Source organism: Epinephelus lanceolatus, chromosome 3 (genome assembly GCF_041903045.1).
Source record: "Epinephelus lanceolatus isolate andai-2023 chromosome 3, ASM4190304v1, whole genome shotgun sequence".
NCBI lineage: Eukaryota > Metazoa > Chordata > Actinopteri > Perciformes > Serranidae > Epinephelus > Epinephelus lanceolatus.
In genome coordinates this window covers 40848284-40920372 of record NC_135736.1, presented here as the reverse complement: position 1 = coordinate 40920372, position 72089 = coordinate 40848284, and the positions used below count along the sequence as shown (strand labels likewise).

Genomic DNA, 72089 nt, shown 5'->3' with positions numbered 1-72089 from the left:
AGTAGTTCCTGCTCCCCAAATAGTACCAGGAACTTCTTCAGTGGAAACGGGCCTAATCTTGTTAGACGTTTCACCTCACTATATTGGCATTTAAAGGGGAACTAATGTTTTTTTCAACCTGGGCTCTATTTTCCGATCTACTTTTGTCTAAATGAGTGATAGGATGTTCAATATTTGACATTTCTCCAGTACGAAGCTAGGGCTGACCTGCCTGCAGCCCGTGAGCGCGCTATATTAAATAATAGGGCACTCAGACAGCGTCAAACAACGTCAAAATACGTCCACTAAAAGTGCATTTTTTTCACACAGACAGGCTCGGATTGTTAGTGTAATTATCTGACAACATAACGGAAAGAAGAAATGAACGTCTGTGTTTACCTTGAGCTGGATTCGGACATGTTCCTCTGCCTGTTGCTGCTCCCTCTCTCTCCTCGTCCGCTCATCAGTTTCAATGAGCTCTGCGTTCGTGTACTCTGTGTTCAAATAAATACGGGCGGTCATCCAATTCAAATGGCTCCTCCAGATCCAGTTGGTCAGAATCGGGCAGAAATTCGGACATGTTTGTTGTGGCAAGTCAAAACACTCACTCAGAGAGTGAAAGTCTGGCTCTGAAATCTCATGTCTCGCGAGATTCTTCTTCTTTTTCTTTGGTGTTTTACTATACAGTCTATGGTGTTTTATGGCAGCTGGTCTTGCGATACTTGAGTTGTTGCAGGAAGTTACCGCTGGAGCTAGCTTACAAATGCTACTGTTTGGAGTAGTCATGGCTGAATTTTTACCTGAGTCTGACCAACTGGATCTGGATGAGCCATTTGAATTTGATGACCACCCGTATTTATTTGAACACGGAGTACATGGACATACACAGACGCAGAGCTCATTGAAGATGGATGAGGAGAGAGAGAGGGACCAGGCAGAGGAAGTGTTTTGACTTGCCACAACAAATATGTCCGATTCCAGCTAAAGGTAAACACAGACTTTCATTTCTCCTTTCTGTTATGTTGTCGGATAATTATACTAACAATCCGAGCCTATCTGTGTGAAAAAAATGCACTTTTAGTGGATGTATGTGGATGTATTTTGACGTATTTTGACGTTGTTTGACGCTGTCTGAGTGCCCTATTATTTAATATAGCGCGCGCTCACAGGAGTTTCGTACTGGAGAATTGTCAAATATTGAACATCCTATCACTCATTTAGACAAAAGTAGATTGGAAAATAGGGCCCAGGTTGAAAAAAACATTAGTTCCCCTTTAATAGGCACTGTGGCTCTTGGATGTCTGCTGCGTACGGTCTGACACCCAGTCGCTGCCTTTTTATGAAGCCCTGACCTCACCTGAGCACTGTGTAGGTACATGCCAATAAATGTTCTAAATACAGAAAAAGAATAAACACAAGCAGAGGGCAGAGTCTCTGCACATAAATACACCACCACACACTTTTAGTGGGTCATAAGCGATAATTGAGAGGGATTTCTTCTGTATGAGTCATACAGTACTGTTTTTTTTTTAGTATAGTGTCTTTAAGGCTAACAGTTATATTTACTATATTTTCAAGGCAATCAGTTTTCTAAATTTATTCTGCTGTCATTATAAAATGTATTTTAGTGTACTTACCTTATTGTGTTTTCATTATTTACCTTGAGTCTACATTATCAGTGGCGGAGTCCACCTTTCCTGGGGCTGGATTCAAATGACATGCACATGCACGAGGGATTCACAGGGAACAACATATGCACATACTGAATGAAATTCACATTCATTGCATGCAATTTGTACATATGGGTATACATCATGTAGTGCCTTAATTTAAAGAGCTGAGCAGACGGCCCTGGGCAGTTTGGGGAGGAAACATATCTGCGTCGTCTCCATCTATTGGATTTCTAACAGAGCTGCAACTACAGACAGAATTTTAATTATTAAGACCTTCTATTAAGACCATGGGTGTGCTTATGGATGGCAGGGTGAATGAAGTTTTGTTCGTTGAAAAAAAAAATAAATACATTTTTAAATTCAACATCAAAGTGTATTTCCATAAACAACGTCCCTCTGGATAAACCACAGAACATCCTGTCAGCAGTTTTCATTGGAACCTGTATCTTGTAAAGAAATACCTCCCGTGACACAAGTGTGTTTTGTAGAAAAGAAATATTGCTGTTGACCTTTGTAAATGTATTTTTTTTCTGTGAACACCATAAATTAAGTTCTCTTCTCCCACTATTTGGTTGAAAGTAGATATCTCACAGACAGATCTGGCAAATTAAATCAAATTAAAGCCAAAATACACCCTCTGCATGGCTGGATCGTGAGGTATGTGACAAAATATGCATTTTTTTGTAATCAAACCAACACTTAAATGCTGCAAGTGCAACATCTGAATGACATTAAACGTGTTCAAATTTCTCTCTCAGACAAAGTAAATAAGTCGGTGAAGGGAGCGCTTGAGGTGAACTGCTTTACATTTTTCTACTGTTGGCACAAGAATACTTAACATCTTCCTCCCCGCCATAAGTTAAAATATCATGTCCACGTCCACTTCGGGTCTTCATACCCCAGCACTCTTTCATTACAGGCCCTCACTTATAAAGCGGGTTAGCGGGCTTTCCCTTTTTCCCTGTGTGTGAGCTCAAAAACATGCAGAGACTTTCCCCTCCAGGCTAAGGCTGCCCTATATAATGTGCATCAAAATCTGTATTAAACATGTCATTGTGACTCCATGAATACTACCTTCCACAGTACAGTGGTACATCGCTATGGACATACAACCAGACTGTGTAAAGGAAGTGGATGTAGCCACCATGACGTCATCCAGTGGTTTGTGGGCTACTGTTTTGTTTGGCCTTTTTGGAGCCAGAAGTGACCATATTTGGATGAAAGGGTGGAGTTTGGGAAGATAAATGAGGCTATGCAACCCAGTCAGGAGAAAAAATGTTTGCATGTTCCATTGTGCATTGTATGTTTCTGCAAACCATGGATTTATTGCATTTTATGATGTCGTCGATATGTTGAAACTTTGTCCAAACAATGCTGTGGTTAGGTTAAGGCATAAGAATACTTGATTATGGTTAGGAAAAGATCATGTTATGGCTAAAAAATACCTGGTTTTGGGGGCACAATCCCAGCAGGAAATCAAGTGATCTCTCATGAAAACAAAGTACTTTTCATGGCACTATCCACACTAGCAAAACAGCAACAGACAACTAAAAAACACCCACATTTGGTGCCTAAACAGCCCCTGCAAACACAGCAATGACTCCCTTAATCACAACCAGTTTTGTTGTTTGATGATCGAACAGTGGTCTGCAGCTTGGCAGGTGTCTCACCTAGGTAACACGCTGTCTAGTCTCGCCACCAGACAATCAGAGATCTGCGGTTTCTGATAGTCTGGGGACACTCCTTTCTAAAGTGTGTTTAACACACCGGCGAAAACGGCCGGCAACAAAGCAACTCCTCTTGCATTTTTTAAAAGCACACGCCCTCCCAGAAATGTGTGCTCCCCCTTTTCTCGTCCGCAAGGAAACAAACACACAGAGAGCTTGAAAATGGATGCCGAGAGATTTAACTCCGTTTTATCAAACGTGTGCTCAGTCCACAGGATTGTGGAAATGAAGGACTTACAGTGACTTGAGCCATTTTGTACCGCTACACGTGTTTCTAGTTGGACTATGTTTACGAGCACAAGAGTTCAGTGAGCCACCGAAGGACCGCCTTGCAGATTTACTATTGGTTCTGCAACGTAGCGAGTTTTTTTAAACTCTGAAATTGTATCCGCCCATCCGAACACAAAATCAGGGAGAAAGACATCAGTCTTTAGTTAAGCAAAGCGTCTAAAGACTGACTTGTGAGTCTACATGCCGTCCACCATCCTCTCCATTTCCCGATGACAAAGTCAGCTGCGTCACTTTAGTTGATATGATACATAAGAACAGAGCAAATGTAAAGCATTCCTGCTTTGCAAAAATATACAATGCCAACATTTTCTCCTGGCAACTGGGCTGTGCTATGCCTCTCTCCCTACTGACAAGTCACCATGGTAGCATCTTGCCAAAACCTTGTCAAAAGGTAGCCACACCCTAAAGCATACCCTGCTTAATTGTCTATCTTTCTTGAAAAGGGGCCATCATTTAAAAAATAAACTTTGTGTGGATTGAAGAAGATTTGAAACTAGTGATTGAGCTATAAACTCGTCAGAAAAATGTTTACTAGGGTAAAAAATCGGTCATTATCTCAGACTTCTATACAATCTGACTTCTTTTTGCAACCAGTGGCGTCACCCCCTGCTGGCCATCACAAAGAATGCAGGTTTAAGTCACTTCACTGATTTCACTCTTCACATCCAGAGGCTACGTCCACTTCTTTTATACAGTCTATGAATATACAACCTATAAAGGGGTGAAGAAAGGTACAGAACAACGCTCCTCGAGGTGGCCTGGCTTCCTGTCTTGATTAAGGACTTTAACAGCCATATGGGTCTAACCTATTTTTTTTCAATTGCAAGATTCTCTCTCCAACCACTACACCACCATGCTGCCCCAAACTGCCTCTTAACGGCCTCTTCCCAGGGAACCTTTGGGTGGATACTGTTGAGCCTGGATTAGCCCTGCTCGCACACACAAACATGCACACGAACACATATACATAAACCTACATATGCACCACTAGTCTTGTTTTATCCGCGCCTTCAGTGAGAGAAACCACTCTTTAATCATTTCATAAGATCATTTGCCTGGCAGATACGCCTCAGGCTTTTCCCATTACCCCTGGCTGCCTTGACCTAGATATGTGTGTATGTGTGTGTGTGTGTGTGTGCGCGAGAGAGAGTCAGAGAGAGAGAGAGGCTGTGTGCATGTGCGTGATCGTAGTTGATGGAGAATAGAGCGATGAGTGTAAGTCCATGCATGGCTGTGTCCAGCAGTGGCTAAAATACAAATGGACACACAGATGAGCCAACATATGCATAAGGCAGCACGCACAAAGAAGCCAAGGAATAGCACACACTGTGTTTCACTGTACCAGCCAGCTTAAATGTGCACACACTATTTGTACTTACTAGGTATTGCAGCCACCTTCAACACAACATGCATTATTTTGGTATTTTATGTATTTCAATTCAAATCAATTTGTCTGATAAAAGTGATTATCATACACCACTACATATCAAATGCCTATTGAAAAAAAGCTAAGGCCCCCATGCTTTAACCTGGCTGCTCTCATGCACCGTTTGTACATTTGTCAAGTAATGCACCGAAGTTTGTATACTTAATTCCACGTAGTCTTGAGGCAGCAATTCGTGTATAACTGATGTATTTGGGAGGCTGCGATCAGGTGACCAGTGTGCTGATGGGAATAAAAAAGAAGGGTTCTTCATAATAAGGGAGGCTGGTGTAGTGGATGGGTCGCAGAACATAGGACTTTCCTCCACGACTTCTCCCAGGAGACTGGTGTTTGAATGTCAAGTCAAATCGTTTTGTGGTTTGTCTCCATGTTTCTTTTCTTACAGTAACTTTGCTTGCCTAAAACCAGCCTACGAATTTTTACAATAAATATGTAACTTTGTACATATGTAACCTTGTGGGATGCTAATTTGTACAGCATTATATGAACCGTTGTAAGAATACATTGCTTTCAACAACAAAATAAGGAAATAGTTTAATTGATGTTATGTGCAACTAAAACATGATCAGTGTTTTTATGGTTATGTTTAGGCAATTTACAGCATTTGGTCATGTTCAGAAAAGACTGTGGTCCTCAAGAAGTCAACGCTGACATAAAAGCATGAGATAGTACATTTATATCTTACTATATAATGACGAAAACTCTGTCTGTGTGTCTGTTCCACGTTTTTCTCCTCACTGACTTGGTCAATCCATGTGAAATTTGGCACAGTGGTAGAGGGTCATGGGAGGATGCGAATGGAGCAATATTACATCAATTGGCCAAAGGGGGGCGCTATAGCAACCGATTGAAATTGCAAACTTTGAATGGGCATATCTCATGCCCCGTATGTCGTAGAGACATGAAACTTTGCACAGAGATGCCTCTCCTCATGAGGAACAAATTTGCATCAAGAACCCATAACTTCCGATTATATAGATTTTCCGCCATTTTGAATTTTTTGAAAAACACTTAAAATCGATCTCTTTCTAGGAAGTTTGAGCGATCTGCATGAAACTGGGTGAACATAATCTAGGGACCAATATCTAAAGTTCCCTCTTGGCAAAAGTTGGAAAACTTACTAAAACTGAGCTTCTATAAGGCAATGAATATTGCGGAGGGCGTGGCTCATCACATAAAGGTGTATAACATCTCAAGGGTTTCACCCATCACCACGCAACTTTGTAGGCATATGACCACACATAATCTGAGGGGACCCCTCCATTATTGACCCCATCAAACAAAATGGGGGCGCAACAGAGCTAATTTCTTATCTAGGCCTAACCGCCATATCGATTTTTACTAAACTTGGTAGATATGTAGAACAGGACGCCTCAAGGTGACTGGAGAAATTTAACTCTAATTGGCAACTGGGTGGCGCTGTAACAACAGAAAAATGCTTAAAAATGGCTAAAATGTGACCGATCGCTGTGGCTCCCCCTGTGGACCAATATTGTTGTTGTTTTTTCTAATTTTTGGGACGACTAAGTCATGGTATGGTATGCTGTACTCAATGGGTATGGACTAGTTTTTATTATTTAACTAAAAAACATAACATTTACCTTACTTTAAGGAAGCTATAATTGATAATTGGTCATTTTTGGCTACAGCAGGTAGCTGTTTTCAGCTGTTGTGCAAACCATGGATATGTCACATTTGTATGCTATTATCTTGCAGATATATTGAAACTTAACATTTCAGCAACAGTATGGTTAACATGTGGTTAAGTTAAGCACAAAATCCACTTGATTGTGGAAAGGAAAAGATCATGTTTTGGCTTACACTACCTGGTTTTGGTGGCTAAAAAGCTGCTAGAAACGCAGCATTGTCTGGGTAAAAAGCAACCACTTTTTGTGGTACTATCACAGCAAGATAAGCAGCAACGGGTCACTAAAAAGAGCCATGTTAGGTAACTAGAAAGCCACCGCAACATGCAGCAATGACTCACTAATGAACAAGCAGTTTTATTGTTGGTCTCGAACAGTGGTCTGCAGTTTTGCGGATGACACATAATCCACCATCCCCTCCACTTCCCAACGACAAAGTCAGCCACATCACTTTAGAAAAGTTGATATTACATTACATAATTTGCCGAAATGTACAGCGTCACCATTTTCTTCTTGAAACTAGAGTGGCAACAAAAGGTCTAAAAACCCATTGTAGGCTACACTACCTGTTCAACACAGTTTAAGAGGCCGGACTGATTCAAATAAGGTTTTATATAGCCAGTCTAGACTAACAAATGGGAGGTCCCTGTAAATTACTTTTGTGTTGTGGTTGGAAACTTATTGTACTTTAGCTGCTGTGGCTGGCTAATAGCAAAGAAACCTGTGCTAATGGTAACACCTACGTGCCACTGACATCTGTTGCTTGATGTTAATAGTGCACAAACCATATGTTTGTTATTTGCCCAGGTACTTTTTGTTGTGGTTGATTAAAACCTTGCTACTTTGATTCAATGGATTTTTATGTTTAGTTTCCTGTTCTTCAAGGCTGTGGCTGATGAAACCCTTTAAAACCATCTGGATAAACTTAGATATAAGGTTGCAAAGGTAAAAAAAATCTTACTATAGTTTTCAAACAGCTGGAGGCACTGTACAAGGGCCAAATTATATAATTTAACAGCAGCAGGAAAAAAAAGTATTGAGATGCCGCATTATCACTTTAAAGGCTCCCATAGAAAACAAGCTCACTCCTGTGTAGTTGTTGGTTTCAGACATGCTCCTGCACGTGTGGCGACAGCTAGCTCGAAGTGCCACATCAGTCACTGAGTTGCTTAGTTTTACATGTGGATGACCTCTTTGGGACACTGATGCCAAAAGGCCCTCAGAAGTAGAATAGAAGCAAAAATAAGGGTGTTAAATATTTTTCCTGTTTAATCTGGCCAGCTAGTGAGCCATTTTGGAAAGAGTGAGGAACCAGTGGAAAAGACAGGCAAGTCATTGCAGCGATGCTGTACATTCAGACCGTATGCCCAGCGCTCACTAATAGCTCCTTATGAATTCCAATGATTAGAAAAAAATATCTGCACAAACAGTACCTCCCGTAAAAAAGACAGATTGCTGCACGCACAGAACCAATTTGCCTTTTAAATGGACAGTCATGTCATCAAACAAAACACAAGCCGAGCAGACAGCAGGGAGTGGTCACCCTTCCAAGACCTCTTGTACAGTCAGCCCGGCTCCTGCCCCGCTCGCCTCGGGACAGCCGAGTGACGGATGGAGGGACGGAGGAGCTGTGGGTCGGGGAGGGGGGAGGAGGTGAGCATGAATCAGTGACAGGCTGAAAGATGTCAAGACGGAAGGTAAAATCAGGGGACAGAGAGACAGAAAGCAAGAGAAACAGACGAGGGGAGGAGAAGAAGGGAAGAAAAGGAATGATTATTCTGCTGTTGATTTTGGATGCAGAAATGGCCTCTGAACCCATAAATAAACAATTAAATGGAGTCCTTGGGTAAACATATGGACTGGATTTATCAGCTCCATATGAGCACAGCACACAGGTAACTCTGTGGGTGTTCATGTTCTTAATCCTCAGTGAAGAAAGAGCTTTTTACTTGTGGTTGTGTGTAAATCAGCCCTGCAGCTTAAGCAGTTAGGTCACCTGCTGTTTACCAGGGCAAATGTGTTTTTTCTCCTTTGTTTTTCAAACACACTGTATCATCTCCTGAAACCTGTGAAAAATATATAACTGATTTCATCAGTGTATTGATTCACGTAAAGTAGTGAATCATTTATGCATATTTTGCATAAGACTCCTGGAATACTTAATGATGTCTTTGATAGCCTTTGCTGGATGGCATGCCTGAGTGTGCTTTGACTGACACACACTTAAACCCAGCATGGTCTATTTTCACATTCAAGCCGCGGAGAGATAATGCTGGTTTCTAATCCCGTGGAATAACCTCCAGCTATACAAGCATACCTGATATTTCTGATACCAGTCCGTCTGTGAGATTGCGTCGAAACTGCACTCCATCCCCGGAGCCATATCGCACGCTCTTGTATCTCTTCATTCCAGTTTCAATCAAATGTTGGGCGAACATTTGACTCCGTGTGGGCGAGGAGTAGCCAAAGGGTTTGAGGCCAGCGTGTGGCTATCGGGCCTCGCATGCATGAAAGGACAGCTATTATCTGTGGACCCGAGAGCATGTTGAATTCTCATATGCAAGGACAAAAGGATGCCGGTTAGGACTCATTCAAGTGGACCAATCCTAACCAAAAAAACACCAAAACACTTTTTTCTTGTGTTTTGGGAAGTGGCAGTTATTTCTTTCTGCATTCAAATCAAAGCTGGACTGTGGTCGTGTGATGCAGTCATGTGCAGGAGCGAGAATAAGTGATCAAAGTTAGCTGACACTGAGAGAAAAAATAGCACAGTGTTGGGTGTGTTGCTACAGGTACCGGTAAGACGATGAAATACGATCCAGGAAGTTCACTTTGAGGAAAGCTTACATGAGCTTGAACGCTTGTCAGATGCCAAAACACTGCAGAGCAGTTCGTGTTACGGTGAGACAGAATTTTAAATTTTGGTGACCTCTGTCTCAACACTCAAAATGAAAACAGTATAATTATGCCCGTCATAACACAAGGTATTTTAACACAGATGTGTGCCTGCACATATGCCTATGCTGTGTGGTAGTGGCTGATGTGGTGTTGCGGTGAAAGTTGAGCCAGGTTTTTCTTTTTTTGCTAGACAAGCTTTCTTTTTTTCCCAACCTCAGACTGTCACTGACCATCTCAGGTCTACTACTATGTTTGATACTCTTTGCAGCCCTTTTCTTTCCAAGAAGTGAAGAAGACCCAGAGTTTCTTTAACTAGATAGCACACATACATCTGGCCAATGTCGGTCTAAGGACGACACACTGGCCCTTAATTTATAACGTCTGAGAAGCGTCGGCCACATGGGTGGATATCTTTAATTAATACTTAATACTCTTTTGTCCTAGCTTATCAAACGTCTCTGTTACGTCGGCTTTGGGTCGGCCCATACCTGCCCACATATGGAAGTCGCCACGGAAGGTGGAATTTCATCTCCGCGGTGTTTGTTTGGAACTGAGCTCGCAGGTCGCAGCATATCATCGCAGTTGGTTTCAGGTCAGCTAATTGGAATAAACTGACAGAAAATAGCGATGTTGTTTCTTCTGTGAGGTTTCTGGTGAGTGGAGAGGCACGACTGGGTGTATATAGCACATGTCCCCACCAGCTAACGGTATCTTTCGTTAGCTGTTAGCTAGCTTAGCTCATACTAACTAGTACCCGGAGCTCCCACCCGTGGTCCCGGGCAGGGCTCGAGAGTTAGGATCCACTCACCTCTGGTCCTGCCCGGCCTGACCTCCGCGGCCCTCCCTGGACGGATGCTCAAGTGTGGGTGAGAGGAGCGAAGAGGACCGTGGAGGTCAGGCCAGACGGGCCGACACTGTGTATCCCAGAACGGGTGCTCGAGTGTGGGTGAGAGAACATCTTGTGGTGGTCATTTTCTATTAAAGTCCGACGTCTCAGCGATGTATTGGCAATGAGCAAACGCTTTCCCTGCTACATCTTAGCGATCTAAACTTGATACATCGGGCCGACGTCGGCCAGATGTATGTGTGCTATCTGGGTAGCTTCCATAGCATTACATATTTGAAACAGAGGGTGGTGTGATTTGATTGGAAAGTCTCTGGAGAATATGAAGAGAAACAGAGGCGTTTTTGCCGGCTGGTGAACCAGCACATGCCCATAGACTATACAAGAATGGACAAAGCTACCCTGACATCATCATTGGTTGTGGACTCCCATTCTGAAGCCTGGGATTCGACATTTTGGCCATCGCCCTCTTGGTTTTTTGGAACCAGAGTTCACCATAATAGAATGAGTGGGTGGAGCTATGGAGAAACGAGGGGTGGATCTGACCCAGACTCCTCACAGACAGCCTGTCGCTCAAGCAGTCTCGCCCTAGTAACTTTAAGCCTTAGCTAAATGTAGACAGGTGAGTAATATACAACAGTTGTTATTAAAAGAGGAAAAAAGCTGTAGTGGCTAAAACTGTTTTTTCTACCAGGCTGTAAACATGTTTATTTCTGCTGTAAATTAGGGCATTTTACCATGGTTGTCTGTGAATCACCTCCACAGCCAGCCTCAAGTGGCCATTTGAGGAACTGCAGTTTTTGGCACATTTGCATCAGCTTCATTTTTCAGCGTCGGAGTTTGCCACTTGCCTCCGACCTATGATATGTATGTGTACACCTCAGGGGAAAGGATGAGTTGTCAACTATTTTTTACATTTTTCAGGAACAGAAAAAAGAAGGATTGAAAATATATTTATCAAAGATTTTTATTTATTTATTTCCTGGCATTTTTACAGTATTTATGCAGTATGCAAAACTAATCAGTTGTGGCGGTACTGATTCCCCAGATTTCAGCTGGTCGGATAAAGCTTGAGAATCAGTTTCTAGCAACATAACAAAGAATATTCAATTGGAGAAAGAAATCTTGCAAGATCCTTCGCAATGAAATGATAATAATAATCACCATAATAAACAAATGTGTTTTCAGTAATAAACAAATGTGTTTGTATGGAGGTCGGGGGTTATATTGGGTTTCAATGAAAACCAACACATTAAAGACATTAAAAAATATAAAACCTGCATGTGTTAGGTGATCGTTCAGCAAGCAAAACAAAATATGCACAAAATCCTGCCCTAGTGCAGGTAACCCAGGTGAAAGGTGTTCTTTAATGTTGCCTCTACCTAGGTTTCAGAATGTACAAAATCACCCTCAAAGCAAAAGACAGCAAAAAAGTCTCAAATGGGCCTAAATAGTTTCAGGTTGATAATATTTGCTAACATGAGGTCTGCTGTAGGTTGAGGAAGAATCAGAATGCCCATTTTCCACCTCTTTTAAGAAAGGGCATCGTCACACCCCGATTGGCCCAGAGGGCACCAAGCACAGCACCAAGCTGCTCTCAATTCTCACTCAGGAGTCATTCCCCACTGCTCAACAGGTGATCTGAATAACGCCCTAATTTGCTCAGGGGAATTGTGGCATTCAGGTAAAATGAAATGAGAAAGGGGAAATAACAGCAAGTACCAAAGAATGAGGAACTGCTACCAGTACCAGGCAGCTTTAATTCATGATTTCATTTTACTGTGGAAAAGGGTACTGTTGTCAGTAACAGAACAAGAAAGTGAAACATCAAGGTATGTCCCCCCAACCACCTCGCAGGATTACCACCATGAAAAAACTTCCCTACCCAAGTGATATCAGCCCAGTTGGTAGAAGAAAACGTTGGCATCGAATCCTTTTATGAGCTACACTACTGTTTGAGACCAACAACAAAACTGGTTGTGATTTAGTGAGTCATTGCAGTGTTCTTGGCACCTTTTTAGACACCAAATGCAGGTGTTTTTTAAGGGAACGCGTTGTTTTTTCCGGTAATGATAGCCACGGAAAGCAGCTTTTTAACCCCCAAACATGGGTGTTTTTTATTGAGACTTTTACCGAGGGATTGTACCTCTGAAACATAAGGCGTCAACTTATCTGCTACATATTACCAACAATTTTTTCTGGCGATTGGTTTGGTGATATGCGTCTCAAACTTTGGCCGCCACTCTAATAAAATAGAGGTAAATGGAATCTCATGCAAAATTTGCATTTGAGAAACTCTAGTGTTCCACTTCAACAGAAGCACCCTCCACTGAAGAGAGAGATGAAAACTGTTGACCGCAAGGTTTGTGAATTATCCTCAGTAACTGAAACATTGTTTATGGAAAGATATGTCACTGTATATAACTTTTCAGCGCCGGCAGAACAAACAAAATTACACTCAACCCTCCATCGCATGAATAAGTGAAAAAATATTGGGCAAGCTGATGCTTTAATTATTTTCCATAATAGTAGACTACTTTTTTTTTTTAAGTCTTTTAACAGCGGCGGTGTTTTATCTGCTCAGTGATGTCAGTGTGAAGCATGTTGACCAGTGAAAATACTCCAGTCATATGTATATTATTATGTATGGGAACTATGTCTGTGGACTGTAACCTTTGCAGACACGTTGACACGATTCTCAGAGTACAGTACATGTGTGTTGCAGTGTGTGTTAGTGGAGTATGTATGTGCATTTATCTTTAGGTGTGTGTGTGTGTGGGTCCATATCTGTGTGTGACCCTTTTCACCTAAACTGCTTTGCCCAATGTGCGTACGTGCAGGGCATCTGGAAAAAAACATATCTCAGGTTATGGACTGTATTTACTTGAATGTTATGTCCTAGCACCTTGCAGAATGTATATGTGAGGGCCACGGGGACTATTTCTGTCACGTAATATGAAGACGGCTTCTTGTCAGCCGGGTGAAGCGGGCCCTGGTCATGGGAGGACACATGGGGGGATGGTGTATACAGTGCATGTGTGTGTATGATAAAGACTTATCTGTGTGTGTGTTTGCTTGCTCTCTGTGTACTGTACATTATCAATTTGCTGTAAAGTCAGGTCATGTGTAGGGGGTTCATTATGTTTCCCTGTGAAGGAAACTCATTGTGTTGATTGCTCTGTATGGGCCTTGCTTTGAAAAAGTGATGATGGTAATGAGGCGGCATTGTGTGAAGGTAGCAGAACCTGAGACTCAATTTTGTGCTGGAGAGATAATGAAACAGCTTGAGGTTGACTGTGTGGAGCTGAGAGGTCAATTCAGCTATGAGGAAGGCAAATATTTTCCTGCATGAACTGTGTTTACATTTCAGTTTAGCGAGGGCACAGCGATTGTTTTGCTGGCAGGTCAAGGGAGCGTACTGCGCACAGGCTTGACAAGTTTTTTTTCATGCATATTTTTTTTTGCCCATAAATTTTCTTTACTCCGACGGTTTCATGCTTAAAAATGTTTTATAAGGTTTTTTATGACTCGGTACAGCATTCTCTACTTTAAGATTTGTTAAGCTACCTCCCAGCACCTGTCTTCACTGTAGGATCCCAGCTTTAAAGGTCATTGTTTATTTCCGTGCACAGATGATGATATTCAGCTTTAGGTGGTCCCAGAAGGACTCCTATCTGCCGTGAACCCATTCCGGGATGCGTTCAGTGGGCCTTTCTTTTCATATATCAACACAACCGGCAGAACAATCATCCTCAATCACCCCTTTTCTGTCTGTCACTCGGAAAGTCCGCACCACATTGGCAGTGCTCCCAAAAGCTAACGTGGCATCACATTCTTGACTAAACGTGCATAAAAACAAATTAGCCTGGCCCATACAATTTGCAAAGGGATGTGTGCAGCCAGCCAGCAAATAGATGTCATTCCAAACCAAGGTCATGATGGTATTGAGGCTGGAAATTTAGGATTGATGTTTGCACATGCCGGGGCTCCTCCACTTTTCACTCCCAGTCTGACGGGTTTGATGCAGGCTTATTGGACAGGAGCCGCTGGGAGCGAGAGAACAGAGACTATCCTCCACAACCTTGTGATTTAGAGCTGAATTAAAGCCTAACTTATCAACATCTTGTAAAAGGGATGAGTAGCTGCATCAATACATTTGAGAGAGACAAGTTTTTTTTTGGTGCCACAGCCATTTTTAAAGTTTGAATTAATGATTTAACCTTTAAGAAAGAGTGCGGGTGAAGGACGTAGTCAGTTCATACAAACATAAAATAACTGAGGAAACTTTTACAGCTTCTCATTTGGTCTGCAGTCGGTTTTTTTGAGCAGCACTGACAAGCCCCCCTCTGATATAATCACTAAATTATGCTATATGTTTTATCACTTTCTTATTGCAATATTTTACACATTTAGTTTATGGCCTCTGTATGTCTGCACTGATTTAATATTTTAACCTGTGTGTTTTCAGCACGGGATTCACTCCCTCATTGTTTGAGGTCTGACACAAAGTAATGATAATAATTGCAAAAGCAAAGTTGTTTTTCTTTTCTCCTGACCTCATCAGTACACAATATGAAAAATAATATTTACTTTTGTAGCCCTTCTACTTGCCACAAACTGGACTATTTTAAGAAGAAGGAAAAATATGGAAAATGACCATGAAAAATTGTGAATACACCAAAAAAGGGGAATATTTATGTTTTGAAAGTTGAATAGGATACACATGAATAAATATATGTTTTTGTTGTCTGACAAAAATACATCTACATCATGTAATCCTATACAGCAGGGCTGTCACTTTTTATTTGAAAATTTAACTCTCATATGAAGATTGGAAAAAATTAACAGCAATGACACGTTTGAATTAAAACTTAACAGTCTTTAAGTGCAACAGACCATTTGAAGTGGTTTGTATTGTGGTCCAGTAGAGGGCACTTTTAAAATCCACTGTCATCTTGACCTATTGCACGCCCTGTTGACTGATCAGTAAACTATGCTGATAAATAAAAACAAAAAGGACACTAGCAAAACAGTGATCCGATAACGACAATGAAGAATCTGAGAAGCATGTGTGGAAATATGTCCACTCATCCTCAGAACCCTTGCTGGAAGCTTGTAAAAAGGCTATCACCAATAAGATACACCCAGAAAAAGCAAAGACTGGACTCACATTTAACACCATGGGTTGTGCTCGAATGAATTTGACGGAAATATGCGTTTGATGAAATATGTTTGAACTTGACTTTTTGAAAAAGTGGTGTCACTTACGCATGAGTCGTATTCGTCTGACTCCCTTTTAGAGCTCTCATGAATAAACTGCATCGTGGTTGAACTCCAATAAGACAAATTCAAATGAATATAGGTGGGATGTGGCAGTACTGCGTAAAAGTACTGTCAGCACCAGTCACAGGTATCAAGCATATAAAAAACCATTGTACTGTTACAACAGCATGCTTGGAGGTCATTCTCTGTAGCAAACTACTGAAACATGTCATCAGCTCAAAATGATTTATTCAGTTCAAATAAAAAAAAAATCATTGGTCCATCAAGGGACAAATTCAGGTGATATATAATGCCTAAACAAAATTCAGTTACACACAAAAAACAGTCTAAAAATACAAATGTGAAAAGAGTTGAAATACACCAGTATTAGTGTGACAGGTACACACACTGAGCCCCATCTCTGGGTTGTTTATGATGAAATAGAGTGGTTAAGACCAAAATAGTGACGACTGCTCCATTTTTGGAGAATTTGGCTTCCCCTGCCTGGCTTAACACTGCTGCCTATGGCCATGTGTGAACCTGTCCTAAAACCACCTAAACGTTTGTTTTCAAAGCCATGAAACTCACCGAGTGGTCAGTGGTGTTCACTGATGTTCTGACATAAAAATCGTAGCAAACTGTGGTTTCCATCCGTGTTTTCGCTATTCATCTCGATTGTGGAACTATTTTTTCAGCTGCCTTACACCCGTGTGTAAACTTCCGCTTGATTGTTCGTTTGAACCTGAAGCGTTACACACTCCAGCCCACTAGATGGCGATAATGCTCCTTTACGTGGGTGTCGCCAACCGGCAGGAAACCATTGCAATGTAATGGGACACAGAGAAGAAGCAGAAGAAGGTTGGCGTTGTGTTCAAAGGCATCATACTGTGAAGGTTGTTTACACGCGAGTAATCTATTGTGCAGTTTTTTAGAATTATTATTATAGACACAGCACTGTTGAGCCGGCACTTTGAGCTAAAAGACTACTATGAAATGCAAAATACCGAACTTCTCCTTTAAGGCACTATCACAATGTATTTTTTTTGGAGTGGCTAAAGAGAGCCAATGCTCCAAAGGACTCCTCACAAAACATTCAGGTTAATACTCACTCGAGCAGTGGTGGATCTTTCTCTAGGTTACATCGGTGACCCTCGCCCCTCCACCCCCATCCCCCATTTGAATTTTAAAATTAAAAAAAGTCAACCATAAGGGAAAAACAATCCAAAGATCTAATGCAAATGGTCAGTCTGCAAAAGGCATATTACAAAGTCCTGGCAATAGAGTTCACCTTCAAGAGTTCTTCAGTAAGAACATTCATTAGTTCATGCTCTTGTTTGTAATAAATACAATAAATAAATTACTGATTATTATTGATAATAATAGTTAAATGTACATATACATAATGTGCTAGGTCCGGCACTGCACACAAGCATGATAGCACACACAGATACTTTGACATATGTCTGTATTCTTTTCACTTCACCTGAGTCATTGGGATGCACAGTAAACATACGGCATGTTGTAGCAGCAGAGGCTTTTTACCCTGTGTGGTATGCAGAGTGGGGCTGTGTCGAACGGAGCAGGGCCAGTCTAATAAGTCCCCAGGCTATGGCAGCCAGGCCTGTGGTAGGTGGATGATGGATCTCAGTGCCAGGGTACATAATGGTGGGACAGGGGAGCACGGGGGTGAAGGACAACACTCTGCCCTCTCTCCTTAATCAGATGCAGATCAAGCTAAAAGCAACGGAGCAGCAAATCCCTCCTCTAACAGCGAGCCTCCGGACCCCGCACAATCCCCTCTCCCCTTGCCTCTCTCCTTCCCTCCTTTGGCCCCTCCTCCTCTCTTCATCCCTCTTTCTTTTCTTCTGATTGTCTTAGCAACAGAGCTTAGGGAGCGAGCCAGAGGAGGAGATGGATGCTCGGGGCCCTTTACCACAAAGATCATATAGGATAAGTGCAAAAGCCCGTCGTGGCTTGTTGATAAAGTATTGATTTCTTCGCAAGCTGCTGTTTACGAATCACCTTGCAGGGAGTGACCCCCGAGACCTTAGGGTGTGAGGTAGGAGCGTGTGAGGGAGGGGAGGGGGGCAACGGGGGACACAAGGGGGTAATGTGAAAAATGAAGAAAAGAAGGGAGAGACAGACAGATAGAAGAACAGAGGAGGCAGATAGGAATTGATTGGGGACAAACCTGGCTGTTAATTGAAGAGACGGATCAATGGTGGCGGAATGTTGAATTTGGGGGGAAACGAGGCAAGAGGCTCTGTGTCTTGATATTGGGGGACAACATAAGACCGAGCACACATTCGCGAGGGGGCTGCTGCTGACACACTCAAATGAACACCGCGCTCACTTTGATTCCCCTTTGTCTCCTGAGAGATCGAGGCCTTGGCCACACGAGGAATATGAGGAATGTTAATGTCATCCTCGAACCTAGACGCTGCTTCCTGTCCTCTGTTTGGGAAATGGCGGTAAACAATATCAGTAAAGAGTCGTTTGGAGCATCAAGGCTAGTTGTATGGCGACTGACACAGACAATGTCACTGCCCCTTGGGGTAAAACAGGCCAGACGCATATGGCTCTCAGCTCTCAAGTGCAGTCTGAGGAGTTTAATATGGCGGCCCTGAGGGTCAAAATACAACATTTCAAAAAATGCGACATTTCAGAGAAAACAACAAAATTTCCCGAAATGCAAAATGTAAGAAAACACAACCCTGTAGTGTTTTATAAAATGTTGTTGTGCTTTCTGACATGTTGTTGTGTTTTTTTTTTAATTATGTTGTGTTTTGACCCTCAGGGCCACCATAATTTAAGCCCCCTTTAGGAGCATTTGTTTTCTTCTTTTTCTCACCCAGTGTCAAGGTGAAGGCCTCAGATTGTTTGTGTGTGTGTGTGTGTGTGTGTGTGTGTGTCTCATTTCAGATAGCTGCATTATACAGATCTGATCAATAGGTCACCATTTAGTGAAAATGTGACCTGAGTATTTTTCTCCTGTCTAGACCATATTTAATTCGCCGAGAAGAAAAAAAGAGAAACAATAGCTCATTAAAGGAAAACACTGTTGACCACAAGCAGAATAATCCCAGTGTCAAAGTCAAATGCTCAGTGCACCCATCCACCCACCACCTCCTCATCTCTGCTGAATATGCTGCACTATACCTTCTTCCTTTGCACCAAAAATAGACATTTTCAGATTTTTTATCAAATGACCAGTGTTGTTATTTTCCTGGAGGACACAGCGCGTAATTTATGATTACACTGCACAACAACGACGGACCTACACGACAGCAAGAAAGAGGAAGAAAGAAAGAAAGAAAGAAAGAAAGAAAGAAAGAAAGAAACCAAACCTGCTTGCTCCCACTATTCTTCCCTCTCTTACACCTTGTTGTCAGGAAATCTAATTTGTACCCGCAGCCCACAGAGCCACCTGGCAACATATGCAGCATGCAAATGCGCCTCTGTTTTCGGCATTGCCAGTTGTAGAAGGAGAGAGAGCAGGGTAGAGAGAGAGAGAGATTGCCCTGGAGGATTAATGACATCATTCTGTATGCACCTCTGGACTCCCACACCGCCAGGATATTACCCACCTCTGACATAGAGGGATAATGTTGGTTCTATGAAGGCACCATGTTCGGGGATCTATCTCTTCCTGCTGGCGTACAAAAAAATAATGGGGCTGGTTCATCATCAGATTGCGTGTCAGGTTTTGGGGGAAAAAAATGAATAAAAATGTGGCATATTGAGAATAGATGGGTCTGAGGCTGTGGGCTAGTTAGAGTGTACCGCCTGGGTCGGTGACAGTCTCACTAATGGCGGCTCTCCTTGCTAGCACAGCAACACAACTTGCTGCAGCGGGGCGCAGTGTGTGGCTGCTCTACATGCACTCGTTGTACCACATTATCCATCTTGTGGTGCTGATTATGTGTACAGCTTTTATTTGACTCAGTGGAACAATGTGTCTATTAAAGGAGGCACAGAGGACAATGACTGCAAGTGGGTAAATCCCTCTGCAGATGCAAGAGTGATGCGCCACACTGGCCCTCTCTCCAGGGGAACGGCTATCGCAAACAAAATTCATCACCATGCCATCGAAGCTGTTGTTGGTCTCTTAGCATTTTGGCTTCAATCTATTGTCATCAGCATATTATGTTTCCTTGTTAAATCCACATCTTATATTTAGTCTCTCTTTGCTGTGTTAGGTTATTCAGATAAAGTATAAAGTAGGTTTCTGTCATTTATACGTGAGCCTCACACCTGAAATAAATCTGCACTGAAGCTGAATCCACATGAAGAGGAAATTAAGGATAGATCTGACACATCTGTGTGTTTTGTATTCAAGACTATGAATGATGATGAAGATGAGAGCACACATTTTAAAGGAACACTTCACCAAGAAAGTGACCATTTGTACATCAATTATTACTGCTTGTTACCTTGAATTCATGTAGACAACTCTGTTTTTCGTGTATGCCTCTATTGTGAACGAATAATCCAAAAAAAGCAAACATTCTTCATGAGATCAAGTAAAAGGGGACCATGTTTAACAACAGCAAATCTATATCAAAACTTTGGTTTACAGACACTCTTTCTCACTCCGACCTTGTCACATATTAACATTTGGTCATGGACTTTCCACGTCTACATACGACGTGCAAGGTACCCTGGGCACGTTGGTTGTTGATGTTCTGGGACGCTGTGTCAAGTTATGCCTGTTACATGAATTGTCTTCTTTCAAAATACACTTCTGCTTTCACAGGAAATTTACCGTTTACATACTGCCTCTTTCAAAACAACAACTAACACACATGGTTGGGTTTAGGAAAAAAGAACAGTGTTTGGCTCTCTAATCTTACAGGATGCGAACACTGCTCTCCCCGGTGAAAGTCAATCTTTTTTGGACCCATCCACCACCTCTCCTACCTGCCTACTCTGACTTTCACAGCCTTAACTGTCTTTCTTGTCCCACCACATTTCCCCCTGACGCCACCAAGCACCGTTAAACTACAATGCGGACTGGCCACGTATCATGCTGACGTTAAAGGATAGCTTTTTCGTCAGTGTCTGATGCCACAAGGACTGTCCAAGCACCGGATTTTGACGACTTTGGAGTGAGACTGAGATGCTCGTACAGTATAATCCAAGTCTCATTTATCCAATTGTATGCTCAGTTCTTCTTGAACACATACATTTTTGCTAAAACATTATGATTTAAAACATTTTCACCTATAGCACGCCCTAAGCTACTTGGGTGTGCATGAGACTGTTTATACTTACATGCTTTAAATGGTAAGGTTTTAGTAAAAGTGCATGTTTTTGGTAAGTACTGAGCATACAACTGATTGAATGAGACTTGGATTATACTGCATGAGTTGTTTAAGAGTCTGTAAATGAATGTTTTGGTATTGTTTTGCAGTTAAACAAACACAAACCCCATTTACTTAAGTTCATTATGAATGTTTGCATTTTTTGGATTCTCCGTTCACTGTGGAGGCATGTGAGAAAAACACGTTTTCTCCACAAATTCAAGGCGACACATGGTGAAAAATAACATACAAATGGTCACTTTGCAGGTGAAGTATTCCTTTACACTTGACTTGTAATTTGTTTTTTGCAATCATGAATTATTTTTCTTTTTAATGCAAAAAGTTTTCATGTTTAAATGTCCCTTTTCACTATTGTCTCCAGGGTTTGATATTCTCACCACAAAAATTTAGAGTGAAATGCACGTATCAGCACTTTTCTATCTTATCAGCTGCACTGTCACTCCAAAAGTATGATCCCATTTGATGTGAATGGCCTATCTAAAAGAAGTCCCTGCACGCTGGTTTCCATGCATGACTGGAGTGTTAATTCTGACTTGAAGGTAAGAACAACACATTCAAATGTCCACAAAATCTGTGCTGTATGAGTGCAACATATCCCAAGTATTATCAAGTATACAAGGGCATTGTTTGTGATGAATAGGCTGGATTTTCTGTGACTTTTTTGCAGTGTAACTGTTTCACATGACAAAATTGTAACCTTTTGTGTGTGGCCTTTTTTTCCCTGAGCCAGCAAATTGTCAGAGCATCTCACACTGAAAAGTGACTGCTCTCACATGACGCTGACATGGAATACTGCCTGAACATTTATGGGTTGCATGTGGGAATGGGGTTCTCTGTCTCTCTTACACACACACAAACATACACCCTTCCACACACACACACATCTATCCTGTTTATCCTGTCCTCTGGACCCGGAGGCCCCTGGCTTCAAGGCCAGAGAAGACCAGCCTAGAGGCTATAGGCTGTCCTATCCTGTTTCAGGCCCCTCATAGCCAGCCACATCTGTTTAATGCATACATCCAGTCATGAGGTCATGAGGTGGGAATGTGACAGGGAGCAAAGAGAGCTCTGGACTCTGGGATCATTAGTGCCTACGGGTATTGTGATGTTTGCTGAACACAATTAAATAGTAAAAAAGAGTAAAAAAATGAAACTGTGTTTTTCATCAGAGGAGAATTTTATTTTGCCCGAAGGTTGCCCACTCCTTCCAACACAGGCGCTGGGCGATGAAAGCAAGAAAACAGCTCAGATCATTCACAACTTAGGAAAATACTGTCAGAGCGGTAACAAACAACTTGAGTGGAATTTGGCAAGCATACCACCCCCTTCTCTGCTGATCAGGGCATATGTCATTTCTTGTTGAGACCCAAAGGTGCACTGAGGAAAGAACAGAGCGTTTTTCACCCCCGGGCTCTGTCATTGAGACATAATGGGACCTGCCTGGCCAAAGGCCCTTTTTTGGTTTCCATCAAGTGGAGAGGAGAATGGATCCCAGAGGAAGGTATCAGTGTCCATGCGATGTTCTCTGGTCCGACCGAGGAATGCCAAGAACAACACACCGGGTTTAGTGCTTAGGACCAGGAGAGGAAATTACAAGCTAAAGACACTAGATCTTAGGACATTTCCAGGTATTTAAGGCTATTAATCTGCTGAGTTCCTTAATGACAATATTATGGGTAGTTGGCTACTGCTCTCACTCTGTCTGCCTTCGCGTCTGAGGACACACATATGAAGCACACGTGCAAGCATGCACAATGAGAAAACACAGAAACATTCATGCATTCAAAGATAGACTCCCATACACACTTTAAACAAGATGCAAGCAGAAGATACTGTCACAAATTCACTCACTCCTTCACCACACTTCAACATGCATGTACCTTACAACGCTTGCAGAGGGGCTACTCTAACTGTGGCACACTGCCACTCACTGGTGTGTGAGGGGTGCTGCTGTATCTCCACATTCTCTAATATCTTTCTCACAATGCTATCTATGCATCTCTCTTTTTTTATCAATGAAAAAAACAACATGCTGTCCTGTTACATCTTTGTGTTGACAGAAATGTCATGGTTTCCATTCCTCACACAGAAGTGACGTTATAAATTTAAAAAAAAAAAAACCCTGCCAGGTGTTTGCAGACTTCCTGTGTTAGAGGTTTCCAGGTCTCTGTCTCTCCTTAATGAACTGATAACCTTGTGCCGCAGCAGTGACCACGTATGCGAAAGATGAGAAAGAATGAACAGAGGACAGGAAGCGAGATAAAAGATTAAGGGACGGGAGAATAAGAAAGGAGCAGAGGATGTGCAGAAGGGGAGAGGGAGAAAGTGAGAGAGCAGCGCACTGTGTGACACGCGGACAGATGGTAGCCACGCTGCATAGCCGCCGAGGCACATGCGATAGCCGTGAACCATGGTAGAGCCTCCCACACCCACGCCTCTACTGTTGACACCTCTCAACATACTCAGGCAGGGAGAGGCGAGGAGGGAGGAGGGGGCGGGGGGGACACACAGGCAGGACACTGGTTCTTACACTGTGTACTGGACGACTGAGGTGTTGGATGATTTGATGTGTAGCATCTCTTTGAAACTGGAACTTCGGGGTTCTGTTTCAGAGGAGAGAAAACCACTTAACATTTGTAAGAAAATGCAAAGTGGAACTCTGTTTGTGTCGAGAAGGGATGGTACATTTTTGTAATATTGTTGTTTATTTCATATTTCTGCTTTTACCTTCAACCAATGCCATTATCCACAAACACAAAACTTTCCAGGCCAGTGTATTCCAGGCACAACTCAGTCACCATAAGAAAACGTTGGCATTGTACATTTTTGCGAACCACGAATATGTTACATTTGCACATTTCATACGCATCACATCAATGTTTCTTAAGCAATATAGTAGGTGGTAGATGGAGCGACACCTGGGTAAGACCACTGCTCAAAAACAACAAACATCAGTTGTCTTTTGGCGACCCTTTGTTGCATTTCCACCAGTGTTTGTGGCACTGGACCCAGGTATTTGTACCGAAGCATCGCTGCATGTTTGAGCAATGGAACCTGGCTGTTTTTAGCAGCACATCGCAGTGTTTCCTAATGGCATTTGTAGTACTGTCCCCGGGTGTTTTTTTTTACCAGACCTGTGTATTTTAAGCAGTGAACCTGGGTGTTTTTCACTGACATATTCCGGCCCTTCCCAGTGCCATTTGAGCAACCTACATGAGTGTTTTAAGCCAAAACATGATCTTTTCCCAACCATAATGCCGATTTTTTTGGTGCCCAAACCTAACCACACCTTCATCACTGTTGTGCATTGTTGAGAAACATAAAGTTTTAATGTATCCCCTACAAAATATACAAATATAACGCATCTGTGGTTTGCAGAAATGTTCAATGCAAACATTTTTTCTGGCCATTGGGTTGCCAGGCAGGGCTGAAACAGTGGCAGGACAGGGAGCACCAAACAGCGTAGACATCACAGCTAAAAAGTTGGAGAAGATGACATTAGAGGTGGGTGTTGGGGGCGACCTTGGTGGCCTGGGGGTGTCGACCATGTGCCACAACAGGGTCCATCATCATCTCTCTACCATCAGAATGAGGTGTGATTTCCACTGGGGACTAGGGAGTACATGTCCCACCTCTTTTTAAAATCTTGCTTGCTTTTTTCAATCACAAAATCATTAATAAACTTAATTTGCTACTGCTGTTAGATTATAGCTGAGAAACTGAACTGTGCTGCTGATTTTGCTTTGATAGTTCCTCCCCCAAGAATGCCACAGTGGAGTAGCATATTTAGCATATTTAGCACTATATGGGCACAATTTAGCGTGAAAACCAACTTAATTACATCCCGTTTTTTGTTTTGGTTACCATACTCCCTAAATTTCAGTAGAAATACAGGAAAGGGATTTTAATTGCATTTTTTTCCTCTGGGATAAGACTCCCTGACCTCTTGTTTATTCTGTCCTCCCCACTTCTCAAACCAAAGTTATGCCCCTGCTAATCAGAATTATTTAGAAAAAAATTTGGTGGATATCCTGATGAACAAATCCACAGTTGGCACAGGATGTAGATCTACACTGCGCGCTGCAGTCTATCAATTACAGATACAGAGCACCTGAGAATCCCTTGTATTTACGTATATATTACAGAGGTAAAGCATCATTTTCTGTAGACTTCATCATGACGTATACGAAGCAGGTGTCTTATTCATCACTGAAGCTACCAATGACGGGACGAAAGGAAACATCAGATGTGTGTCAAATGTTGGGGAGACTGTAAGGTTCCTTGAATTAACATGAATAGGCTGAACACAAATGTCATATGTCTTATTTTACTGTTGAAGAAAAAAGTGTCGCACATTCTGAAATCAACGTTTTGGTCACATGGCCATGGCCGAAACGTTGATTTAAATAAACTGCATATGGAGCCAGAGTGCGCGACACTTTTTTCTTCAACTGATCTTCCTCCAGTGATCAACACCTCAAGAGTATTTGGTGTGCGTTTTCTCTTAAAATTTGTACAGTCTTATCTTACTAACATTCTTTTAATTACATCATCTCATTGTGGGCTCTTTTTCTTTTACGGTTTAATGGCACCCTACTGGAGAATTAAGGCCACTAGCGGATCTTCAACCCCTATGATTCGCATAACAGTAGTGCGTGGAAACAAATGCAAATTTCCATTTTCTTTTGCAGATTTTTCTATAAAAAATTAGTTAAACTTACATTTGGACAGTAACCTTAATATTGACTGTCATAGATATTGCATTGCTTTTCAATGGCTACATTCAGACATAAGGTATTCCAAGTTGTCCATCACAAACAACAGCGCTGAATGGGGTGTCTGGTGTCCTAATAATTAAGAGTTCTGCAGACCTCTAAAACGTTATCAGTTAAAAATCATATTTATAAGCAATTCTCAATTCTTAATTCAATTAGGAAAAGTCATGAAGAAGCAAGGGGATTGAAAAGTGTTGTGTCTGTCATTTCACGCTGGTAATGAGGGACCAGGATCTCCAAGAACCCAAAGAGGACGTGAGGGTTAAGTGGACCCAGAAACATGGTTACATTTTTCTGATAAAAGAAACTCTCCATCACAGATTGCGTTGAGTCAGAGGCTAGCGAAACAGAGGTTAGCCTGGATGTGGCATCAGGACTCTATTGTACCCTGAAGTCGACCTATGACATTAGCAGGTGTCATCTCTTTAAAGAAACAAAACAACATTTCTCTTTTTACAGTCATCCCTGTGCCTTGGCCTCTTTTTGTGCCTTTTTCACATCATCCACCCTTTTTTTCTCTCTCTACCACTCCCCTCCCACTCCTTTTACACCCGCCTCTCTCTGTGTCTGTTTTCCTCCTCTTCCCCCTTCACCGTACCCATGCAGGTTGGTCTGCGCAGTCCGTTGTGTTGTTTAATATGCACAGCCCATTCTTGCTCCTTTTATTATTGTCCCACTGGCGGCGGAGGCCCTTTTCTTCGGCCAGACAATGGGCGGCGTCGTGACAGAGAGCACGGTGGTCATGTCCCATTTGCCACCCCGCGCTATCTCTCTATCCTGCCCCCCTTCTCACCCGCCGTCCGCTTTTCAATAGCACCCTAATACTGTTACAGGAGAGAAAGACCTGGGAGCCTTCAATACGCCCCAAGCCTCCAGGGCCACAGCTATATACATACTATTAGCATAATTATAGCCTGAGAGAGGGAAAAAGACAGATAGACAGAGAAATAGAGAGAGAGGCAGCAAAGGTGTTTGTAATGTGACAGTGGTCTCCCCCTACCCCTCCACACACACACACACACACACACACACACACACCGGAGGAAAGACATTCTTGTAAAGGACATTTGAATAGATCTAGTATTGGATTTGTCCTGATCTCATCTATAGTTGGAACAGTTCACTCTGGGCTGGGACTCGTGGGTGGGCAATTCTCCCGTTGGTGCCACGGTTGCCTGACTTTGAACTTGAACTTGGACCCTGGGTGTCGAGCAGATTGAAATTGAATTGGGGAGGGCTCCCCCTGGGATACTGGGTTGGTAAATGCAGGCTGGAACAGCTGTGGTCCCGGCGGCTTGTTTACATGTTAACATCTCTTCGCATTGGCGTTATGTTATTCTGTCCTACCTCAGCTGTATTCATTTGCGTTCCCGTATAATGACGGGGTATTTGGAGTTCAGCCTCAAAGAGTTTCATTCCAAAACATCTATCATCCTCACAAAATCATTACTTGCATGAAACTAAATGGTACTATGGTTTGGTGTTTAAACATGTGAGGAACTTGGAGTATTTCTGTGTGATACTGAAATACAGAATATTGATGTTTGGGTTGAGCTTTGTTTGATTGCTTGTTCCCCCAAAAAGAGCAATGGTTCTGTGGAGAGAATCTTTGATCAGATCTGTATTATCTCACCACAATAGAAAATGGAAGAACATTAGTGAATGGATTTCACATTAAGTGCATTCACATCCATTATGAGCAGCAAAAATGGCCTTCTGATTGATCTTTTCTCATTTTGTTCTGAACATTTCATTTTCCTTTGATTTATTCTGAAAATTGAAATATTCATGTTTAATGTTAAGTTCATTGATCAAATTGGTAAGTTTTCACTTTTTCCTACTCCTTTTCGATCATGAAATACTTTTGTTGTTTACCTAAATATGCTTACAGGTATTCTTATTTTGTTTTCTTAATTCTATACTTTTTTATCTTAATTTTTAAAAGATGTGTTTTCACATATTCAAAATAAAATCTAATATTCTAAAGCTAGGTGAAGAAGTTGATGTACTGACACAAAATGTACTGCTACAAATGAGCGTTGAGCAGACTGTAAGGTTCCTTGAATTAATACATGAAATAGGCTACACACAAATGCCATCTTTCAATCTTGTTTTCAAATTTTTCACCCAGCATTTGGGTTTTACTAATTCTTCTAGTTACGTTATGGGGGAGTTTCATTTGGACAGAAACCTGAGTATGGATCCTCTACATTCAGACACAAGGTATTCCAAGTTGCCGCTGAATGGGGTGTCCTGGTATCCTACTAGTTAAGACGCATATCATGTAAATGCAACATCCACTGTTTGATTCTGGCCAAGGATGTTTGTCGAATGTCTTCTCTTCCCATGTTTCCTTTCTGTCATACAGTCTCTTATCAGTAAAGGCCAAGATGTGCAGTGGCCCTGACAGCTCAACACACTGCAAATTAAGAAAAAATTCACAAATCAACAACTCATGTGCAGTATTTAGAAAAAGTGCTGCAAGCAGCTCTCAACACAATGGAAACCATTTCCAGTGGACACTGAGAAGTGAAGCACAATGATACCCAACACTTGTTGTTGCTGTGTGTGGATTATGAAGTTACTGAAGTCTGCAATTTGTCAGTATTTAAAAATAACCTATTTTTTTCTTGGCTTATTTAAACACTGGTGACATGATATTATTGCAGCTATCTGCCTCATTATACCGTGTTAACCTTTTGTTTATTGTTATTATATCGGAATCATGCGATTACAATGATGAATGGCCAACTTTAATAACTTCATAAGCTACAAACCATGACCATGGCAACAGCAGGTGCGTCTCAGCAGTATGCATCAGTTTTTAAGTGTCCCATGGAAACAGTTTGTGTTCTGAGCTTCTCGTCATTACAATCTGCTATGAGTTAATGCTAAAATGTACGGTGGCCGTAAGAGCTCAACACGCTGCAAATGAATTAACATTTTCATTAATTTGACCCTTACATGGCATTTTAAAATCATCTTGACGACAACCAACTTGACAACACAAAAACATCAATTTGTCCGCTGCAAGAGGCTCAAAACACAACAGAAAACTTTTTTCAGGGGACCCTAACAAGTGATGCACACAGCTGGGACATTCACCATTGTTGTTTCTGTTTGTGGATGTTGAAGTAATTGAAGTCAGCTATCCGTCAGTGATGTTTAATAATTAACTTAACCTTCAGTCATTATTGCAGATATCAGCTGTTAACCTAGCATTAACCTTTTCCTTACTATCATAATATCTAAATCAAGTCATAACAGTGTTGGACAGCTGACTTCAGTAACTTTATAAGCTGCAAATCATGGCAACAACAACTGCGTGTTCCAATGCCCACACTACCATACTATATAGCGTGCCAGAAAAAGATTTAGTATGTCCCAATACATAATGCAGTATGCCTAAAATACCGGGATGTTCTACTACATCCGGTCAAATTTAGCAGTATGTAAGCTAACATGCTTTACTGGCTATTCTGACCCACAATCCTCTGCGCTGCAGATGATAAATCACATTGACTGAGCCGCAAACAGATGACAGCTGATTGACAGCTGTCAGAAGTCACAATGACAGATGAAATCACATTCAAGTAACTGATGACCAGTCAATTAGTAATAATAGGAATACTGATTGTTTAATTAAGTGAACAAAATACTCATAATTATTACAAACAGCAAAAGGACAAAACTGTAAAAATAACAGTGAGAGAACTGCAGATGTAATTTCACTGTGTCAAATACAATGTTAGAATCTACAATCTGTGCAGTTATAACTTTAAAGTTAAACCATATACAGTGCAAACCAACAACAGTAGAGCTCTCCAGGTTGGTCTCAGGTCCCGGAGAACTGGGTGAGTGGTGTTAGTTTATCTCCAACATAATGGTAAAAATGCAAATGGGTCAAAGTTCAGTGCGTAATGTGAGTATGTCTCAAATGACCTATGGCTAAGCAACGCCCCCCTCCACTCACTCGGACAAAAATATCAACATTCAGTGACCGGCGCTATGGCAGGTGTCACAGTACACGGCATTTAGCAGGAGGCAACTGCTGATTTTTGGAGACATATCAAAGTGATTTGAATCATTGGAAAATGCGCATTAAAAGAAATATGACTCCTGTGGGTTTCCATTAAATGTACGGACTTTGGCGAAAACTATGTACTTGCGCGAGTTTTCCGCAGAACCGGAAACAAAACAAGTCTCGCATTCTTCTTCTTCTACGTTTTCTGGCGGTTGGCAACCAGCTTGTAAATGCATTACTGCCTTCCCGACCCGGAGTGTGGATATCACCATGGAGAGAGGTGCGCTACGTCAGACTTAATTCGAACATAACTGTTTCCATCCCCCGTTTTGCGAATCAACATTTTTTCAAATCAACCATAACCCAGCTAAAGCGAGTGTATTTTAGTTTGTGCGAATCAGGGGATTTAAATTCAAATTTTGGCGTTTCCATCATAATTTTCTGATGCGATGCTTCTAGGTGCGCATCTAAACAGGCTGATGGAAACATGGCTAATCAAATTTTGGTGCATCAAGGTGCCACTCAAGTTAAGGTTCTTGGCTCAGAATATGAGAAAAGGATAACGGCCTTTTTACCATCTTTACCAAGAGTGTCTCTCTGTTAGTTTGGTGCTACAGTATTTACACTGAATCATTCAGCATAACGTTTGCCAACCTTTGTTATCTCTGAGATTATTACAGAGAAGTTAATGAAGCTAAGCTCCAGAAGTTAACGTTAGCTTAACTAGAGCCCTTTGGACAACAGCTAACAATGATGTACGATCACCAAAGTACAAAACTAGAACAAAATAGGCTAATGAACTCCTAGCAAACAAGGTGACATGATGAACAACGCAGCTAGGAGCTAACGTTAGTCTAACTTTAGCTAACGTTAGCTAGAGATGTTAAAGATAACTTTATATTTCTTTCCAGCAAAGTGACAATATGTTGCCTCAAACACAATGTTGACTTACCTTAGAACAGATGTAGACATCATTGTTAATCTTATTCACGTTGAGTTGATGTGGTCTAACGTTACCACACAACTTCAACTTTTCTCAGTTGAGATGTGGTTTAAAGGGTAAAAATTACACCCCGTCACCCAGCCTCTCAGAGTACCTTGTGTCAGAGTTGCATGTACCCCATGAACACCGTTTGACCATTTTTAAACTAAAAGCTCATAAAACTGAACAAAACTGACTTTCTGTAATGCATTTCAATGGACGTCCAGGCAGAGAATGTCAGAGTGCATGGGAATGGCTATACGCACTGTGATTGGCTCATCACATTTGAGGGCGGGGCTTAGCCATAGGTCAATTGTGTGCATACTGCATGCAACAGTATGTATTTTTTAAGGGCAGCTGCAGTACCTACTAAAAGTAAAAAGAAAAAGTATGCGATTTGGAATGCACCCCAAATGTGCCTCACTTTTTAGTTTCCCCAAGAAACAGTTTCAGTTGTGCTGTGAGCTTCTTGCAGCTTTTTCTAAATGCTGTTTTTGCAAGTCGCGAAATTAGTGAAGATGTTTCTTCATTTGCTTGTGTCGTGTCTGTTCGCGTGTTTTCTTAATTTGCTGTGCACTGAGCTCTCAGAGCCACTGTAGATTTTGACCTTTACTGATAACAGATTGTAACGACAGACAGGAAACATGGGGAGAGAGACATTCAGCGAGCATTACTGGTCAGAATTGAACAGAAAACATTGCAAATATGTGTTTTCCTAATACGCAGTGCATTGATCCTCCAGGACCATAGTAAAAATGACCCAAAATAAACCTGAAAATCCCTCTATAGCTGTTTTTCACCCTACACTCACACACAGATGAACACGCTGTCACACTCACACACAGACAGGCGGTCATACTCCGACACTCATACTTTGCCTTTCATGCAGCATCCACTGTACGCCACACAACAGCTCCACAGAGTAAAAACGATGATCCGTTCTCCACCCACTACATATTTTTCACAGGAAAGAATACCACAGCAATAGAAAAAGCCCCTCGCTACCACTGGCCCAGTCATCCTGTTTTAGGGGCGGCTTTAAAGCATGTCACAAGACCTCATGCATAGTAAACAGTGCGGCCTCCATGGCTGACTGGTGAGCAATTTGCCTCGTAGATTGCCTGGCCCCGGGGCCTTGGAGCTATGTTTATGTATGAGCCCTCCTGTTTCATATGTATCGGCCCCGGATCATTTTCGCCCCCCCCCCCCCAACTCCATGTTTTCTCCCTGGCAGAACTGATGGCATACACACACACACAAGCACACACTGGACAATGTGCACAAAAAAACACACACACATGCATGCATATGGACAGACACATAACGTAAACATTAAGAGTGATGACCTGCACAAGGGGTGACACTGTCCCAGCAGATTACACTATTGTCAATACAAATAGAAATTTACTATACATGTGTTGCAGCTGCTGCTGCTTACCGTGGCGGTTGTGCCTTGCAGGGTGAGCGGAGATGCATTAGGGACATGTTGTCTGTGATGGTGTTTTCACACCTCCTCACGCTGGCTATTTTATACCACCTTTAACCATATTTTCCACCTTAAATAAACAACGTGCATTCCGTGCTGATGCTGGAAACGGGTGATTTCTGAGCTCCGTGTCATCAGCACCTTTTCATAACACAATCACGAGGCCGTCATCACATGTAAATAAAGAGATTTTTATGTGTCAAACATTATTTGAATTTCCTGATGTTGATGGCATATGCTGTGAGACCGCATGCAGAGAGACAATTACGAAACTGAATACATGTAAGATGAGAATCCGAGTTCATTAACCCTTCATCGCTCCCTCTGTTATCCCTCCATCCTCCATTTCCCACATTCTTATCCCTCTCTTTTTCTCCTCTCGCTGGCTCTCTCATTCATCGTTTGAACCCCCACCCTCCAAATCTCTGTTAAATGAAAGAGCGGACAGGTTTTTAAAGATGCACAAAGCCCGTCTTTGAATGGTAAAAAAAAGAGACGCTTAATGTAAGACCATCTTAAGGAATATTTACAGCATCAAAAGTCGGGCCGAAGATGTCCTCTATGTGTCAGCTAAGGGCGAAGCATCTCCAAAGGGCCCAAAATGTAATGGGTTTCACAGGACACAATTTGTTTGATATGAAATGATCCTCGGCAGACACAAAGTGGCCCCCATTAGGGGCCAAGCAGATTAGCGCAGTCCTCTGAGGGTCTGTGGCTCAGTGTCAGTGGTGGAGGACTCTTCTTATCTTTCATTAAGCGCACACAGCAGGGCGGATTCACCAGCCCAGGAGGGGGGGGGGGGCTGAGAGAGAGAGAGAAAGGAAGAGAGGGAGGGAAACAGAGATTGGTGGCGTTTAAAAAATCATTTTCACATATCATAGCCCCATCTCTAATTCAGTGCTAGAAGCGAAAGAGCCGCGGGGAATGCACAGCATCTTTCTCTCCAAATGCCAAAATTGACCAGCAGGCACAGAGGAAATGAGGCTGAACACAAATACACACACTGACACACTCGCACACACGCACACACACTTGCGAATACAGACAGGTTGGATAAATGCACAGGCAGGAAGAGAAGGCATATGCAAGCACCGGCGACAAACACACCCGCACGTGCCAAGTCTTGAATACAGACAAACACAAACCGCAAAAATGAGACCTACTCAGACACTCACAGGGGAATACCGCTCTTCACACACACACATCCACACACCACGGCGATGGCAGCATGCCATGCGGGTTCATGCCTAATCTGTGTTTGTTAATGGTTGGCGTGTGCTAATTACTGTCACCGTGCACCAGGGGCCTTAGCTGGCCAATCACCAACTAGACTAGCCTCTGACCGGCCAATCGCTAGCCGGTCTAGCCTCTGAACCGAAAGGGGCTTCTGGGAGAGAGGGACTTTCCGCTGCGTTGAAATTGGCCTTGGAACACTCGGCTAATGCTGGAACACGGTGTGTGTGTGTGTGTGTGTGTGTGTGTGTAAGAGAAAAGAGGGAGAGAGCCGGGGATTCAAAGAGCGAGACGTGGTGAGTGTGTGTGTGAGTGTGAGAGTGAGAGAGAGATGAAGAGTGCTTCCGTGTGTGTGCACATGTGGCACTACGAGCATGTGTCCGACTACATGTGTGTGAGCAGCAGACGACAGAGTGGAAAGCAAAACAAGGCCTGAATGTGGGCCAAGTCAACCACTCCACAGGCTCAAAGGCAGCAGTAATCCAGTGTTGACATGGTAAAAGCCATGAGCTTAGTGTCAATTAGATAGAAACAATATGCTTACTCTTCTGGAGTAAGTGGATAGTACCTTTTAAGTAGAGCAGGCCAAGCAATACTAGGTCTAAGCTGCAATTAAATGAGGCTGCGAATCTGTCGGCATCTCTCATGTTTTGAATTCTAACACCATATTTTTCTGCTTGTTTGTACCAATTTGAAATTCTGGTAGTGACAGCCACCAACATAGGAGTTTTACCACCATTTTGTGCAGGCTTCATGTTCTACCCTCAGAGGCTGGATGGCCTTATTACATTTCAGTCACTCAGAATGGGTTTCTGGGCCATGACAATCTCAAACCACGCAGGCCACCATCATTCAGCGTTGGTGAAAGAGGAGAGATACAAAGGGTGAAACCATCTTTGACATTCCTGGAATGGCCCTGAAGCCATAAGAGGGAGGTGGTGCATGTGTGTGTATGTACAGTATGTGTGTATGTTGTGTATAAATGGCTGCTTTGCTCCTCTGATAATGCCACGGTACCAGCTGAGGCCAGAGGGTATGAGGGGGAGAGGATCATGTGACTGGTTGATGCGTTACGCCATCTTAAACGATAGTGAGAGTCCATTTACAGCAGTCGCCTACTGATGTTGCCCCGCAGGAGAATGAGGCACAAAGACACCTGCATGTAAACAAGGCATGCATTTAGGGGCACGACATACATACATAAAGACAATGATACATTTTCTGTGATTTACATTTTATTTATGGAGCAATTTTCAACATATTCAAAGATGCTTTATAAAACAAGCTAAAAAGATTCCAGTAAACTGAACAAAGTAGCACAGGACATTAAAGCATACATCAAAAGCAGTTTTAAAAGCTAGGTTTTCAGTAATTTCAGAAACAGTTTGGTAAAGTATGTCACTGATATATTGCAGGGTACCCGCGGATCCTTGAAAAGTCTTAAAAAGTCTTAAATTCATGTATCTAAAAGTAAGGCCTGAAAATGTCTTAAATTCATTAGAAATGTCTCAAATTGGTCTTAAATTCATTACTCAAAGGTGTTAAAATTGTTGCGGAAGGAATAATTAATCTGACTTTATTTCTTTTCTTTTTTTTATTCTCGCGGCACTTTCTGTGCCGTCCAATAATGGCACGCGCTGGTGGTAGCACATAGACAATGAATGGGTTTGTCGGCGGAGGTCTGCACTTTGCGCGCTCTGTGTGAAAAGGGCTTAACGGCGTGCGCTGGCCACCTGGCACTCAATATGCTGCTGTAGTGGTTTGTTTTCCAGACATGTGAGTATCTTTGAGCAGTGAAAGTTATTATTTATGACTTTTTACTTGTCGGCAGTGATTTGTTTTCCACAGAGCTCTACGTGCGAGCATTTTACTCGCATTTGCGAATAAAAATAGTTTTGTGCCAGCAAAATAAATCATTCAGCACGCAGTGTGAGTACAGATTTCAACCAGCAGCAGAAACGAAAGGCAAATCATGCAGGTTGTGGGTTGAACGGGGGTCACAGACAGGAATACGGTGGTCAAATAGCCTACAGCGGCTCTGCGGCGCAAAATAACGGCTTACTGGCGGCGACAGAGAAGTCCGACTCCAGGTCCAGTAGCCTAATTTCCTCTTTTGTTGGCGTCATGACTGCCGTTCACATTTCTCTCTGTGGCAGGTAACGGTCCACAAACCTCACCGCACTTTAGGGACTGTTCTTTACTTATGGAGGGACTGTTCTTTACTTGTCAGGGGAGGAGGGTGGCTGGTTGATTTTTATTTTATTTATTTATTTATTTTATTTTGATCCCCCCTATGTTAATCACTGATTGATGCTGTTTTTGAAGTATGAATAAGTCAATAAGTAATTTATTCCATTGAAATATCATTGATGTATTATAGAAAAGTGATTTATCTTTTTATAAATGACAAAAGGCACATCTGCCTCATTTTTGCTGTGGTATCCTGATACTACTCAGAACCGTGATACTTTCACTGGTATCGTACTGTGGGTCCCAATTTTGGTACCATGACAACACTAGATGTCACAACCATTCCATTCGGAGTTGCGCAGTGAAGCGGCTCTGGTGCCGCTTAAAAAAGTGTTCCCCCACTTCTAATTTTACAAATTAAGCACTGGTTATAGTACAGCGGGATCCCCCAACCATCGCTTATATTTATAGTTTTTTCGGTCTTAAATTCCATTCAAGGTGGCATTAAAAAGGTCTTAAAAAGTCTTAAATTTAACTTACTGAAACCTGCAGATACACTGTATTGGGGAGAGAGTTCCAGAAAGAGGGGGCTTGATACATGGAAAGAGGGGCTTGATACGCGGAAACCTCCAGGGCTGAAAAATAAAGGCAATGCAGAAGTGCCACAAATTGCAGTTCCTTAAATGACCACTTGAGGCTCGCTCCAAAAGTGATAAAATCCTTATAGACCCCCATGTTAAAATGTCAAACTATACAGCAGAAAAACAAGTTTACAACCTGGCACAAAAAAACGTTTTTGGCCTCTATAGATAATTTCCTTGTTCACAACAACTGCAAAAGGGGTGAATTTTTAAATAACTAACCTATTTAAATTTTATCAAGGCTTAAAGTTACGCAAAATTAAGTGCTGCTTTGAGTGACAGGCTGTCAACTTGGCGGCCAAATCCACCCTTCGCTCCTCCACATCTTCACCCTCTCATCCAAATATGGTCAGTCCTAGCTCCAACAATCCAAGAAGGCAATATCTAAAATGCCAAACTCAAGGCTTCAAACGGGCGCCTGCAAGCCCATGGGTGACATCACGGTGGCTAAATCCATTATTTAAAACAGTCTGGTTCTGAATGGTGCAGACAGGAGGTTAGCATCAGAGAACCAGAGACTGTGGGAGGGAGTGTATCGGTGGTTAAAGCTGGTGAGGGAGGACAGAGCCTGGTTATTGAGGGTTTTGTGAGTCACGAGAAAGACCTTGACTTGAATCTGCTGCTGTGTTAGAGCTCAATGTGCCCATACTGGCTCATTTTAGTTCATAGATTTTTAAAAGTACAAATACTTTTTTAGCCATGATAGAGGCATGGCTCTATGGATCGTGATGTCGGTGTGTTTTTCATTCCACCACTTTGGTCCAGACTTAAAAATCTACACAATTACAGGATAGATTGGCATGAAATTTTGTACATACATTTGTGTTCCCCAGGGGATGAACCCCATTAACTTTGGTTATCCTCTCATTTTTCCTCTAGTGCCAACAGCAGGTCAAACTTTTCATTTATTCTGTGAAATATCTCAACATCTAATACATGGTTTGGCAGAAATTCCCCGGGCAATGTGGCCTATACTCTTGACTTCTTCTGACTTTCTTCATGACACTGACATATTTGCTTATTAGTGAAATGTTTTGACAAACATAGGATGGATTTCCACCCTGCCACCATGGCACATCTGGCATATCTATGGTGAATCATGAGGACTTTGGTGATCCTCTGAATGATGGTTAATCCTCCATCCCTAGATTTCTAGCGAATGACTCAATAACTATTAGATTTCCTCCATGAAATTTGGTTAAAATTCTTGTTTCCCACAGAACAAGATGTAGCACAACCATCAGGATTTGTCCAGTTTTGACTTTTCCCACCAGCATCAACTGTTAATTGTATTTTTCTATTAAATAAATAAATTACAATGAATTGGTTATTGTGCAAAAGGTAGCCAAATGCTGACATGCAGAATTAAGATGAATATGGTAAACACTTCACCTGCTTAACATAGTCAAGCATTTTCAGCATGCTGATGTCAGCATTACCCTCAAAGTAGCACTAAAAGAATACTTCACCTGCAAAATGACCATTTGTATATCAATTATTTGCTGCGTGGTACCTTAAATTCATCAAGAAAACATTGTATTTCTTGCATGTTTTTCCTCCACACTTTATAACACTTCTGCCTACAAACAGCGTAGAAAGTACATCTTATTGGATTCTTCATTCACCGTGGAGGCATTCAAGAGAAATTGTTTTCTTCATGAATTCAAGGCGCTACGTGGTGAGTAATTGATATACAAATGGTCATTTTGCAGGTGAGGTTTTCCTTTAAGTGCAGCCTCACAGAGCCACTCACATGGCTGTAACCTCTCAGCCTTGTTAAACAAAGCATTTTGGTTTTCTAAGCCAAAACATGCACAAAATTACATATACAGACAGACCATTTCTTTTTGTCTCCAAACCAAATCATGATGTGTGGTCGAATGTGACACAACCAGGTGCCCCCTAGTTTCTAAAAACAACAAAACAAAAGAATGTACATGCACAAACATTATTCCTTCAGTGAGGCAGTGCTACAACCCCTATCTATCTGTCTTTCCATACACACCTCCCTCTGTCCACCCATCTAATTTTTACCTATTTTCTGTGAGCTGCACTCTCGTCTCCATGAATACCCAAGCTTGGCACGTCTCTGAGTCAACGTATTGTTTGCTTAAATTGAAAGGTCGGTAGGGGGAAGCCAACTAATGTGGCAAACCACTTCAAAACCACTTTTCATCTTTTCCCTTCTTTCTTTTTTATCAGCCTCTCCATCATTTTCATTCGCCATGCAGCCTGAGAAGGCCCTTTCATCTGAGAGGGAGAAGGAGAGCGAAAGGGAGAGACGGTTGAGGAAAAAAAAAGAAACAGAGATAGAGAGATGGTGATGGCGTCGGGATGATTATATGTGAGCAGGTCTTAATGACTTCTCTCCTTCCGACTCCTCTCTGCTTATTATCCGACCAAACAGCCTGCCGCCATCTATGGTGGCTATACCGCTGAAAATCTTCTTTACAAAGAGAAGAGGAGAGTTGCACTTTGCCGAACAATAGACGAAGGCTTGCCGTGCTTGCCTTGAGAGCACAACTGCAGCTCTTATGAGTAACCTTGTGAGGGTGATTTTTAAGCATGGAAGATGATATGTTCCAGTCTAAGTGAGACTGTAGTTATCTGCAATCCAAAATGTGGAGCCAATTTTCTTCCAAATAAGCACAGGACGACTGCTGCACATGCACATGAGGTCCAGATCACAAAGGCCCTTTCAATACAGCTCTGCATTCATTTGTCCACCATTTTAAGGCTAATATCTTAGGAAAAAATACTCGTAGGCACACCGTGTTTCAAGCAGTCATTTTTCAAGGCCTGACTTTTAAAACAAGGTCAATTGTTCCCTGTATTCTCTTGAAAACTTGAGAAGCCAAAGTTCACTGCCAGTTCCTTTTCTCCTTTCTATTCTGAAATTACAGGGGCTTTCAGCGAGGTCACTGCACTGTCATATGAATAATAGATTTTAATTGATTTAACCTGGTCCTGAAGTGGGCTAAAACGCAAGCCCTGTCACTTTCAGAGGGCAGCAAGAGGGGAGCATGGTCCAGCACACATCTTTAAAAGCCCCTTGACGTGAGTCCGGGATGAAATATTTACGCTGTAGTGAGGACTGACCTCCCGCTGCAAAAACCACGCCGTGATCTCCAATTGATTTCTGACAAGACAATTGGGGCGAGACAAAATGCGGCCGAGCACTGTCCGGCTAAACCTGCAAATCCCAGCACACTGACAGCACGCTGCACTGAAGTGACCTTGTGGAAATCACAGTGGTCATCCACCTTTAACTGTTAATCATTCTGGGCTGAAATTAAACAGCTGCTTCAGAGCTCTCAATGGTTTCAAGTGTTTCATGAGGATGAAGCTATTCGGTGCAAGCTATTTAGTAAAATGATCAGTCAAGAGGACATTTAAAAGCTGCTTTAAGCATCCAGCCTATATGAGCAGATAACTTGCTTGGAAAAAAACGTGATCTCCCTACCTAACATATTTTGCTGCCTGGGCAGAAGCCCTAGGCATTACTAAAAGGACACAGGGGGCAACCTTTTGCACTATATCTTGATGCGGGGGCAGCAGTAAGAAGAGACAGTGGTTAGGTTTAGGCAACAAAACTACCTGGAGATACAAGATGTTGCTAAAAAACACCTAGTTCTGAGTGACACAAGCATGGCCAGAAAGGCAATGATGTGTTGTTACAAAACACCCAGCCATAAGTGGCACAAACTCAGCCAGAGAGGCAGTGGTTGATTGCTACACAACACCTAGCTTTGGGTGACACAAGTGCTGACGGAAAGGCTGCAGTGCGTTGCTACAAAACATCTAGCTTTGAGTGCCACAAATGCGGCTGGAAAGGTAGTGTTGTGTCGCTACAAAACACCCAGCTTTGAGTGCCACAAATGCAACCCAACAGGCAGCACCATGTCGCTACAAAATACTTAGCTTTGAGTGGTATAAACGTGGCCAGAAAGGTGGCGATGTACCATTACAAAACACATGGAAAGGCTGCAGTGTTTCAATTCTAAACACCCGACTTTGGGTGGCAGAAATGCGGCCAGAAAGGCAGCAGTGTGTTGCTACGAAACACGTGGCTTTGAGTGAAGCAAACATAGCCAGAAATGCAGCAATGTCCGTTACAAAACTCCTGCAAAGGCAGCAATGTTTAGCTTCAAAACACCCGCCTTTAAGTGGCACAAACGTGGCTGGAAAGGCAGCAGTGTGTCACCTCAAAATATCTAGCTTAGAGTGCCACAAATGCGGCTAGAAAGGTAGTGTTGTGTGGCTACAAAACACCCAGCTTTGAGAGACACATACATGGATGGAAAGGCTGCAGTGTGTTGCTACAAAACATCTACAGTGGTGGAAAAAAGTTTTCGGACACCCCATGCATTTGTGAAATATTGCATTAAGAATCACTCTTAGGTCTTCAAGTGCAATTTCTTTTAGTACAGTCACAGCCAAAATACTAAATAAATCCTAAAAAAGCCATTAAAACTTAAAATTGATTGGTTCCATAAAAATACATAAGAAATTTTGAGTATTGGGTCATTTTGGTACCAGTGATGAAGGTCGTTCTTTTTATTAAAAGACACAATTTTTGTTGCCAAGCTTCGTGTCTACATAAAGCCAGCACATTTGAAAGTTCTTCAGACACAAAAATGGCTAAAACAAGGAACCTAATGCAGGAAACACGCCTGAAGATAAAGAATCTCAGCCAGGAAGGGTACAGCTGCCGCCAGATAGCCAGGAAGTGCAGATGCAGTCCTTCAGCAGTTGGATACACTCTGCAGAAATACAGACGAACCAACAGCTTGGAAGACAAACCAAGATCTGGGCGTCCAAGGGTTTCTTCAGCAAGAAATGACCGCATCCTGATCCGCATGTGCAGGCAAAACTGCCGAATGACATCACAGGAGCTTCAGCAGCAGTGGTCAAACCAAACTGGTGTCCAGTGTTCCACCCGCACTGTACGTGGCCGACTTTTAGATCATGGCTTAAGGTCCTACAAGGCTATCAAGAAGCCCCTGATCAATGAGAGACAGAGGTTAGCCCAGTGTCATTGGGCCCAGGCACACAAGAACTGGACAGCCAGGAATTGGAAGAAGATTTTGTGGTCAGATGAGTCCAGTTTCCAGCTTTATCTTTCTCCTACTAATGTGAGGGTACGCAGAAGGCCAGGCGAAGCATTATCTCCAGCATGTACAGTACCTACTGTCAAGCATGGTGGAGGCAGTATCATGGTTTAGGGATGCATGAGTGCTGCTGGTGTTGGTCATCTCACTGTCTGTGATGGCACATTGAACTCTACCAAGTATTGTACCATTCTCGAAACCCACATGCTCCCTTCTGTGCGTGCACTGTTCCGTCGAGGTAAAAACTGGATGTTTCAACAAGATAATGCCCCTTGCCACACATCCAAGGCCAGTAGAACTTGGCTGCAGGAGCACAGTATCCAGGTCTTAGAGTGGCCAGCTCAATCCCCGGACATGAGCCCCATTGAAAATCTGTGGTGGATTATCAAAAGGTCTGTTTCAAAGCATAAACCAAAGAATTTAGAAGAATTAAAAGCAGTAATTCAAGAAGAATGGGACAAGATTACCCCTTAACAATGTGAAAGGCTCGTGGGGAACATGCCAGCCAGGATTAGAGCTCTACTACGTGCCAATGACAGGACTACTAAATATTAATTTGATGATGTGATGGTTTATTTATTTTTTGTTCAGTTTTGAACACATTCTCTGTTATTTGTTGACTTTGATACCGACAATGTTGAGAACTGACATATTGAAACTGTCAAGAATTTAGTTTTGTTAGTTTTTCTTGTAAACAATAAACAAAAAAATATAATTTGTATTTGTTTGTATATGTCTAATGCAGCCACACCTTTTGAAACACAAAAAAGATTTTTCCACAAATATTTCACGATAATATTTGAGATTGTGTAAAATTTTAAGGGTGTCCGAAAACTTTTTTCCACCACTGTAGCTTTGAGTGCCACAAACGTGGCCGAATAGGCAATGGTGGATTGCTACAAAACACCTGGCTTTGAGTGACACAGATGCAACCGGACAGGTAGTGCCATGTCGCTACAAAACACATGGCTTTGAGTGACACAAATGTGGCCAGAAAGGTGGCGATGTACCATTACAAAACACATGGAAAGGCAGCGGTGCTTCAATTTTAAACACCCGACTTTTAAACACACGTCCAGAAACGCAGCAGTGTGTTGCTACAAAACATGCAACTTTGCCAGAACCGTAGCCAGATAAGTAGCAATGTACTGAAAACAAAACTACAAAACTACAAAACTCCTTCAAAGGCAGTGGTGTTTCGCTTCAAAACAGCCGCCTTTAAGTTGCACAAACATGGCCGGAAAGGCAGCCGTATGTCACTACAAAACATCTGGCTTTGCATGGCACAAATGCAGTCAGAAAGGCAGTGGTGTGTTACTGCAAAACACCACCAACGTTGCTGTTTGTTGGTCTCAAATACTGCTCTCCTCATTTAAAGTCAGGTGTTTGTTGGACCCGTTCACCTCCCCCCCAACACAGACTGCCTCAATTGCTCCAATAGCGTCAAGTAATGATGCAGATAGGTTTACACTGGAGTTGGTGGAAAGCCCGGTGCATCTCATACAGACGTTAAACGGTGCCCCCAGAGTCATTATAGTGATGCCAGGGGCACTGCCCTTGCAGCATAGGCTGAAAACGATCCTTGAATATTAGACTTTCCAAGAATGAATGCCGAGAAAGGTTAATTATCAATATCTTTGCATGTTGGCAAAGCTACAAAACAATATTTGTTACTCGTTATCACTCAGTAAACATTGACCTTATTGATTTGTTGTACATATTCTGCACCAATAGATGGAAAGTACAAATTCAATATTTTGCTCTATCAAAGTCTGTTGCTAGCCGATCCAACAGGCAGTGTTGAAATTATGTAGATTTATTCACAACATTAGCATGATAAATTGGGAACAAAATGAAGCAGCTACACTTGAATTATTAAGATTATGAAAAATTATAATGAATGCTTTGCTCTTGATGTGACTTGTTTTCCTGATAAACAAAGGCCTCTAATTACCACAGAAACATCTGGGGACTTTGGTAACCTTCATTAATCTAACCCAATCCCACCATTCATCTCCCTGCAGAGTTTCACATTAGAAAGGATAAGTGCACCAGTGACACTGCATATAAATGCGTACCAGTTATCAGACACATTCTCTCCGGTTACTTTCTGGCATCGTCCCACACCTCAGGGATATTGCCCAATAAATGCCTTCTGCTGGTGCCACATCCTCCGATCTCATTGTCTCTTAGTGTTAATTGCGAGATAGTAAACACTGATTACAAGTCAATTAGCGGCTGCTTCAAACACGCTGCTGCAGTTTCACGTTCCAAAAACAGGTGATGTAAGGATTTCTGCAGACAAAGTTGGACATCTTTACTGATTTCTCTGCGTATTCCCGAAGGTGAGTGCACTTTGAGTTCATCTCAGACATGATAATAAAAGTCACTTTCAAACAGGCCTTACACCACATATATTCAATGTCTTTTTTTCCCCGCTTCAAAATCCATCCGGTTCTTCCAAAACTATGGATTCTGCGGCTCAGATCCAGCACATCAATCTATCGTATTTTGCAGATGGTCTCTGTGTCTCTTTGTGTTCTTAAGGGTCACAAAGAGTGTTTGTGCTGGTGTGTGTACGTGTGTGTTGGCTATGTGTGTGCGTTCCTCTCTCCTCTCACATTTAGTACGAGCCAGGGGTAGTGGTGTGTGGATAACCCCTACGACCGAGGGCCCCAGGCTGACAGAAAACCTGGCTGCGACAAAGAGAAGAGAGCTTGGATATGAGACTGGATCAGACCGGGAGTGATGGAGGGCCGTGAGCATGTGTGTGTGTGTGTGTGTGTAAAGGAGGTGATGTAGGATTTAGGATAGGTGGTGGAAAGGGGAAGGGTAGGGGTTGCTGTCAGAGTTCTTTTAAAGTTTCAGCGATCATTTGTTTAGTCGGTGTGTGTTGTGCGCTATTGTGCGTTCCGTTTGTATGAATGTAGTTTATGTGTATCTCCATGTGTGTGTGTATGCACTTGTGTGTGTGCTGCACCCTCTCTGACCTGCGGGATGAGTAGGGGGAGGACTCCTGCTGATTAATGGGGCTGTCGGCTCTCCCATGGTGGCACGTTTCCAAACTAAATTTGGCCACTGCTGGCGAGCGGGGTCAGGTGCAGGCAATGGAGACATTAGGGAGGGCCTGCCTCACAGCAGCATCTCCTGAACACTGCTGGACCTCAGCACCAGGAAAACCTGGATCAGGCTAAGACAGGTCATCTCACTGAATTGTTAAAATATAGTTTATAATAACGGGCTGTCATTTTGTCAGACTTTTTCCACCTACCATAATACAAAATAAAGTCCAAGAAACGTTCAGAAGACATGTTATAGCTTCTACAGTGACGTCCAGAGTGAAGCTTGGTCAGTAGTCATTAACGGAATAGTTCAATGTGTTGAGAAATACACTTATTTGCTTTCTTGTTGAGAGTTGGATGAGAAGATGGAGGTCACTGTTACATCTGTATGCTGAATATGAACTACTGTTAGCATATGGTTAGCTTAGCTTATCATAAAGACTGGTAAAAACAGCAAGCCTGGCTTTGTCCAAAGGTAATAAAATCTGTCCACAAGCACCTTTAAAGCTAATCAGTCAGAAAAAAGTGAAATGTAAAAACGTTGTGGTTATATGAGTTATTTGCTGGAACGATCTCTTGGCCTCGTGCAGTGACTGCGAACATCAAAGAATCTATTAAATTAATGAGCTTTAGAGGTGTTTGTAGGCAGATTTTCGAACCTCTAGACAAACCCTGGCTTTTAGCTAGCCTTTTCCCTCTGTTTCCAGGCTTTATGCTAAGCTAACCTGCTGCTGGGTCTAGCCTAATATTTAGAGTCGTACTGATTGAACACTCAGCTAGAAAACCAGTAAGTGCATTTCCCAAAATGTTGAATTAATCCTTTAAAGGAAAAGCTCTTCAAGGAAGTTAAAGTCCAATTAAGCAGCTGGTTTGGCTATTATCAGGCTAGTAAAAGGCCATTATCAGTGGTTATTATATATGGGTCATATATATGGGTTAGAAGGGGCCTGCCACACCTACTATAAGGTTCAGAAGGCCATTATCAGGCCATAAAAAGGCTGTTTGCGTTTATTGTTTGGGGGCAACCTGTCATGGCCATAATAATAATAATGACGGGAGCAAAGAAGAAAGTCAGGTAATGTAGTAAAAATAGTCCACAACTGGTGGAAAGGAGCATTGGTGAATGGTCAAACAAACACAGGACTTTCACCCTGGAGAGCAGAGTTTGTGTTCCATGTGAAACTGAAAGTCAACATTAGAGGGATAGTGCACCCAAAAATGAAAATTCAGCCATTATCACCCATATGCCGAGGGAGGCTCTGGTGAAGTTTTAGACACTTGCGGCGATTCGAGGGGGGAGTGGGTAGCAGCACAACTGCACACCTAATGGCCGACAGCGCCCCAGATTCAAACGTCCAAGAACACATAATTGAAACCACAAAATATCTCCATGCTGCTCGTCCGTAATGATCCAAGTGTCCTGAAGCCCCGACATAAAAAGTTGTTTGGAAAAACGTCATGTGAACTTTGTTTTTAGCCTCATTGTAGCCTGTAGCTCTAACTGCCTCTCTGTACACTGTGCTGACATGTGTGCACTTGCGCGAGACCGTGAGACATGGGCACCACCTTCATGTGTGTTCACGTGCTTTCACTGGTGTCACACGTGAGCACGGTCCACAGAAAGACAGTGAGGACTCTAAAACTTCACCTGAGCCTCCCTCGGCATGAGGGTGAGTAGATAATGGCTGGATTTTCATTTTTGGGTGCACTATCCCTTTAACCAGAGATAGTGTCTTTATTGATGTATCATTATATCTTTTTTTTCTAAATCTAACCATGTAGTTTTTGCACCTAGCATAAAGAAACTCAAAGTGGAATCTTACACTGCGACTATTTCACTATGCAAACAGCCATTTGATGGGCTGAAAACGCCTTTTGAATCTAATAGTAGGTGTGGCAGGCCCCCTCTAACCCACATCAGCTAAAAACCATAGATAATGACCACTGAATGGGCTGATAACACAAAGATCCAAACAGGTCATCTGAGTCGAGATAGCCCTTTTCAAGATTTCATTAAGCTTTCTGAGTGTACAGGTCTGAGGTAGCACTTTGTTATGACCATGTCGTTCCCTCCTGACCTCAAAGCTTCGTCATGGCAGGGGGTTTTGTGAGCCTCAGTGACCCTCGGGGCGCTGTTGCTGGTAGCCTCTGGCCAGACAAAGTCCAAGCTTGTTTGTGAGTACCTGGCAGCAGGGCAACCCTGAACTACATTATGTTGCAGACTCACCCCCCTTAAGATGAAGGGTATATTGGTCAGCATAATGGTCAGGGCAGACCTTTGCATCCAGGAGCAAATCAAAGGCGCTCACGGTCTTACAAATTGTCATAAAATGACATTTTGTTTTATTTCATCACTAATCAATGCTGATGAAAGAGGCAGCACCGTTAAACTGCAGACATAACCAACAGCATCCCACTCATCCATCCCCCACATTGACATTTCCCCGTCCATCTCACAGTGCAATCAGCACTATCCATTATGTATTCGCTACTAGGTAACAAGCGCAACTTGACCAATTACAGACACAATGATAGACCCCGCAGCTCATTTTTCTCTGTGTTTTTGCCAGTGCTGTCATGGCGACCTCTACAACGGACGGACGTCAAGACTGGTTGGCAGGTCACCCAAGGTGGGCAATGTGAGTACATAATTACAGCTTGGGAACATTTGCCCTTTGCAAATTGTATGAAATGCATAGTGGCTAATTGGGCCACTCTGGCATTTGTGGGGTTCAGCGGGTCATCTTTTATGTGACGGCCATTATCACTAAAGTGATAAGAGCGATAGGCCCACTCAGCTCCTGCTGCTTCCTTTGCTGTATCCATAGAAATAACTGGGACTGGGTCAAGTTGAGTAAGACATTACAGTCAGCTGTTCAGGTCATAAAATACAGCTTTTTATGTTCAAAAACAGCTGTTTTAAGCCAGGTAAAATGTTACTATTTTAATCAAAAAAAAAAAAAAAAGTTCCGCTTTGGACTAAGGGAATAAAACTGGAATATCCCCACAACAGCAACAACAGTATTGTTTTAGTTGCTATATTGTGTTCCTCTGATGGTGGTATTTAGAGGATAAAGTTGTCTGATATTAAAAAGTGGATTATTTAGACACCTTGTTCTTGCTACTCCTGTAAATTAGGTTGAATTGGGTATGTTTACATGCACACTAATATTCCACTGTTATTCCAAATATGAGGATATTGTGAATATGATACCGGTCATGTAAACAGCAGATATTCTGAATTAGCATTGTCTGATTAAGACATTGAATATGCCAGTATTATTAACTTTTTAGAAGCATTCTTTCGACATGCATACAGTGCGTTTGGAATACGCATCTCAGTTGGAGGTTATACTGCAGTTTACGGTCAGCTCTGTGCGTTGTCATGGAAACGCTGTACACAAACTGACTCGGCAACAGTTTGCAAGGATGATGTAGAGATGCATGCCCGAAAGAAAAGCCCACATTTCTGGTCAGAGGGAGAAACACACCTACTTTAAAACATTATGAAAGACTTGGATATCAATACATTTTTGAATAATTGTAATAATAATTGTCCAACAAGTCCGCCACTGGTTGAAAGCTTTGAAAAAATGTTGGCACAAGCAACAGCCGTTTCACTTTTTCATATTTTGACACAATATATGACATATTAGGGCACATAATAAGAGTATGCTCAGCTGCATGAAATGGAAATATAAGTGGAATATTCATTTTCATTAGCCATGTAAACGGCTTAATAAGAATATTGTCTTTTTCAGAATAAGGGCAAAAAACTGAATTTTTTGTGCATATGAATGTGGTCATTGATTCCCTCAAAAGGATTAAGATCCCACGTTCCTCAGAATTTAATCATCAGAGATAATCTGACTTTAGGTAGGTTAAATGTTAGAAAGAAAAAACATAATAAGAGCTTAAAAACTGTATTGAAATTGGTATCTATGGCACTTGATGAGCAGAATTTTACTGAAGAACAGCATTCATCTATTTAGAGTATTCATTAACAGAGAACCTTGGGTATTTCAAAGTGACAGCAGCAAAACTCTTCACTTTCAGGAACACTCAGCTCATTTCATCATGCATGAGGAAAAAAAAAACACATTTTACTATTTTAAATCCCCCTCTCTGACAGCGAACTTCTGCCATTCCACAGACACCTCCCAGTTCACAGTGAGGCAGGAATGTGCTAAATCCTCCTCAGGTGGGGGAGTCGGCCCGCCAGCCATCGGCAGACTCCGTTCTCCTACAGACTGATAAATCTCTCCCCTTGCATCCACACCCCTACATTAAGTAAAGGTAGCGCCATCTGCTCCCTATTAATTCCCCAGCAGGCGACTTATCACCTCAACCCCCGTGACCCTGTGTGCCTCCTACATCCTCCCTGCTCCTCTCCTCTCTCCTCTTCACTTCTCCCCTCTCCTCCCTCATTCCTGAACCCTATTCATCTCATCCTCTGCATGTTTTATACACTACAGTTGAAGAGGTTTGTTGACATTTCATTTTACTGTGCCTTAGAATATGGATTTATACACGTACACACACATGGACACACATACTATAACCTTTTGCTAACCGCTAAACTCTCCAGCGATCCAACTGCGCCCGCCCCCCCCTCCCACCATGTCCCTGTGGCGGGGGTTCAGTGGACAAGTCTGGTCCTCTAGGTCAATGGCAAATGAGAAGCAGAGCTTTAGGATTAAGGAGGAGATAGCTGAGGGTTCAGGAGCTTTTTCTCTGGCTTTGATTAGCTCCCTTACTTGATTAAATGCCCATCGTCGAGGAAAAAAAAAGACGAAAATTGGATGAGGGGAGACGAAGAGAAGAGAGGGGAGAGACAGAGTCAAGGCCATTTGTTTTCTCAGCTGGGGCTAGTTCAAGTGGTCGTCTTCTGGAGCCCTCTGGCCCGGGTTCACACACACTCACGCACACACACACACACACGGATAGAGGCACTGCACACAAGCACACAAACACACACTGAGATTAATAAAAATGTCCACCGGGAGGACAGAATAAGTCAGAGGGTTGGCTCTCACAAGTCCACCACCTCACTCTCTTATACTTTCCAGTCCCATCCTTCACTCACTTGTTTATCCCCTCAACTCTTTCTCTCTCGCTCTCCTTCTCCCCCACTGTACTCTCTCCCAGTCTGGTCTGTCAGGGTAACCTGACTCCGGCGGCTTCTGACACGATCCAGACCGCTCGTAGCCCCTGCCCAACACTTTCACCACCAGAGCCAGACAGTAAAACAACCAGATTACTACCACATGTTCCCCCCTCTTTCTCTCCCTTACTCTCTCTCTCACACACACACGCACACACACTCTGTTGTTGGCAAGCATCCCCCATGGCCACCATTGCTCTCCAGTCTCAGGAACACAGGCCACACCAAAAACCCCAGAGTGGGGTAAACTGACCCAACCTGTGTAGGGAAAAGGTGGAGGGGGTTGTGTGACCTGTGGGTGTATCAGTGTGTGTAGTTGTGGTCGTTGGTGGGGAAACAGTAACAGCTTCAGACAGGAGAGATGAGATGAGAGGAGAGGAAAAAGGGGGAGAGGCCACGTTGGTAGGGTTAGGAAAGCATCACAGAGAGCTCCCAGGGAAGAAGTTTCACCTTTCCCTTCACTGATCAGTGAAGGTAAACAAGCAGCATGATGGGTAATATTGTCAACTACCATGTAGCATTTACCTGTGTAATATATATCCATTGCTGGGTTTTATTGTGATTACTTTTTCCAGTATTAATCATGTAAGGAATTACAATTTGAAATTCAGTAATTATATTAGGGTCCATGTCATTGGTCCGACAGCCCATTGGTTCGACATCCCATTAGTCCGACTGTCCGCGGTGCTGAACAGCGGGCGTATGGTGCGCCGCGACCGGCTCTGGGTCAGCTGGGAAAGGCTTGAGGTGGAGCAGGCTCACGGCTTATGTGTTTGCCACTTTCTTTTTCATTTTAACCCACACCATGATCTTTTCCTGACCCTAACCAAGTGTTTTTTGTGCCTAAACCTAACCAGACCTTAACCACAGGGCATCATGATGATTTCGGAACAACAGGACTTCGGAACAATGGGTTTAATATGGTCGGACCAATGGGATGTCAGACCAGTGGGCAGTTCCCATTATATTATACTGACGAACACAGTGCAGCGTCATCTGACAGGGTGCTGCTTTGGTCAGTGAAATACATGCAAGTGCACATTCTAGTAGATCACTCTGTAATTTGAATACAGTAATTTTGCCGTTTACATTGCAATCGTCATGACAAAATATACAACAGTCCCCAACATTAACACTTTCCACAGTTGTAAAATTCTGTCTGTGAGGACTACAAACCACTGTGCAATGTTTTGGCATCTGATAAACCTTTAAATGCTTGTCTGCCACTCCAGCTGGACTTCCGCAATAGTGTATCCCCTTTGAGTATTTTTTATTTTAAGTACCACCTGACCAGAGCAAAACATAGAAACAGAGAAAAACAGTGAACAAGTGAAGACGTGAACAGGATAGCATTTGTTGCAACGGTTGGCAGTTTACGGCACTTAATTGCATTAAGAATAGTATTGAATATAAAATGTGGTTTCTCAAACTTAAATTTACATTCTTTTACTGAACTTGTTATAGTATAATTATTTCAGGGATAATGCATGACTGATATTTTTTTAAAAAAAACTGTCCCACATCAAACCTGAAAAAGGATGTCATGGACCTGATGCAGGTAATAAATGAATATTGATCAAAGCAATCATGCTAGAATAATAACTTCACCATTTCAAAAGGCAGTGACCGTGACTCCGAAGATTTCTTATTTAAATGTGTCATCTTTGTCAGCCGGTTTGCTAACGTTAGCCACTGGTAAACCTCTACTCAAGCATGATGTTGTTCATTTGGAGTTGAGAGTGTTTGAACCCTGCTGTCTCTCTGTGCCGACTGGACCTCCGTAGTGTCACAGGGCTAACATAAGCCTAGCTGCTGATGGTTGCCCCCAGTGGTGTCGTGGAGGGTATACTCAGGTATACGGGGTATACACACTTCTTTTTCTATCCAGTGACCCACCTAAAAGCAAAACAGCCATTGTAATAGGAGACTATGCCCACTTCCTCATCGGTAACCTACCTATCTACCTAGTAGTACACCCACCTCATCAAGTACCACTACACCACTGGTCGCCCCCAAGCTGTGGGCTGGCTGCTTACTGAAACCACAATATTCTATTTTCTGATTGCACGTGTTCAATACAGGCCTCCAGGAGGTACACAGGGCATTGAAACCAATTGTCCTAGTGGCCAAATATGGAATTACACCTTCACGTGCTGCTTGGTGGCCCAAAAGACTTCTTCCCATTGACTTTCATGGCGAACAAGATGTTTGTAAATCAGTGGGTGAATTGTATTGAGCCTCACAACCCCTTGCGAAATGACTGGTTTCACGATAAGAATTTAATCGATTGAGTCAGATAACATTTGGGAAGTCTGGAGGAGCAGCACAATTGAGTCAGTTTATCCCCGTTCAAGTTAGCAGAGTGCTAAACCAGAATTAGCCAGCTCAGTCACTGTGACTGCTTCATGAGCCACACAGTACAGAAACAGTGCTGATCATCCGGGTTAGTTTATATGCCGCACTTGGACTTTTAAGGCTTCATGCACCACTGAGTTTCATGGGAATAAACAGGAGATGGGCTGATTAACGAAAGTGATGTAATGACTGATACTGTGGTTTCGTGTTATCTGTAACACTTCCTAAGAACTTTTTTCAATGTGCAATATGTAATAATTATGTATAATACAGCAGGGCAAATATCACAATATTTTTTTCCATATACCTGGATTTCAATATTGCTACGAGGCTGACTATTGGTTCTTTCCTTACTTCAACCATCACATATCAATGTTTGGTCATGGACCTTCCACGTCCAGATACAATGTAAAAGGTACCCTGGGTGCGTTGGTTGTTGACGTTCTGGGACGCCATGTCAAGTTCTGCGTGTTACATGCATTGTCTTCTTTCAAAATACACTTTCCACAAATTTCCCGTTTACACTCAGTCTCTTTCAAAACAAAACGCACTAAGTTAGTACAACAACGCAAATTCACGTTTCCCCCCCCCCCCAACAACTAACGCATGTGGTTGGGTTGAGGCAACAAAAACATGTGGTTAGGTTTAGGAAGACAGAACGGGATTTGGCTTTATAATCTTACAGGACGAGAACACCACTCTCCCAGGTGACAGTCAGTGTTTGTTGGACCCACCCACCACCTATCACAGCAACGCACCACGTAACATGCCGACACTGAAGGATGGCTTTTTTGTCAGTGTCTGACGTCACTCTGCAAGTCACTGCCCAAGCGCTAGATTTCCATGACTCCGGTGTGCAACCGAGCTATAAATAATCATCTGTAATGTGGATATAATGACTACGTAGATAGAGGCAAAAAACAGCTAGAATAGTCTGGTACATTCACAGAATTACATCACTTTACTGTAATACAGCCTTTAAAACCAGGAAAAGACAAGACTTACGAGATTACGACATCCAGAAACTAAGACAATATCTGGTCTCATATCATGATATTAATGTAATTTTGATATATTTCCGCTCCTGCCATAATTCCCTTTTTCCCTTTTTAGGTTTTCATGAAGATTTTACAGTTTTTCCTCAGGCATTCTGTAAACATGAGTCAAGCCAAAAGTTTATCTTGGTATTATGCACAATCTGCAACACTGCCTGATCTGCAGAGAGTTATCTTAAGAGAGTTACCATCCCCTTTTGACTTTGCACCTGCACAACATTCCCTCCCTCCTCCACGCTTTGTTGGCATGAGCCATCTTGGTCATTCTGCATGCCCAGGCACATTATCAACTTGCAATTACACTCACACGCTCTGCTCTGCTCGCCCAAATGAACCAGCTGGTGATACAGCAACACTGCATTACAAACACACTGACTACTTGCACATTCTTAAATAAGAGGTCTTCCTATCACAAATAACCCTAATATGAACTTAATGCGAAGTAATGAATCTGTTGGAGCTTCATTCCGGCATACTGGAAAGTTAATAAAACAATATTGCGATTGGTAGGGAAGGAGAACCCTGTGGACCACGCTTTAGATTAGGCCCCTAATGGCTCTGAAGCCGGAGGCTAAATTGAAATGTAAAACCCAGAGCGAGACCCTAATTCACCCTTATCTGTGTGAGTGACGAGCCTGCCTCCCCCGACTGAGATTGGGGCCATCGAGTTGGATGAACTGCAATTTGCTTTGTTAGAGGTAGGTGTATATGCATGCACGGCCCCGGATCACATGGAGATATAGAATGCGTGTTTGGAATGCATTTGGAATAAATGAATGTGTTTCAAAGGCACTACCTGTTCTTATTCTGTCTCGCTTTCTTTACAGTCGTCACTGAAGTGAAGCCGAGTTACAATGCAACATGGCAGGAAATGCATCAGTCAGTATATGCTCTCACAAACACCAATTTGTCCCCTTATAAAAATCTGAATACGAAATTATAGGCAATCAATAATGGAACAATTAGTGTTTACTCTGTGAGCTTCCTTACACGATGTACGACTTCATAGCCCTGGATTGGTTGCACTAAAACACACAAACACAACATCACCCCCCTCCTTTTATTCCCTCAGTCAACAGGCCACTTGTCCACCTGTTCCCATTATGTTACCGCGGTGATATCTCTCTCTCCTCCTCCTCCTCGTCCCTCTCTTTCTAATACTCCTTCCTTCCTCCCCTCTCACCCTAATATCCTCCTTTTCCTTTATCTCTCCTCCTTTTACCACTGCTGGTGCCTCCATCGCTGACCGTTCATTACCCTAATCAAATCCAGCAGCTGAACAACCGCTCACTGCCACTCCACGAGCTGTTTTTTTTTTTCTTTTTTTTTTTTTTAAATCCCTGGACTCATTTGCATATGCGTCCAGTTAATTAGCGTGGGGGCGCAGGTGCGTGGTGATAATCATTATTAAACATGACAGTCACCTGTGACCGTGCTGCCCTCCCCAACCCTCCACATATACACACTCACACATACCACCCTGCCTCTGCTTCTCCCACTCCTGTTCGCCTGAGCATCAACAAGCAATGATGATGTCATTTCCTGTTTCTGTTTTAATGGTCAGCACGTATTCCACACATGCATCCGGAGCTTGATCACATTTGGGCTTGCGAGGCGCTGTGAGCCGAGCAGGTTTAAGGAAAAAGTAGTTCAGTGTCTTCTGGCAGGAAGGTGTCAAAAGGAAAAGAAATTAAATAAAAGAAAATCATTCCCCAATGAGAGAGGGGGGAGGAGGAGTGGAGGAGTATGTGTGTGTTGGCCTGTTGACATCACTGGGAACCCTGTTTCCCCATCAGGCCAGGATTTTTCTGTTGGCGTGTGCCAGTGTCAGCATGCCTGACACCGTTTTGTGCACATTTACATTTTTATTTGTGTGCGTTTCCCTGTGTGTGTGTGTGTGTCATGTGTGTGGATGTAGCTTGAACTACACAGCGCGTATGTGTCTGTGTAATATAATATTTGCTTGATGATAGGTTTCACTGTGGAAAGTTGATGTGATAGGGTCTGACAGTTACAACGTACTTACAGCAGGCACCGCTTTGATTCTCACCGGTGGAGCAGACTTCCAAGTGGATGAATACAGGTTAAACTGTGGGTTTTCACTTAGCTAATGCCGTACTGTGTGGTATTATTATTCTGTATTTATTTTCAAATTGTCATGCAGCTCCTGCACTGTTTATTGTTACAGAGACAGATTATTAAAGCTAGTATCTTCAAACACAAATAACACGCCCTCTGCATTTACTTAAGTGTGGACAACACTGAGAAAATATAAAAAGGTTAATTTATTACAGATTTTTTAGAAAGCAACAATCAACATAATTGAAGAAAAATCACACCATATAGTTTTTTATTAAAGTCATAAAGTGGTGTCATTAATCCATCATCTCTGCACCTAAGGTAGTCATAGCTGCGCTGGGTGTTAGTCAATTGATGGAGCTGCACCACCCTCTGCTGTATGAGTGCAGACAGTGCAGTGCATTGTTGTTTGAAGACTTGAAAGCCAGCACATACAGTTTTAGTACCAGTAATCTCACATATTAGACCAATCTAAATGGTATTTGCCAGCAATGTTGATGTTTTCACATGATTTTTAAGTCATCTTACACACTCCAGTGTGTCCTTTAATGACCTGAACATGCTCAGTTTGTATCAAATGAACTACACTGTTGAGTTGAGTGTTGAGCATGGACTGTGCAGATAGATCGAATTATTTGATTATTTACGTCAATGATGCACCAGACTGCTTAAGTAGCGTTGGTTTTCTACTCCAGCTACCCTCACTAAAATTTTCATGTAAAGCCATAGTGGGTAACTTTTATAAAAAACTTTTTTTTTGTGATATTTGTTGACATTGTCACCATATCCACACAGCAGTGTATAAGACAGATGATCTGTGAAAAACGATCATATCCTCCTGAGACCTCAGCTTCTGTTTGGTATGCATTTTAATGTCTTCTAGCTATTTGGGATCAGTAGAACCTGTTAAGTATAAAAAACTAAACATTGTCTTTGAACAGGAAGTAGCTTTGGAGAAAAGATGGCCTCATACTGTATGGGGACGATGGGTTTATCTTAATAGTCACATGTGTGTAATAAAGTATAAAACTGTTCACCTGAACAACTAAATTACAAATAATGCAACAGAACTAAAAATCTTGTGAACTGGTCATTTAGAAAACACGGCATGAATTTCCCTCGATCCATACTCCAAGTGAGGAATGTCCTGTTGTCCATCTGTGACACCTGATTGGTCCCAATGTCCTTAAAGGAGATGATTATATAAGTTTGTTACTGTTGCTAAAATTGGTCAAACTGGTTGTCATATCAAACTACAAACATTATTGATCATAAATAAACACTTATTTGGCAGAGATGGCTGCCATCTTGTTTTTACATGGATTAGTTAATGTGATTTTGCTACCAAGAGACAGCACAAAAAGTGTCCACGAACGAGGACAACAGTTCGAAGTAGAGTGAAGTATAAGGTGCAGGAACCCTGAAATGTGATGTCCCCATATGAGGACCTGAGGTCTCAGGAGGATAGTCCTCTGCCCCCTTGATTTGCTTCTAATGACATTACTGCATGCGGACAAAAACATCCAATCAGTGCTTGAGGATTCTCTAACGCAGCTGTCAATCATGTCAATCACTGCTGACCCAACCACAACCACAAAGTTGGTCCGGCTGGTAGGCGGTGCTTGGTGCTTTGCTTGACTGTTTCCAACATGGTCACAAACTTTCTCATTATAGAATAGCAGAACAGAATAGCTTTTATTGTCATTGTGTGTACAACAAAATTAAGGTGCCGCTCCAGTCAGTGCAACAAGAAACAAAAATAGCAATAAAATATATATCAATAAAAATATAATAGAAAAAAATTTGTGCAAGAGAAAAATATGTACAAATATATACAGTGTGTGCCATAAATATTTCTGTACAGTACAGTGCAAATGGTTTGCCTGTAGATATTCCAGGAATACAGCTAAACAGTCACTAAAATATGTTTCTGAAAACATTTGAGGTGAGAAATAAGAAATGCACTAACAAAATCTTGATTCATATTTCATCAGCCCTGCCTAGCTTCACAGTTGGACCACAGTCCATCAGCAGTGAATGACAGGTGTGTGAGACTCCTGAACTCTGATTGGTTGTTTTCCATGAGCTGTGGTAGACGCTAGCAAATGCCATTAGAAGCTAAACAATACGACACAAAGTTATTTTCATAAAAGTTACCAACTGAGTTTAAATGGTGTAAGGTAGTGCAGGCTATGGTGCACATATCGTCTTCTAGCAGAGCTAGGCAGTGGCGTACGATAGTTAGGATGGGCCCCAGTGCACACCATTATGATGGGCCCTTGTGCCAGATTTTGTGTCCAAACAGCTACCGTACATTTTATAGTATTGTCACATGATCAAATACAGACTTGACGTTGGACACGTCAACATACATATTGCCATCATCACTGCAAATCTGTAAAAAATAAGAATTGATTAATTAAATTGATTTTCAAAATAGTTTATTTACAGTTTAATAGTGGTAATAATGGACATGTAATTCTGTTATAGATTTCTACTGAATATTTCACAAAAGAAAAAACAGGAACATTGACAGAGATGTGTTTGTCTTCTCAAGGGCATATACAGCAGAAAACAGCATTTGTATTTTAACGTGTGGTCTTCTTTGAACACAGAGGGGTATTTCTGAGATGGCAAGTTGAATCAACTCCAGCCACTCTCTCTACAGTGTAAACTACTGTCTGTAGATGGGAAAGGTATGAATGAATGCCCAGCCAGCAGAGCGCAGTCACTGGGTTGAACTACATCAAAAGCTCTGTAGCAATCCACTCATACTACTGACGACAAGGGTCCATAGGAAATGTATTGCTGTATCTCTTTAAAACGGTATCATAACTTTTGGAAGAAATTGTGTCTGCAGCATTGCAAAAGCACTTTACATCTTACAGGAAATCTTTACACTGAGAAATCCCAGCCAGCTTTCTGACCCATTCCCACTTCAAGAACCATTTTACTGCACTTTTACTGAAGTGTTTCTCACCCCTGACATTGAATTGAGTCCAGTTACAGTGCTGTCATGGGGTCTTCTCTAGTCTTGCCCAATGTTTGTTTTTAGAATATTGCTTAAACTGAATGGGCATGTTTTTAATGGTTTTATTTATTAGCAGATTAACCCTTTTCTTGCACACTGTCAGACAGTTAAGTGTCTGATTTACATCATGTTCATTTTTTTAAGAATCCTGAACTGAAGTATTTGGCTTTGTGAACAAATGAACTGTGCCAAATTTGAAGTGAATCAGACTCGTGATCAGTGTGTCATGGCCATTGAAATGTATAATGTTGCTGCAGTGCCACCCATTGGTAACATGCCATATTTATGGAGCAGGATTTCTCCAGGTTCATGAGTGCACGTCTTCTTTTACAACTTCAGAATGCTGAAATAGTACTGTCAAATAAAATGTACTGTTGTGTGACGTGTTTTAATTTTTATGGTTATGTCAAAAGCAGCACACATAGAAGAATTTGATAGTTAGGAAATGGTATGGCATATTTTTGGGATCATTCATGTTCCATCAAATTTGCAGTTACAAATGTTAAGTCAATAATAAAAAAAGACGAGTTTCTTACTAAATAATAAGCCAGTTCAGCTGCATCATATGTATGTAATAAGTTAGTAAATGGACATCTCTTTTTCAAAACGACTTTCAGTTGGAGTGGTCTCTCTAAAAAATATAGAGGTAAAAAGACAGGACAGACAAGTCGAAGCTGGCAACCCAAAATTGTCAATAAATGGTCTATATAGCATTAATGAATGTGTCAAGGGGAGACACTACAGATTAACACAGTATAACTTTAAAGTGATAGACATCACCATGAAACTTCACCAGTTGATTATTTATATTAAGAAAAACATTTTGCAAATGAGGCATTATTTACTTATATATGCACATTTTGCATACATAGTCCGAACATAAATATAAACTCAAATAAACACGTAAATGTGTATTTTGGATGATTTTTCCACTAGTTTGAAAACCTGTTATGGAAGCAAAACAGCCCAAAATCTCAAAATTTACCAGTGCTTGAAAAACTGTTTGCACCTTGTGTCTCCCCTTTACCATCAGTGAATCTAGGCTATCTTAAAACATAATCCTTTAACAAAGGTATGCCTCATTGCTAATTTATTGTATTTATACCGTGGCACTGTTACTTTGCATTGTCTTCTGAATGTCTGATTTCTGCAGTTCTACAAATGGCAGCTGTGCTTGCTGTTTCATATCCACTAGATGGCAGCATGTTTATTTAACACCGCTGTGTTAGTGAACCCCTGTGGGGAAAGACTGATCCCCTCTGAACAACCTCAGATAGCTGATCCGGCTCAGCTGATGTCTCTCAGGAGCGGCAGTCCAAGTCACCTCGAGCCAAACTTCAAATGCCAAAACCAGTGTGACAACCTCTGTCCCTGAAAGTTTGACTCTGACAGGGTTTCTTTGTCAAGTGGCAGGCTTTGTTAGCAACTGGGGCAGCAGGGACGTACTTGCTGAAGAAGACAACAGTGGTGTGTGCAGGCATGTGCAGATGCATGCTTATGTGGTACATACTGTGTACTTATATGGACGTGCATAGTATGTGAAGCATATGGTGGGGGCTCTATGCATTGTGTATATACATACATATTTAGTCAGAGCATTATGCATCCATGCATGGTGATGGATGCATGCGTGCATTCAGTATTATGTATGCCTTAATGAGAATAAGGGATTGAACAACAGAGAAAGGAGTGGCAGCCATGAGTGTGTGTGTGTGACAGTTGGGGAGGACAGCTTGAAGAGAGACACATTACAAAGGAGCTCTTTGGGGACAGACAGAAGGTTTAGGCCCTTGTTAATTATTGAAGCAACATTTGCTGTTGTGCTTCAGTCAGCAATGTGTCACTTTACTTCCCTGCCCCCTCGCACACATAAACACAAACATACCAACAAAGATGTTCAGCAATTTGTCAAAATGGATTGTATTGTGTTGGGCTGAACGAGATGCTCGCCGAACAAAACAACTGTATAAACGGGCTGAAAAACTGATGATGAATGGATTTATTATTGTTTAAAAGGTCAATTGTAAGTCAATAAGAAACTTCAGATAACAATAGACACGTAAAAGCTATTGATTATGTCCTTTGGCAACTGTGTTTTGACTGATTCTGTTACAAAACACAGCACAAGCAGATAGATTTCAACAGAGAGTCAAATGGAAATTGCCCATGGCATGTAGCCCAATGCATTCCTGTTCTGCACTTACGGTATATGATACCACACATCAGCTTTATACATTCTGTGCATACTTTGAGGTTCAGCTCAGTCACCAGAACATTTGCACATTTCATACGTTCTTAATAAATGTCTATAAAGTGACATAGTATATGAGCTGACTTTATTATTCTGGAGTTGGAGGGGATGGTGGATGGCATGACACCTGGGCGAGACACCTACCAGGATGCACTGTTTGAGACCAAAAAATTGTTTTGGTTTTGCTAATCATTGCTGTGTTTCCAGCTGATTTTTAGGTATGCAAAGCAGCTGTTTTTTGGTGAAACATCATTGCTTTTCCTGCCAGAATAGAGGCATGAAAAGTGGTTGTTTTTACCAAGACATCACTGAATTTCTTGCCCAGATAGAGGCACGAAAAGTGTTTTTTTTTTTACCAAGACATCACTGCATTTCTTGCCCTGATAGAGGCATGAAAAGTGGTTGTTTTTACCAAGACATCACTGCATTTCTTGCCCAGATAGAGGCACGAAAAGTTTTTGTTTTTACCAAGACGTCACTGCATTTCTTGCCCTGATAGAGGCACAAAAAGTGTTTTTTTAACCAAGAAATCACTGCATTTCTTGCCCTGATAGGGGCACGAAAAGTGGTTGTTTTTACCAAGACATCACTGCATTTCTTGCCCTGATAGAGGCATGAAAAATCGGTTGTTTATACCAAGACATCACTGCTTTTATTGCCCAGATAGAGGCACAGAAAGAGTTTATTTTTTACCAGAACATTGCTGCTTTTCTTGACCTGATAGAGGCACAAAAAGTGGTTGTTTTTACCAAGACATCACTGCTTTTATTGCCCTAATAGAGGCACAAAAAGTGGTTGTTTTTACCAAGACATTGCTGCATTTCTTGCTCTGATAGAGGCATGAAAAGTGGTTGTTTTTACCAAGACATCACTGCTTTTCTTGCCCTGATAGAGGCACAAAAAGTGGTTGTTTTTACCAAGACATCGCTGCATTTCTTGCTCTGATAGAGGCATGAAAAGTGGTTGTTTTTACCAAGAAGTCACTGCTTTTCTTGCCTAGATAGAGGTACAAAAAGTGGTTGTTTTTTTTTACCAAGACATCGCTGTTTTTGTTGCCAGGATAGTGGCATGAAAAGTGGTAATTTTTCACGAAAATATTGCTGCTTTTCTTGTGCAGATTGTGGCACAAAAAAGGTCACTTTCTACCAAGACACCACTGCTTTTCTTGCCAGGATAGTGGCTTAAAAAGTGACTGTTTTCACCGAGATGTCACTGCTTTTCTTGCTGGCATAATAGCACAAAAAGAGTTGTTTGTTGCCAAGACATTGTGCTCTTCCTGCCAGGATATTGGCACAAAAGTTGTTGTTTTTCACAGAGACATCGCTGCTTTTCTTGCCCGGATAGTAACATGAAAAGGGGGTATTTTTACCAAGATGTCACTGCTTTTCCTGTTAGGATTGTGCCTCCCAAACTGGGTATTTTAAGCCAAAACGTGATCTTTTTCTAACCATAACCAAATGATTTTTTTTTTTACCTAAGTCTAACCACGCATTAACCACAGCACTGTTAAAACACTCACTGAAATTGTTTTAGAAAATTGCACTTGTTATGTATTAACTGTGTATTTGTATCGAATTTTAACTGTTTTGAATTTCAGTGTACTGTATGTGCTACATAATAGTGAGCAACTGTAAGTACTGTGGGTGGCAAATACTGGTCTTTGTGTCTTTGAATGTGAAAAATGAGTGCCCTATAACTGTTTGTATGTTATATCTTTATGCAGGAATATTGTTATAGTACTCAGTTGGCATGGGTTAAATATTATATCTGTGGTGTCTTGAGGTGTGTGGAAAAGACCTGACAACCAGTAACTCATCTTTCACTGTCTTTTTTTTCCTTTTTTGTGGTCAATCTATGCATGCTGGTGCAGCATGTTCTTTGATCTTTTCTTAGCCCCACTCACTGGGCCTGAGGCAGCTTTTATTCAGGTGGAAAATGGAGGTTAGACCCAACTGGACAGAGCACAGTGGGGAGGAGCAGGAAGAGGGGGATGGGGACATCTTGCCTGTTGTGGCTGATGTCGGTGATTCTTGGTGGAAGTAGGTCAAAGGTAGGTCAGCTCCTTCGCTCACTGTAAGACAGATCCATCCAGTTGGTGTTATCAAGAGTTACGATCCCTGTTTGTGAGATATGGCGGGGAGGAGGTCAGTTCATCATCCTTGGGATTTTGATTGGATACCCAAGATGAATACATTCATCGTCAGACAGGCACTTTGGTCGCAGTGCCAGCTGTTGGATTAGATCATATGTTGTCCTGTAGGTTCCTCCATCCATCACTTTTCTAAATGTGGACTCTGGGTCTCCAGCTGAAAGCTAATTCCCATGTTGATGGAGGCCTGTATGTCATAAATCAAAAGGCTTTCACTAAATTTATCAAGACATTTGGACTGTATCTGTATTTGTGTGTGTGCTCAGGGGTTGTCAAGACAGAAGGACGTGATGAGCACTGTCTCATTCATGTGTTTCTCATTTCTGAGCACTGGAGGAAGGTTTACTACTGAACTTATTACTGTAATCATGAAAGCAGGCTGTTTCATTTTCTAGGTGGTACTTAGTGCGATGAGTGAGTGTTTTCAAGGCCAGACTGTGGGTAACACAATACTAGGTATTAAAATGCCTGTTTGGATACCAAAAGGGCTGTATGAGTCTCCTCTGTATCATTATCGTCCCTTCCTCTCTATCTGCATGTGCAATACTGAAAACAACTGAGATCTTTGAATAATAAATCCATTGTATTGATCAGGTAGAGCATGCATTGCTCCAAGCCTTGAAATCATATCCAGTTGTTTACATTCTTGCTATTCATCACAGGATGTTATTTCCAGATATCTCTCTCAAGAGCTTAAAGGAATACTTCACCCCAAAATTATGTGTATGTTGTGCAACTCGTGCAGTACAATCCACATCTCATTTATCCAATTGCATGCTCAGTACATCCCAAACCAAGCGGCAACCTCTGAGGCTGAGAAATTAAGCCAATGCATAAGCGTCAAATCTGCAGTTCATCGAATGGCCACTTGAGGTTGACTCCAGAACAGAGAATTCCCATAAAAACTCTAACTTTATGTTTCCAGCCTGTTATGAAAATTGTTTTGGTCTCTATAGCTAATTTCCCTGGTTATGACAACTATACGGGGGTGAATTTTTATTTAACTCTCTCATTTACAGTTTTGTCAAGGCCTGAAGTTACTAATCAAAGGCGTGGCCACTTTGATCAACAGGCTCTCTGCAAAGCATCGCCACAGTCTGAGTCAGATCCTCCTCCTCGCTCCTTCACAGCTACACCTTTTCGTCCAAATATGGTCACTTCTGGCTCCAAAACACCAAGATGGCAATGGCCGAAAAGCTGACCTTGAGGCTTCAAAACAGGGTGATGTCATGGTAGTTACATTCATTACATTGTGCAGTCTAAGTTTAAGGAATGTCACTATAAATAGTCTCATGGCTGAGTAGCGAAGTGTTTTATACTGTAATATTTTTAGCAAAAAATGAAGTTTTATAACTAACTTGTGGAACAAAGACCACGCCTTAATCTCATCCATTTCCGCACTGAAAGTATTTAAGCGCACCTTACCTGTTTCCCTCCACTTTTACTCTGTTCTCACATCCCTCCCGCCAAAAAACCCTTTTTTCTCTTTCTCCACAGAAGAGAGCAGGGGAAGAGATGACTCCCCCACTCTATCTCAACTTCCCTGGTTCCGATGCAATCTCCTCCCTTCAGCCGACACTGGACTGCCATCAGATTCTACCCTCCACCTGTCTGCGACCCTAATTTCTCCCATCATTCCCCCCACCTTCCTTCTGTCCTTCAGTGTCCCTACATCCCTTCATCCCACATCCCTCGATCCTCTTCCCTACTTCCCTCAACCCTCACTCCCATCATCCATTATACGTAATAAACTAATTGCAATCTATAACTTTATTGGCGTGGTCTTTGTTAGTGAACAACACATTCTCACTCCGACCTCGTCACATATTGACGTTTTGGTCATGGACCTTCCATGTCCACATTCGTTGTGCAAGGTACCCTAGGTTTGTTGGTTGTTGACGTTATGGGACAACGTTTCAAATTCTGCCTGTTACCTGCATTGTCTTCTTTCAAGATACACTTCTGTTTTCACAGGAAATTTAATGTTTACATAGTCTCTTTTAAAATGTACTGTGTCGGTTCAACACCACGAATTGACCTTTTTTTTTCCTTTAACAACAAACACACACGGTTGGGTTGAGGCAACAAAAGGAAGTAGTTAGGTTTAGGAAAAAAGACCAGGGTTTGGCTTTTGAATCTTACGGGCCACGAACACCGCTCTCTTGGGTGAAATTCTGTGTTTGTTGGACCTATCCACCACCCCTACCACCCACCCCACTTGGATATTCACCGCCTTTACTTTCGTCCTTGTCCCACCGCGTTTCCCCCTGGCACCGCCGAGCACGGTTAAACTATAACGGCAACCAGCTGCATATCATGCCAATGTTAAAGGACACCCTTTTTCGTCAGTGCCCAAGCACTGGATTTCCATGACTTCAGAGTGAGACTGGGCTCTAGTGAATGCATATTTGGGAAGTACTGAGCATATGACGGGATAAATGAGACATGGATCATACTGCACGAGTTCTGATACAGTTTTGCTGCAGTTAAATGTGGTCCCCAATTACCTAAAGTCATAAAGAATGTTTGCCTTTTTGGATTCTTCATTCACCGTGGAGGCATGTGAGAAAAGTCTATGTTTTTTTTTTTTTTTTCTCCACAAATTAACATAAAGCACAGTGAATAATTGACACCCATTTTGTGGGTGAAGTATTCCCTTGCATTGATCTGGTCACTAGACATGCAGCAAATTGCTCCGATATTGTACCAATTGTATCAAACTACAATCAACATCAAGATGACAACTATTACCTGTGATGATGGCCTTATCATATAATGTATGGTATTAAGTCAAATGTATTCATGTCATGTAGTTAACATTTCCACAATGTTCTGTTCATTCTTTAAGCATTATAGGTATAGTTTGACATTTTGGAAAATCTGCTCATTTGCTTTAGAGAGTTAGATAAGAAGGTCAATAACACTCTCCTGACTGTCTAGTGAATGTGAATATAGAAATCCAAATTAAAGATGGATGCAGATGAGCCGCCATACTGTGGTGGTACCTCATTTATACATTTGGGTATAAGACAATAAATTAACATTATTGGGTGGCCGTTATAAAGTTGCCATGTTTATTGATGCACTGCACAGTATTTCTTAACCATTTAATAGGTATTATAATCATCAGTTGCAACTTTATAATAGGCATTCAAAAATGTTTAAATAGACAGTGTACAAACCAATTACTAACCACTGACAAACACTTATGTGTGCAACCATAAACTGTTAGACATAAATTATAACATTACTAACAATATCAACAATATCAATTTACCATTTATTAATGATGGTTATTGGAAAGTGTTCCAACTTTATTTTGCTCATATTCTTCCATAAAGATGAAAGAAAGGCAGAGCTTGTGGGGGTAACAGCAGATGGAGTAGACAGATAAGATACAGACCATACATTCATATCTACTTACAGTGTGAAACTGATGGAGACAAAAACAGATTCCTTGTCTCCCCAGCTGACCTTGGTGGCAGCCGAGCAGCGGCTCGAGGGCAGAAACCCAAATAACCAAGCCATGAAAATAAAAATCAATGCAGGAAGCTGATCTGTTGCCAGAAGGTAGTCCTCCAAGGTCAACAGCCCCGGCCGGCTGGCTATCACATTCAGCTTTCCACCCAGTCACACATATTGTAGACAAACAACAGACATGGAAAAGAAAAATGCCCACAACAATATTCAGTCCGCCTCAGATCAGCTGTTAGCTCGTTTCTAGAAAGAAGTAGGAGGCTGAATCCATTTTTCTGCCCCTGTTTGGACAAAAATAACCCAGCGGGGTGCATCTGTTCTGTTCTGTTGTAAATGCAGTGGTATCACAGCACAACAGTCCACTTCAAATAAAAATCAGGGCTGGTTAGCACGTCTACATTAGGTGGTACAGAGTCTAATTAGATCAAATGTTTGATGGTATACTGTGGTATATTTCCTCCTATTCTGTCTTTTTATGTATTTAAGCATTTACAATATGAAAAAAAATGAAACAGAAGACCACATGAATTACTGGTTTGTATCCAAATGTATATTTTTCCCTATGAAAGTCAGGAGCAACAGTTTGTTTAATTTCAGTGGTATATTTGGAAATACCTAAGCCACTGATGTGCAGACACCACTATCAGTGGTTAAATTCTCAATCTTCTGTAGTTTTTTCGCTGTCAGACAACAGATCCAAGGTTCAGTACCTTACATACAGTACTACTGTGACTGTGTCCACAATCACTCAATAATTTATTCTCTACCAATCCTATAACCCATTGGCTATCGTCTGATGACGATGAAGCCTCTGGTGACCAATATTTTGGGAGATCTGGTGTAGCCAGCAAATATCTGGGCCAAGGCTTCCTCTTCCGTTTGCCACTCATTGTTTACAGCTCGATTAGCAACTTGAGACAGCCCCTAAAACATAATGTCCATAGACGTCTGCATATGAATGCAGAGAAATGAGAAAAAAAAAAGCTAAAATGCTAAATCATCAACAAACGATAGCTAAAGGGGTTCTGAGATTGCAGTTTAGCCAAAGTGCTCTGCCTCTTTTGCTCTCCACATTGGGTGTTTACCTGCAGGCAATCAGTGTATGCGCAATACTACAGACTACAAATGGAAACCAGGGCGATTACAATACCAAAATCTTGTACCATTGCTTACAGATTCTGCAGTTATCTGTTAATAGAGATTATGCTGTAGTTAGCCAACATGTTCACACTACTAAACATATTGGACAATTGGCTGTACTATTACTGCAAGTGTACGCCATTCTTTTAAGCTACAATGGATTGTTTTATAACTTTTCAAGCAAAAGACTCTGACACACTGTCCACCTCAGAAACCACCAGTGAAAGTGCACAGGGTGAGGCTAATGCACCTAACCATGCTACAACTGCTGCTGTCTTAGCAGCTACAGGTAAGTGCAAATGAGAGAAAACCAAAAAATAATCGAGTGTAACTCAATTATTTTAAATAATCGAGTGTAACTCAATTATTTTACAACTAATTATACAATATCTGTACAAGAAGGTTCCTGCTCCATCTCTCTTTGAGCTGAGAGGTCCTTGGTCTGACCTCTGCTATAAGGTATACAATGCCCTGAATAATTATCAAGATGAAAAACATATTGCCCTGACATGTACAGTACTTTTTACTAACTATACATTGTGTTGCATTTCTCAGATATATTTAATGTTGAGTTGCGCTACTCAACAGCTGTCAGTTATGATCAAAATGAGGAGTATGTCTGAAATGACAGAATCTCAATTTACTGTTGACTATGGAGTAAACTATTTAATATGTACTATATGGGGAGAAGTGAACGAGTAAATGAGGGATTTCAGACACAGCTCAGGCTTTTTTCACACTGTCCATTTTGACATGTCACAGTAGGAAAAGCACAGGTGTGAGTAATGAAATTAGTGATGGCTGAATTCCATTTGCTGCCTCAGTTTCAGGGTCTTAGTATTGTGCATGTTGGCTAACTGTCGCACTGGCTTGATTTACTGGGTCACTTGAATGGAACAGAGCCATGTTTCTCCTACTACGTCTGCTGTGAAAAGACCTATTTGATTTGGCTGTGTGTTGCAGCACAATCAGTGGATGACACAAGAGCAGTCTAAGACCCAGTTCGCTTACAGGTTTTAAATACACAAACCTCACTGGTCAAATGAACTGTTAGGCGTATCTGTTGAATGACCTAACAACACAAAATACTATGGTCATTTTGTTGTAACTGCAACTGTGTGACTGAAGTATACACACACACTGGTATTCTGTTTTTGTTCAATGAATTGCAGTACAGAAACAGACGCAGGCGTCCCATCCATCATTCCTCCACCCAACACAAGATAGTTTAAGTGTCCGTCTACACTCAGTTACATCAAATTACACCTGTATTCTTGTATAATGCATGCTCATCACCGCTCATGCCATAAAGGAACATGCACAAATCGGTGGGGGCCAGAATCTTGGTGGCAGTGACTATTCATAAGGCCAGTGATGAGCTGCTGTAGCTATCAGGCTAACCATTAGCTCAGCTTCTCTTTATCTCCTCTCTACTGTTCGGTTTACTTCTCCCAGTATTTCTTTCACCACTGCACATCATTTCATTCAATAAAAAAGTTACTGAAGAGAGGAAATAAAGCTTTCCAAGCTGAAAATCTTGATAACGCACATTAGCTTAGCTTGGTCACTTTACGCAGACTCCTGTCTCATAACTGTCTGCAAACCATTCCTTTTTGTGGAACAGTTTTTATTCTGACAGAGGAAGTTAAAAAAGTTAGCAGCAAATCTAATAAGCTACCATAGATCTTCTTCACGGAAAACATTTTGGCCATGTTCAGACTGCAGGCCAATCAGATTAGTTTCTCAAATCAAATTTCTAAGGCAGACTGTCCGCGCTACTACTTTTCAAGTGATCATATCAGATTTGTGTGTCATCACTAGCATGGGTTGCTGTGGTAACAACGTAAGCATCAGGGACTACATAGCTAGTGACATGGGTTTCCAACATGGAAGCATGAAAATGGAGGTGCATCATTTTTCCCTCCAAACAATCGCACTGTCAAGTCATGGTGATATACACCACTATGTTGTCCTCCATAGCAGCATGGATACTGCGCAGCACTTCAGTCACTCTGGATCTGATGTTGTTGTTTTGTGTCACAAAGGACGCTTTGAAATCCATTTGAGCGGCCAGCGTGTCCAGATGATGACACATTTTTAGAGAATCTGTTTTGAAGCGAATTTCTAACCACCTCCAAATGTGTTTATAATCCGATTTGCAAAAATTGCATTTCATGTGGGTTTTTGTTTGTTTGTTTGTTTGTTTGTTTGTTTGTTTGTTTGTTTTTGCTGTCTGGACTTTCTAAAATCAATCTTGATACTGGCAGTGTAAAAGGGCTTGTCATAGTAGGAAAAGCATGTGTAAATAACTAAATTAATGATGGCTGTGTTCCATTTAGCTGCTTTGATTTCAGTAACATGCATGTTGGGTCACTGTCACTCTTAATAGGACACTTAAATAGAATGGACCAGTCATTAGTGTTATTAGTAAAACCTTTTGTGCTTTTCCTACTGTGATAAGTCAAAGTGTCTGCTGTAAGAAAGGCCTCTAGCTTCCCTTTACTTTAGCTCTCCATCTTCTCAAAGGTCAGCACTGACAAGAGCTTGCTATTGATCATTGGCACAAACTTGTGTGTCAAAGATCACTAAAGTTTTTTTGCAGAACATTCATGTAAGCTAATCTTAACTTTTTAGGCAGATCCTCCTACTCCACTAGAATAAACAGATTTCAATATTTTACATCCTGCTATGTCCAGCCTTTAAAAGTGGCCCACGCTGATTGAGCTTGCTAGGTGATGAATTTTGAACAGCTGGTCTAAACTGGTCAGCTTGGTAACTGGTCAGAGGTTGTAGCTGGTCAAACAATCAGGACACAACATGTTAGATCTAGAATTAAAAAGCCTGCAACAGTAGAGACTGCTAAAATTAGAGGAACTTACATGTGACCTCATGAGGACCTCACTGTGGACCTCACAGGCCCCAGTGCAAGCACACTGCCGGCACTGTCTATATTTACGCCCCTGCCTTTCATTATATTAGAAGTTAATCACAACATTTTTTTTTCACTTCCAAAACTATCATCAGTGTTATCCATTGTTATAAATAGAGTTGTGCTTGGCTGTTTACATGAAGTGAAATTAAAACTAACTTTTACAACTGAGTATTGCAATATACAGTATACGTTACATAACAAGTAAATTACCCATGATCATACCACATGTCATCTCAATACCTGGTGGCTTAATAGCCATGTAGCAGGCATAGATGGACACATGTTTATGCAGAATGACTGTCATATTTCTGTTTCTTAGATTGCATTACAGTATGCTAATCCCAATTTACCATTTTGTTTTATTATTCAGCGTGTAACTCCCTGGAGCAGTTTAATTAATGCCAGAATAGAGGGCTTTAATTTGGTTGGATTGGCAGCAATTTGATCTCAGTCACCAAATAAATCAAGCAGTTTAACAGTATCATGCTTTGCTTTAATAACCTGCTTTGCTTAACCCATCGTTTCTGCGTGTAGGAGCAATTAACTCAGCAGCACGCTTGTTCAGCCTCTCGGAGGAAACCTGCTGTAGACTCTTAAAACATAATGAGGGAAAGCATCCGTCACTTACTATTATTTCAGTAATTACAGAAGGTCAGTTTAAGGTCAGGGAAGTAATTAGTTGGGGCCATGTTAAAGTAAAGAAAGAGAGCAGTCGTGGTTGAGATGGGATTTTAAAAATGGACAGAGCAGGTGGGAAAATTAAGAATTAGTTGTGGCTGTAGTTTCAAGAAGATTTAAGCACAAATCTTGAGACATTTTCATCAAATACACTCTAGGAATCTTGTTTGCTCTCCCAACAGGTGCCTCACATCTTAAAAACTGCTCATCCGTAATGCTGTTTGTTGACATATTTATCATGCCCCTCCAAAATGTGCAAAGCATACTCTAGGTTGCAGAAATGCCTGGAAATTTCAGCTAGAGAGTGGGCAAAGAGGAGATAATAAAAGCACTTCATTTGGAATTTCTTTGGATTTTCTTCATGGACGGCATTTGACAGAGTTTGACGAGTGCCATTTATCTAAAAAAAAAAGTAAATTCCACTTTGAGATTCTGTTGCAATTTAGTTTCTTGGTCTGTCACGTCTAAGGTCATCCTGAGAGAGTGAGTGAGTGTTAAACACACTGATTAAGCTCAGGCAGCACTGGAGGGGTCACAGCTGTCAGAGCAGAAGCAGAGAAGACTTTTCTCTGCGGAGCACTTGTCTCTTTCTAAACTGCTCTTCTTCTTCTGGAAAATTAGTCATTTTTGTCTTTCTTTTGTGTGTGTCTGAGGACGTATAATTAGCACTGTAAGTTTCAGATTCAGCACAGCGGTGGCTTTATTTGCAACACTAATGATCTTAATTTTAACAATCAGGCACGTACACAGGTAGACTCAGGGTGGCGCTCAAGCACCTGACCTTTTGGCCCCTGACTAGATAAGCCTCCTATGTGCAAGACATTTTCTATTTCTATCTCTTTTTCCTTTTCTAATGTTTTATTTGAGTTTTTTGGAATTTGGCCCATGATATCAGTTCTCAATTAAAAGCGTGTGGTAGCCCGACAACTACATTTGAGCTCTAATGCTGTGAGACTACATGAGCCCCTGCCCCCCCCTCTTTGACTTCCCTTGTCACGACCGCACAGTTAATGCACACAAATCAAGCACAGTATCCATGTCTCCCTGACCAGCTGTCATGGGTAAAAGCCAGCTAGGTAGTGTTTGCTCTCAGTCTCATCATTGTTTGTCACTGGAGTATATGGGTACTGAAATGCATAAATATGTAAGTAAGTGAAAAATATACTGCTGTGTAACTTAATTTTTT

At 41.8% G+C, this 72089-nt stretch overlaps 1 long non-coding RNA gene across 1 annotated transcript; it reads left to right on the top strand.

Annotated features, from left to right (window-relative positions):
* Positions 1 to 33799: 33799 nt before the first annotated feature.
* Positions 33800 to 64424, top strand: LOC144462589 (uncharacterized). Its single transcript, XR_013490844.1, has 3 exons — positions 33800 to 33884; positions 47163 to 47231; positions 64174 to 64424. It is a non-coding gene; the product is annotated as an uncharacterized LOC144462589 (long non-coding RNA).
* The last annotated feature ends 7665 nt before the right edge of the window (positions 64425 to 72089 follow it).